The 72,089-nt window shown below is 31.4% G+C and overlaps 2 pseudogenes; one reads left to right on the forward strand and one right to left on the reverse strand.

The window, feature by feature from the left end:
* Positions 1 to 26,875: 26,875 nt before the first annotated feature.
* On the reverse strand, positions 26,876 to 27,296 carry LOC120591434 (60S ribosomal protein L31-like; annotated as a pseudogene).
* Positions 27,297 to 43,019: 15,723 nt separating this feature from the next.
* Positions 43,020 to 43,138, forward strand: LOC120592103 (uncharacterized; annotated as a pseudogene).
* The last annotated feature ends 28,951 nt before the right edge of the window (positions 43,139 to 72,089 follow it).

Below are 72,089 nucleotides of genomic sequence, written 5' to 3' on the forward strand. Positions count from 1 at the left end.
ACCATATATATCAGTGTGCCTGAGATAGATTTGATCTGTGCTTTTTATTCCTAAGTTCCATTCTTTGTTTTTCTCAGTAGTTTCCCAGTTTTTATGATAAATTACATGGTATAGTCTCTCTTCTTAATTTTACAACTAAAGGAAAGAATGCATATATAATATGCATAACTTAAAATTTAGGTTTGAGTAAGATTATAAAGCCTTTTTAGGTATTATACAAATATTTAAATATTATTTTAAGAATCTAAGTAGTGGTGTGAATTAGAGGAGGGGCATGGCCATAACGTAAAAAAATATCATAGCTAACCACGTTAAATTTGGATTAAGATATAAAATTTAAAATATATACATATTATTATAGTCTATGTGAGAAATGATTAAGCTCTGAAAAATAGTGACACAAAAAGGTGATTTTTAAATTTAGTGTGTTAAACAGTGTAGGCCATCTATTTGGATTAGAACGCCAACAGCTAGAAATATAGAGTCAAGCTATTCTTTTCTCCATCATGGAGAGAGGGTTAAAGAACTGGAAAGAGATTTAAAACATTGTTAAATGGTCATGTATAAAACAACATTTATATCTAGCAAATAGAAGCATAAACTCTATATAGTTTGTACTAACTCACAGAAATTAGTGAAGGCCACGGTTTTCTGGGGAGTAGGTTAATTTTTAGACACATTATATTCTTAGCTTATGGCGACAAAGCACAACTACTTTTAAAGTATACCAGCTCTTTTATCTGATCTTTTTGCCTATTTTAATTCAAATTGACCTCAGGCCTGAATGGAGCTACTCCCAAATCTTTAGCTGGGTAGGATTGGAGAAAGCAGAAATTGACATGGCAAGAAACCTATGGAAATAGAACTAATGGAATGTAGGCCAGCAATGGCATACAAAGCTCAAAAGAAGACAAGTTGATGTAACCGATTCTAGTTCTAGGGTCTAGATAATGGATAGATGTTAATTTCTTCAAAAAACATGGGAAGGAGAACATATAGTATTATAAGGAAAATGCTAGAAAAAATCATGAGGCCAATGATATACATTTGAGTTTGAGATAATGGCCAAATATTTTAGCAGAGTTTTTCATAATTTACTTTATAGGTAAATACACAAATGAAGAAAATAAGGCACTATATCAAGTAAAATAAATGTATTATTTTTATAGAGAAAGAAAAGAGAGCTGACATCAAGTCTTTGTGGAAAGATCTACATTTCTACGTTGTGAGGAAAGGGAAGAAGCAGTTTCAGAGACTAAGGGAACCAGTAGAAGAAAATTTGCTCTCTTCAAATAACTGGAGAAATACTTTTAAAGAAAAAGGTATTTAATTATATCAACTGGTCTTACAAGGTACAGGGGGTAAAATAAATTTCATAATTATAAGATAAAGTTTGAATAAAACCAATTTCAGTAGAATAAATACATTGATAAAAAGAAACTGAGATATAAAAGGGCATTGGGCGATAATGAAAATAGTAAGGCAGTCCACCTATGAAAGAAGTTTAATGGTGAAAGGAAGTAGAGAGTAGGATAATGACTTAAAGCAGGAGAAAGACAGACTTTGTGGAGTGACTTAGTCAGTATGGCTTAAGCTATGTTGCTCAAGTGTTAATTTAATCCAAAAACAGCAGAAGTTTAACATATATATTTGTGGTTCATGCAAAGTATGGAGAAAGTTGGGTGACTTCCCAGGGCAGCTCTCTTCCATGAAGTGACTCAGTGATGCAGACCACTTCCAATACTATCATATCATGTGACTTCCAAGATCATTGTTCGAGGCAAGGAAGCTCGTAGAGAACTTACCTTGCTCTTCTCTGCTCTAGCTTAGAAACAAGACACAACTCTTTATCACCAATTTACCAAAATTAACCACATTAATACAGCTACCTACATGCAGCTGGGAAACAGAGGAGGCAAGAAAATGGTCCTTGAGCAACAAATGGCCACATGAGTATTTGAAAGAAAAAATTCAAATGAGGGGAGAGTAACATTAGATGCAAGAAAACATACAATACAACACGAGTGCTATTTCTTTAAGAAATAAGGGAATTTTTTACACAAAAATACTTGCTCAAAGTTATGGTTTATTTAGACATCAAATTCCATTGCTCACCACAAAAATCAGCCTCTTATTTCTTCTGTATAGTAAATGCCTCTTCTACAAAATTCAGCTGCAAAATTCTATAATTCATAGACATTTACGGCATGAGATCTAGATGAAATGCTGTTGTATCTTTAATAGCCATTTAGTATTCAAATAACTGTTTACCTCCACACCTATTCAAAAACTATTTGAGCTCTCGAGGATATAGAAATTGGAGTACAAAATTAATTATGGAAAAATATATGGGTTCTTTTAGCCTCATTTCCTACTAAATGTATATGAATGCCTTATATACAATTATATTGCCACTTAGCTTATTTTGCTATATCCACAAATTCTATAGGTAGCAGTTGAGTTCTGTTTTTTTCTTTCAAAATTGCTTTAAGATTTGCTAAAGAAATCGGTAATGAAATAAGTAAAGTACGAAAGAGAATCTTGCAGTAAAGCAGACAGAGAAATGAACAGTTTAGCATTTACTTTTTATGGCCTAGTTAACCTCACTGGATTTATATAGCTGCCAGGCTTTGACCTCTTTTATTGCTGAAATTTATTCCATAAACTGCACAATTGATCACCTTTTTAAAAGAGAGATGGGAGAAAAAGTAGCAAGACTTGATCTGATCTCTGTGTGTATGATGTTTACATGAACTCTCACAAATACATAAAAAAATTCAAATAATCTCATTCTTATAGGAGTATTGGTTGGCTAAATCCAGGTTAACAAAATTATTACCTGGAAAAGAAAGATATTTCAATTAAAAAAAATGTTTAATAGTCACATGTAGAATGTGATTTGGTTCAAAAAATAAAAAACTATTTAATCAGAGGAGTAAAAAATTCATTTTAAGCAGCTCAAACTCGAGAGTTTTTTTTTTCATTTTTTTTTCTTATTAGGAAAACATAAAGGGTAGACAAAACATGAATCTATGGATAAATATTATTCATTTCACAGCTAAAAGATAAATCTAGTCAGTCACCTGTATAATATGTATATGTGTGTATTTTAAATCAGATATCAAAGAGTAAAATAAATATAAAAACATAATTAGTTTTTATAGTTGGCCTCCGGCTATTACTAACAATGTAATCAGGATTTGGTTTAAAGACAGATTCTTTATAATAATAGGTTTAAAGTAGAATATGAAAGGTTTGTACTGTAAATTCAATTCTAGATTAATGAAATATATTCGTCATTAGTATCATAATACTATCTCATACAACTAAGTATCAGAATTTGAATACCATTGTAAGGGCTATCAGATTTGATATGAGTATTTTAAAGCTTTTTTTTTTCAGTCTCATAGTGAAAGAAGAAATGAAAATAACTCATACAAAAAAATGATTATGCACATCATTAGTTATCTTTTTGTTTCATGTGTTTGATAACTTTGGAAACAATATAAAGAGAAAACATAACCTTTACTAGCTCCTATGGTTTTGTACAAACTTTTTCTTTTAAGGAAAAAATATGCGCATCTTTTAATCAGCTGATTTTTCAATAAAATGTCAATATTGAACATTAAAATATGGTCGAGTGATTCTTGATGGTGAATTGGAGATAGCACATAAAAATAAATGTGCCAGTTGGCACATTTAGATTTTTAATAAATGAAGCACTATTCTTAAAGTTTCTTTGAAAATACTATTTTCAACTCTTTTCAGCTTAATTTATTCTTTTTTGTTATTACTTGAAACATTTCTATAGAAATTCCACTTATAGATTCTTTACCAAAGATAATATGATACCAACATCTATTTCCTCATTGTATAATCCTTACTATAATAATTACAAGTTAAAAAACAGCAAACCTCTAATGAATTCCTATATGGCACTACGTGTATTCCATAATCATGTTAATATGGTTGTAATAGCTAGTAAAGACATTTGCACATTCCCTTCTGTTTTTACAAATCTTAACTCAAACAATACTCTTAGATTAAACTCTATCTCCATCACCTAATTGGTGATATAATGTAGGAATGGATTTTATGGCAGATTAGATCCTTAACTGTCTCAGGAATGAATTGTCCTGTTTGTCAGTACATAGCATTTTAGTAGCTGAATTATAAGCATATCAGGTTGATAGTTGTGTTCTTAACAGAGGACGTATTAACGCAGAGATAAGTTTCTATCTAAGTTTTGACTCCCTTTCCACCTACTTTTGAGTTTCTAAAGACTCATTTTATAACGAACAAGTTAAGGACAGTAATTGTTATTCATAGGCAAGTTGTTAATATTTAAATAATTTATTTTGGCCTAATAGTTTATTTTAGTTACTGTACCATAATGGATGAGGCAATCATTGCATTTACTCGGGATGTGTTGACGTTTTTAAATGTAATTTAAGACTTTGTTTCTAGGGTAACTTATTGCATCACATAGCAGATTCTAAGACTCACTGATACATTACAGAGAATTTTAGTAAGTTTTCTCTTTTGTACTTTTTTATGAAAAACTGTCTTATTTCACTGAGGAAAAAACATTACTTTGTCTAGAGGGTTTATTACAATAAAGTGAAATAAGCATTAGATTTAAGATGTGGCTAGGATGATCAAATGGATAGATGTTTTTCCTAGGATTGGTTAGTGGTATTTATTTAAATTTATATGTACCACATGGAAACTGAGTTTGCTCTACTCCAAAGATCTCAGATGGTGTTCCTAGATAACAAGCTAAACTTGGTATGAATTTTAAAAGTAAATTCATCTACTTTTGACGAGTTAAACTTTTGACCACATACAAAGAACTTTTTTACATTTTTTATGATTGTCTTAAATTTGAGTCAATTCCCTTGCTCCATTTATAAACTACAGATAATAAAAAAGAGGAGAGAAAAGAGAAATTGAGACTTTTCTTTCTTTATCTTATCTTTGTAATCTTTAAGTATTTAACTCAGAGAAAAAGTCATTAACTCAATTTATACAAATTGTAATGTCATCAAGGTGACAAATTTAATCATACAAATCTGATACATAAAGTCAACTTATTTTTTTTAATTTTATAGAAGTCATTTAATCTTCCTTAAAGGTCCCCAGACTACTTAGTATGAGAGAAATTTAGATATAACCCTTAATTTTATCTTGATTGTATTTGTTTAAAAAGTTTCCTTTGGTTACATTTTGGTTCAATCTAAGTCCAACTAAGTTTTCACATTTTCTCATATTTAAAGTGAAGTAGTAGAAATATGATCATATTTCTTAGCAAAAGGTAACAGTAAGTAGCCCCAGTTCTCTCTTTTTGTCTGGTCCTTATCATTGGATGTTGGCTTCATTAGTCTCTGTACTGTCATTAGCTGAGATTCACACATTCTTCCAGCTTTTGATATGACCTAGTAACCACTGCTGCTGACAATTGACTACAGGCAACCCCATATCAGGTCTCTGCCAACTGAGTACATCTTTCAACTGCTACATGTGCCCTCACCAGAGCACACAAGGATTTCTTGATTTGAATGCCAGAGACAAGTGGCAGTGTGATGTCACCGTCATCTATCTAGCAAATTCACCCTTTTGTTTGCTATTATCTAACGTCGTATTGGACATTGCTCCATACAGAACTTCAACTGAAGGCTTGGTAAAACAAGAAAAGCTTTCTTGGATTGTCTCCTGCTTATGTTTTTGCTTCTATTTCTACTCATTTCCCAATTTACCCACTCTGATTTCAAATCAGACCCCAACAGACCCATAAGTAGAAGGTTTTCTTCTTTTACCTTATGTGAATAGAACTTCCTTTTTTGATATCTTAATTATTCCTTGAATCACCAAACATCCAGACTCCACTTGATGATGAGCAAGATCTTTGATATCTTATGAAAAACGATCTGATATATGTCTAACACAGCTGTCAATACAGAAAAATCAGATCAACTTGGATCCATAGATTACCAGGAACCAAAAGAAATCTCTTTTAAATTCCCTCACATTGACCATTTCTTATAAATTTGAGGGGAATATTCTAACCCTTTCTTATTAGGAACCTGGATTTATATCTGATTAATTCAGACCACGTAAAAACTACAAGATTGAAACATAGGAAATCTTTTTTCGTATGTCCAGAGCAGTCAAATATTGTCAATGAACATCCAATTATTTTAAATCTTTCCTTACCTTATTTCTGTGAAAATTACTTTGNCACACACACACACACACACACACACACACACACACACACACACACACACACACACACACACACACACACCATCCTTTGTGTTAGTCTGGTCTTTACAAACTACACAAATTGATTTACTGCTATATATTTAAGCATGAACTTTTGATTTGATAGATAAATTATCTACTTAAATAATCACATTGTGTTGTCTCTCTACTTATAATTAAAGCAATACAAGCACATAGGTATATATACACTATACATATAAAATACATTTATACAATACCATGTAAATTTTGTTCTATATATATCCAAAGATTATATGATGATTACACCTATTTTTTGTGCTTTTTGTCTGAAGGGTTCTATTTGACATTTGCTTTGTTGTTGTTGTTGTTGTTTTTACCATCAAAGTATCCAATTTCAACTTAAATATTACAAACGTAATAACAAATCTATTTTTTTCCCCAAGAGATTCTCATTTTGATGGTCTCTATTCTTTCTAAAACCTAGACTGGTTGATTTTCAAGCCTATACACAGCTGTTCTCCTGAGACTTCTCATAATTTGCTTCCTGAATATGGTACATTATTTTCTAGACATTGTATCTTCCCATTTCATGATGCAATTTTTTATTTATATGAAGTACAACCTCAAGTAAGAAATGGTGCATACAGTTTAAATTCATAAATTATTGATTATCTAAAAAATATCCTTATTTTGCCTAAATTGTCTCAGTGCAGAATTCTAGGTAGAAAATCATTATACTCAGAATTTGAAGACATTTTCTCTTCGTATCATACCATTCAACATTATTGACTGAAAGTCCAGTTCCAATTTTATTCTCTGTCCTTTGGAGATTGCCTTGTTCCCCATCTTTTGACACTCTGGGTATTAGTTTTCTAGGGCTGTCTTACAAACTGGGTTGCTAAAAACAAGAGAAGTTTATAGTTTTGGATACCAGAAGTCTGGTATCCAAAGAAGTTCATAGTTTTGGATACCAGAAGTCTGAAATCAAGGTTTGGACAGGTCATGCTCCCTTTGCAGTTTCTAAGGAAGTTTCATTCATTGCCTCTTCCCAGCTTCTAGTATTGCCAGCAATTCTTGGTGTTCCTTGGCTTGTGCTGGGTCACTCAAAACATTGCTTTTGCTGTCACATGGCATTGTTCTTATGTGTCTGTGTGTCTCTGTGTCAAAATCCCCCTCTACTTAAAGGGAAATGAGTCATTGGATTAAGGTTGACCTTAATGCAGTATGACCTCATCTTAACTTGATTATAAATACAGAGACCCTATTTCCAAATAAGGTCACTTTCATAAGTGCTGAGAACTTGGACTTGAACATATCTATTGAGGGAATGTAATTCAACTCAGAGTACCCTGAAAGTTCTTCATTTCTTCTTTTTTCCTAAGTAAACACATTTTAAATCTGAGAAATTCTCATGATATTTCTTTGATCATTTATTTTCCTCCATTTTTTATGTTTCTTATTTCTAGAACTAATATTAATCGGATCATCAATTTATTGGTTTTATGATTTATGTCATTTATCTATTTTCCTTATATTTTATGAATTCTTTATATAGAAAAATCAGTCTTTCTAGACTTTATATTTAGACTTCGTATTGAAATTTTAAATCTATAGGTTTATCTTTTGTTTTTAAGAGATCTTTTGTTTTTCTTGTTTTTACGCTGTTCTTTTTTAATTCATGAGCAGTTTTCTCTATAATTTTTATGAAAAATACTATTTTGAACACGCTTGTCTTAATTCCTGTATGTTTTTCTAAATTATATCTCTGGGTACTTTTGTTTATCTTATACTTATTCTTTCTTATTTCGAGCTCTCCTTAAATGTATAATCAACTTGTTTTCTCATAGATATTTTAAAGGTGGCCATAGACTATTTTAAACTAGTAACTGTGTGAATGTGGAGAAGGTTCAACATCTGTTCACTTACTTTAGAGCAGAACCAAACACTTTGTGGAGACCACTCATATGTAAGAATAGAAAAGCTTTATTGTGGGGTGTCCAACTAGGTCCTCTAGTTTTCTCTTGACATTTTACTCAGTTTCTTTGAAAAGCAAAACTTCCTTTTTGCCTAGCTATATTACTTCTGCTTAGTAAAATATGATCCAGTTTGATATCCCTAGTCCTTCACTTATATCTTGCATGTTAAGCCACACCTCTTTGGGGTTCTGGTACCTTGCTGAGAGGCTTTGGATCTTATTATGAATGGTTTGCCTCATTAATTTCCTTCATACTGAAAATTTGGAAATTTCTCTTCTGAAATTTGCCATATTATTTTGCTATTGTGAGATTATATAAATTCTATTATTTTTTTTTTATTAATTTTAACTTGGTTTTAAGAGGGAACATTATAAATATCTGTGGTAAATCTGCCATATGTCTTCCGATTAGACTTTTATAATTTTGAGTTGGATGACCTCATCTCCCTGAAAAAATTGTTGTGGGGATTGTTTATTTGAGTAAAAAATTTTCAAAGAAAACAGTTACTCCAAAAAAGTAAAAGAAAAGCTCTATGCCAGCAGGGTAAACAAGATTTTCTACGAAACTAAGAAACTATGGCCATAAAACAAAGAAAGAATATCAATTTTTCAGAGATAATATTTGTAGATAACTATCCTAGTAAGCCAAAAAATATAAATATATTTTATTCTCTCTACTTTTTTCTTTACCTTTTCTATTTATTCATGTCCTTTTACTCCCCCTCCTCCTTTTTTCCCTCTATTTTTCTCAGTCACTGCCAGGACTCTACCAATCATTTTGTCTTTCATCTTAATTCTCCTTCTATAGGGCCAGAGGGCAAGCTGCTGCTTTTGATGATCTCCGGCAAACTTTTCTGAGTCTTCCATGTCACTGCTTGCATTAACTGTACTAAAAATAAAATCTGCCTAAAAATATTGTCATGACATATTTATAACACCTGGAAAGTATGCAAATCTTTAAATAAATATACAACTATTATTTGATTGATTTTATAGGTAGGTTAATTTGGATTTATAAATATTAAAGAAGAATTTACATAAAGGAAATACATATAATTGTGTTCTTTGAAATATTATTCATTTTGCTTTAGAATAACCTTGTTTTTTACATTTTTACTTTGGTGTCTTTTTTTTCTTCCTATTACACAGTTTCTAAATTTTTATCTTTATAATGTATATGTTTATTTGTAAGATACCTCAGATATTATTTGGGGATCGTATTAGTCAGAGTTCTTCAGAGAAACAGAACTAACGGGACCTATATAGGTGTACAAGAGGAAATTTATTATAGGAATCGGCTCACACTTAGGAAGCCAAAGAAGTCTCACAATCTGTCCTGTGCAAGTGGAGAGCCAAATAAGCCAATGGTGTAATTTGGTGTGAGAAGACCTGAGAACTGGGGGACCGACAGTGTAAGTCCTGATCTATATCCAAAGGCTCAAGAATCAGGAGCACCCATGTCTGAGAATAAGAGAAGATGTATTTCTCCACTCAAGCAGAGACCAAATGCACTTATTCTGCCATTTTTATTCTGTCCAGGCCCTCAATGGATTGGATGATGCCCACCCACATTGGTGAGGGTGATCTTCACTAAATTTTCTGATTCAAATGCCAATCATCCATAATTGCCCTTACAAATACACTTAAAAATAATGTTTTATAAACTCTTTGGTTATCTTTTAGCCCGGTCAAATTGATGCATAAAGTTAACCACCACAGGTGTTCAGACTTAAAAAATTAAAAAAAAAATAGATATAAATATGTCTAATTTTGAGAAATATTTATTGTATAATTACTACAGAGCTGGCCCTATTCAAGTACTGAAGTTGAAATTACTAATGAGTAATCTCTCTGCATAAAAATGTAGCTTATTTAGTAAGTGAAATGGATGAAAATAACCCAAACAGATAGTATATGTTAATGTCTACTGTAGTTGTATGTACAAATTACAGAATTAAACATGTTCTTCTGAAATAGCTCATTGATCCTAAATCCAAGACGTGCAGGAGTGGAAGTGTCACTGGGAGTGGGAGCAGAACATCTCCCACGACACTCATTCAAAGAAGAACTTAAGCATATGAGATTTAATTTCTCTGTTTGAACTTCCTCTCATTTGTCTACTCTCTCAAAGCCGAACCCTATTCGTTATTCATTGATTGGCTCAATTGCCCTCCTTCCAGGAATCTCCATCACTGTTACCATCACTGACACTATTATCCATGTCAGCACAATAATGTCTCTTAGTCCCCATCACTAATGGTACAACCTCTTCCTTTAGTTTTGAAAAACTGTGTTTTCTATTTTGTCATAAAAGTGGGTAATTTTTTTACTAGGTAATACATATCTGTTTATAGTCTAATTTCTTTATTTCTTTATACAGTGGGGACATTGTGTATTATTGTATTCCAGGCAAGACATAGCACATAGGGAGCATACAAAGTATAGCTCTCTATTGAATCATTTCCTCCTATTTACAAAAAACAAACTTTTATAGAAGAGGTAGAAAATTTGTTTAGCAATTAATATGTTGTAGGTTGGAAGAAAATAGAAATATTTTACTATCACAGTATCTGCTTTCTGTTATAATTTATACATGACCTCAGTTTTGTAATAATGTTGGATTATTAACCTACTAATCCCAGTTATTATTCTTTTGTAGTAATTCATTTTGATAAAAATGAATTCTTCTTATTAAATGATTAATGTTTAGCAAATGTTACATTAGCACTGCAGAAATGGGAAGATTGAGAGAACTTTTGATGCATACCTAAGATCTGATTTTTTTTCCTTTTAACATTGAAAAACCCGAACCAGCAGTATAAAAATAGTGCCTCTGAATAGAAGTTTTCTAGGCAATCATTTCTTATTGAAGCAGACTCTCATAAATATAATATATAGTTGTTTACTTATAGCAAAATAACTTCCAATTTTTTTATATGACTTATAATTTTCTGGATTTGAAATATAATAAGGAAATCGTGGATGACCAAATACTGTGAGACTTATTATGCCTTATATAAGTTAAATTGCACATTTGTCTCTATAAGGAACATGCATGACTAAAACATGATATAAATGTATGTAATTTAGACTAACAACATGTTGCTAGATAAATCCCACAGAGATAAAGAATTTAAGCAGACTTTAGAGAAAAACTAACAATTGGATTTTTCAAATTCTTTTGAAAACATTTGTAGAAAGAAATATTGATACTTTTAATGAAACAGTATGAGCATACATGAAAGAGTCAGCAGTCTGAGATGATGGTAGACTATTCCTCCCTCCCATCACCAAAGGAAAATGAATGAGCAGACACTTTCTGTAACCTACCCACTGAGCTGGCAGTACCCAAGACTCCCAATAACCTCTGTTTGACTTGTCACTTGCAAGACAAATTTGCTCATATATCATGACTGTCAGAATCCCTTTTCTGCAACTGTATCCATAATTAGCTATGCCTTGTTAGTGCTCAAGGCATATGTATCTGTCACATTGATAAAAAGGTCTAGTTGTTTTTTTTTTTTTAATTTCAACTAACATGTTAGCCTCTCAGCATTATAATACCAACAAAGAGCCACAATATTGATCAAACCCTCATTGATGACCTTTAAAACTCCTGCATTGTTTGAGAAAACAAGAACCAGTATGCTTTGTCACCCTAAGTAGTATTAAAATTTGAGAATAGTAAACTCTGAAGTTAATATTTAGAATCATTTGGACACATTTTCATAAGTTCTTTGGATAACTTTTTTGAATGAGTCAAGCAACGTATCTTCTGTAGAGTTTACTGAGAAATTTTAATGATAAAATATATTCATATATTGTCTATTGTAGAACATAAAGAGGTAATTACAAGAGATTCGGTTACACTGAAAATATAATGCCACTTTAGATGTCTATTTGTGTTTAGAACAAATTAAAAGGCAGACATAGAATTATATATATCAGAGATTTTCAAATTGGATCATCAACAAAATCAAATATAGTGAGTTTTTAAAAATAAAAATTCTCAGACCAAAATCTACTGACATAAAATATCCTAAGAGAAAAGGGACCATAAAAAAGTGAAAAGGCCAGAAATAATTTCTGATAACCTATCTGAAAAAAAATTATGAGGTGATATTATAATTAATGTTTCAAAAATATTTCATTAAAACATTAAAGCATAATCGAGCTGCTATAAATCGATAAGAGAATATTAAATTTAGCATGATATTTTAACAAGAAATTTAGAAAAAAATACAAATGAACAATAAATATATAAAACTATATCAAATTTCATTTATGACAGAGAAAAATCAAAATAAAATAAAATAGCAATGGTGATTCTTTTTTTGCCCATCAGATTTGTAAAAATAATAAAAAAAAAATTACCAGTAATTCTGACCATGGTAGAAATAATTTAACAATATCATCAACTATTGCTGAGATTATTCATTTTGTCAACTTTGAGGAGAACCATAAAAATATTTAACTATAATAGTCTCATCACAAAACGAACATGTCTACTATGTCCTCTATTGTGTCCTTGTACAACCTAGAATAGCGACTAAGACTAGCTAGTGCATGGGTGATTCTCAAATTTAATCAGTTCAGTTAACTATTAATATGCACATTCTGTAATACGGTTCTCTCACTTGCAAAATCAATCCTATAGAAAAAGTAATATGAATGATTGAGTGTACTAAAATGTTCATTGTAATGCTGCTTCCTGTGAAAGAAAGGTCATCTAAATAGAAATCAATTAAAAAGAGAAAGAAAGAACTAGATCTCGTAAGCTTTGGAAAGATAGCTAAGATATCAAGTTAAAAGACAAAATTATAAATTTAAATATAGTGTTGTCATGAATCCTCTAGAATTTTTAATTATTTGGGAAAAGTAACTAGAAGTTTGACAAATCTGTCAGTGTATTTTAGAATTTGAGGGGAAAAACTCTAGAATCTGATACATAGAATATTAGTCAAATGAAAATATGAATAATTAAACATAAAAAGAAACTATGAAAAGAAGAATTATAATAATAATAACAACACATTACTTGACTGCAGCTAAAAATATTCAAGTAGTCATAAAACATAAATATTTGCTAGTTATACAATAATTTTGATTTCTTTAAAATGGGTTATTCCAGGCAGGGTGTGGTAGATGTAGAAGAGGCTGAGCTCTCACACACCATTACAGGTAGTTAAAATCTCTTGCTTATGCTTATTAAATCAAGAAATTGCTACTAAATATATTATTATGAAAATTTTAAGTAAATACTAGAAAAAGCATCTGAAAAAGAGCAACGCTATATAAAGAAAGAATAGTCTGGAAAGGCTATAGGGGAAAGATATTGGACAGGGTCCCACTGAATTCAAATTTAAATCTTGAGCAAACTATTTTAAGATTCTTTTCAGTTTGAAAAATAAGTAACATTTTTGTTTCCATATTTGTTTTATTTGTTTGTTTGTTTTCTGTTTTTTGTTTCTTTGCTTTTCTGTGGAGCTAGATGCTGGATAGAAAAGATTTTTAATACTTCATGAGAAGATCCAATCAAATTAGTCACTTTTCCTGTGTTCTCAATATTTTTTTCTATAAATTTCACTTGTGAAGAGGAGTTGAAAGTTGTGTGGGATATGGAGAGGCATTTGAAGGAAAAAGATTACAGAAAAGGGAGTAAATATCATTGTGACATAGCAGGAAAAACACACAGTGAATAATTTAGCTTTTAAAGTCAGAAAAAAATCAACTTTAATGCCAAGCAGTGTTAAATACAATGTTTTATAGATATGATTTGAGAAAATTTTTTTTCCCATGTATTTTATTCTCCTATCACATAAAAATCTATGCTAGTAATAATTTAGGGACTAAGTTTGTATCCTCTTATAATTTGAAAAGGAATAAAAACTATTTTAGTTTAACAACAAAGAAGAAAGTCTTCTGTGCTAGGAAATCTTTTACTTAAGGTAAACTACACTTTCAGTCAAAATACATTTAATACTGATCAGCAACTAACTTAATTTTTGCATGTATTTTGTGAATAATTCCTTATGAGCTCTATAAAGTTAGGTAATTTTATTAATCAATTTGAGCCTTAATTAAACAGCTATAAAATGGGAATTATACAAGGAAAATTTGAATTGATCATTTGAACTTCTCATTTCATCATAAATTAGCATATGACTATATCTAAATATATTAATATAATGTCACTGATGTATTAGAAATACAAAAATAACAAAATTATTAATTAGCTTTAATAACTGGGCTATAAAATCAATTTAAAAAATTCTCTGAAGTGATCTAAAATAATTATCTTCATTTGTCTGATAATACTAGACAAAAAAATTTTCAAGTATTTAGTTTTTAGGGCATTTAGGCAATGCCAATTTTTATTGTATTTCAAATGAAAAGAAGTAGAAAGATAGTTTCATCCAAATCATAATCAATTCACACTGACAGGGTGGTATCAACATTAGCTATGCCATATGCCTGGGTATAAAAAGGACTACTTAATATGTGTACCCTGATAAGTAGATTGTTAATTTACTATAAACGTACTATGCACATTAATGGGAAATCACAGAAATCTGCAAAGATATGTATCTTTTTTTTTTTTTAATATGTATATCCATCACTCTAGTAACTTTTTTATGTCTCTTTATAATTCTCGTTCCTACAACTACCCCTGCCATTCAGGTATCTTCAGGCAACTACACTAATCCACATTTTTTCACTGTAGATTAGTTTGTGTTTTCTAGAGTTTTATGTAAATGAAATTGTTCTATGTGCACTCATTTTTGGCTTTCATTCAGCATAACTTTTTTGAGATTTGTCTATGTTATGTGTATCAACAGTTCATCTTTTTATTGTTGAATGGTATTCCATCCTACTATTTGTTTTCTGATTCACCTGATAACAGACTTTATGGCTATTTCCAGTTTGAGGATGATACTAATATAGTCCTGATGACTTTTAGGTCAATGACAGAGAGTATATACAGTGGTGGACCCATAAGTCCGTAATGGAGCTAAAAAATTGTATTAGTAACATGTTTGAGGTGTTACTTATGTAAACAGACCTACTGCACTGCCAGTCATATAACAATGTGGCATATACAATTATAGTAGTAAGTTATATCATCTAGGTTTGTATAAGTATATGCTATGAAGTTCACACAACTACGAAATTGTCTGTCGACACATTTCTCAGAACATATCCCTGTTTTTAAGTGGCATGAGACTTATGCATATTATATATATTATAAAAATAGTAAAAAAAAGGACAAATTCAATTTTTTGAGCTTATAGAAATAACATTGTTATGTAGCTGCATAATTTTTTTAATAAAGTAGTGTGGTATCAAAATAGATCAAAATAAAATCTATATTTAAAAATAAAGCAATACAATAAATTGAATAATAAAATATAAAATTTATATGCAAATGCAAAAGGCCAAGACTAGTCATAGAAATCCTGAAAAGAACAACAAAGCTGTATGTGTATACTTGAGATATTAAAATTATGATAAATCTGTAATAATTAGGAAAATGTAGTATTATAACATGAGTAGGAAAAAAGTGATTTATGACATAGACTAGAAAGACCAGACCCTACCTATTCATATATAATATTTGTAAATATCCACTTTTGGGTTTTATCTAAGGTACAATGAAATAGAGATAATATGGTTTTTCATATAAATGGCACTGAGTCAATCAGATATAATCCAATCACACTCAATAGTCATTTCCAAATGGCATAAATTTATTACTATAAAAGGTAAACCCAAAACGACAAAAATGTGAAGCATCTTCCAATCCCAAAGTTGGCAAATATTTCTTCTATTAGAAACACAAAATTACTTACCATAAAGGAAAATTTAATGTATACAGGTTGATGAGTTTGAAAATAAATGTATATCTATGAAACATCACCACCACAATATTGATGGATCTGGAGTACAGTATGCTAAGTGATATGATACAGAAAGACAAATTAAATTCTATGTGACATTACTTATATGAGGAATTTAAAATAATCAAACTCATAGAAGCAGAAAATGCACTGGCGATTGTCAAGTGTTGAGTGAGAGGGTAATAGGAAGGTTTTAGTCAAAAAGATTTTTATTAATCAAGAAAATGTAAATTATAATCACAATGCAATAATACCATTCACTACCATATGGCTTAAGAAAAGAAGGAACAATAAATAAAAACAAAAAAATATAAAATAATAATACAAAATGTTAACCAGACTGGAAAAAGTGAACTACTTTTGAACTACTTTGGAAAACTCTGGTGATGTCTGCTAATGCATATCTTATATTCCAACAATTCTAATATTAGATATAAACCATACACACACAAAAATAAATACTAGAATGTTTACGATGACAGTATTTGTGATGGCAACAAACTGACAACTATCTGAATGCCAATCATCAATGTAATAGTGTATTCATACCATGACATTCTAGAGTACAATACAAATGTATGATCTACAGCTGTCCACACCAATATGAATGAAGCATACATAAAATAACACACATTGTGTGATTTGACTTATATTTTTAAAAAAGAACAAAAATAAACAAATGAAACTATTCTCTGATAGTAAATGCCAGCAGAATGGATAGTGAGTGGAAGAGGACACTAAAAGAACATGTGAGTATTAAACATACTTTTGTTCTTGATATACTGGGTAAATTCACTTTTTGAACGTTTACAAAGGCGCACAATTATAACATGTACAGTTTTCTGTATGCAATTTAATAAAAATAAATGCAAAAATGGTACGTGCTAGAAAGAAAACAATAATCCCCCCCACTATACTTGATTGTTCAAAAGAATAGTTGATACTGCATTTCCTTAGCTCTTTTATTGGAACATTCTGAGACAGATATCATTGTGCCTCCCAGAAGAAATCCGGCTTGTGGTTCCCTGACTTACACAGTTTTGTGGTTTTAAGCAATGTTGTCAAATTGTCACTGGGTTGAGTTAGTTTCAAGGTATTCATTTTGGGTGAGAAAGAGAATTCTTATTTTAAGTAATATTAAGATTCTCAGAATTAACTGAGATTTTGGGGGGTTTTGGGTGAGGTAATATTTATGTAGGGAGTGGAATGTATTCATCACTCTTTTCTTAAATTTACACTTCTGTTCTCAATTTTTAAAAAGAAAAATTGATAAAGTAGACACAAACAAATGAAAGTAAGTAAAAGGGTAATAAAAAGAGAAATTCTACAAGTGCCACTAGAGATTGCTTATCTGATTTATATCTCAGCAAAAGCTGTTAGTGTATGCATGGCAGAAATATTGAAAATGAAGATATTGTTGATTATGATTAGCATTAAGATAGAGTCAATCAAAGACAAACAGAATTACTAATGAGAATTATCAAAGACTGTGTTCCTGATCACAGAGACTAATAAAATCATAGAGTCTCACAGTGACTAGTTACTTTCAGATAGAATCTGTATCTTGGTGATCAAATTGATGACTGGGTGGGCCGTCTGTGCAGGCCACAACTCAGAATGATGTACACACTCTCTCAAGTTTATACTTAATAATACATGTGTTGTGAGAGCTTTCTTGATAAGCCTAACTAAACTAAATTCTTTTCTTCATTTAATTTTGTAAAACAAACTTCTTAATCTAGAGGCACGCTGGCATGTGGAAGTTAACATTCGTCTATGCATTTGTAGTAAAAAGATCAGTTTATCCAAAACCCATTCTAGATGCTAGCATTTCCTCAAATTACAGTTGTTATATATGGCAAGGCATTAGGCTCATTTCCTTTTACAAAGAATTGTGAAATATTGTTTAGAAATAGATGAAAAACTTATCGACTTATGGTGTCTGATGAAATAATAAGAAAAAAGAAACCAAATAAAACTAGTATATATATAAAGACAAGAACAAATTAAAATGCTCATAATGTTATTTATCACTTTCCAAACAGGTTTCATTTTGGAAAGATAAGGAAAGTAACAGGAGCTATTTCCAGACCATATGGAACTGCATAATTTATCGAGGATGTTGCCAGATTCAAGCAAAGTGACTGCATTTCACAAGCTGGAGAGTCCTTTTCACGAGTAGGATTACAGAATGAATATGCTCATCTTTAGAGGCTTTCGAGGGTTTTCATTGGATCTATATATGATGATAAACAGTACGATGATTAAATTTTTCTTCAAAGTTTTAAATACATAATGTGGTTCTGCCTTTTTATTTCTGTTTGTAAAGCTTGTTATGCCAGACTGTGAGATATTTCTATTTGGTTGAGTTAATAAGGACATTACAATTTTTTATTTTCTCAAGATGATATTTTTCACAATTTTCCAACCTCATTTTTTAATGAGTTATTTCTTGGATGGGTTGATATTCAATCTAGCCATGAACAAAAACGTGTTTATTCTAAGATACACCAAAAGTATTTGATGGTCTCTGACATTTCTTTCACAGAAGTGAAAGAAATATATTGTCACGAACTAAATAGAAACCCCACAAACCCATATGCTAAAGTGCTAATCCGCACTGAGCAAAAATGTGACTGTATTCAGAGATAGGGTCTTTAAAAGGGTCATTAAGTTAAAATGAGTTTGTTAGTGTCCATATAAAGAGGTGACTAGGACACCTAGGGAGACACCAGGGATGTGCACACACAGAGAAGGATACAGTGAGAATGTGTCATCTGTAAGCCAAGGAGAGAGGCTTTAGAAAAACCAAACCACCTGACAGTTTCATCTTGGACTTCTGCCTCCAGAATAGTGAGAAAATTAATTTATGTTGTTTAAGCCATCCAGGGTGTGGTATATTGTTATGGCAGCTCTAAAAAACCAATACATGCACTAATTGACCTTCAAAAACTAAGTTTCCTGCATGGCTGGGTTGGGCTAGTTCCATTACCTAATTAGAAAGTTAGAAAGATATATGATTTAGCATTTTGAGAAAGCTGATAAGAATTTTGATAAGATTTTATAAATTTAAGGCTCCTAAAAAAAGTCTCGAAATAACTGCATTTTGTCTGACCTAAGACCTCTACCCACCAATTTAGATGGTATAAACAGGTGAAAAGTTAGCTTTTAAATTTGTGCAATTTTAGAATTTATTGAGGTTGAATAAAGCAGAACTACTGATGCAGGAGCATTTAAATAATTGAATGCAACATTGACTCAGCATCCAGATGAAAACTACATCCTCAAGGGCAAATTTGATAAACATTTTTGTTATTTGTCCTTGGTGCCAAATTAGTAGATAAGGTTCTATTTAGCCATTAACACTTATATGTATACAGATTTTAAGAATGTAATTATACCTCTTTTGCCTTTTGGATGCTGCATTGGAAATAATCTTTGGTCTCCCTGTACCCCTGATTAGCAGCCACCAGAATAAAATGAGAATGCTCAGAGTATACCTGGATTCTCCGCACTCTAGAAAGAATCTCACTGGAACTGACAGTTGCATGCTTTTAAGCCATAAAATTGTGGAGTGCTATCAACATTCCACTGTTTCTAACAGCTAATAAAGTTTTCAAAATCCCTCTACAGACATTAGGTTAAATACAGTGCCTTGTGAAACACTAATAGCTTGTAAGTCAGCCATCATTATGAACATTCCAGGGATATCCGTATCCTGATTGTAATTTCTGAGTAGTAATGCCTCATATGAAAATGCAGTCTTGATTACTACATCAAGAATGAACCCATACTCAAATTGGTTATTTTCCTGGAAACTGAGCAGGAGGACATCTCAGTTCACTGTGTTCTTTGCACCAAGATTTCATATGTTTCTCAGTGATGTCCTCTTTATGAATCTATCAAAGAATGATTAAGGAAGTAATAATACAAATATTTCCATTGCATTTTATATTTTACAAGATATTTTCTATTAAAATTTTGTTTTATACTCTGTGAACTCCAATAAAAAAACATGATATTCTCATAGGATCATAGACTTGGAAGAGTTCTTATTTTATCTTCAGGTTTATAATGATCATTAATGATTTTTCATACCATAATATCTGGCAACTATTAATCTTTAAATATATTTCAGGGTGAAATTTTTAAAACTTTATCATTCAAATTTTATAATATGACTTTATTAAAACTTAACCAAAATATGCTGTCCTGCAAACTATTATAGAGATTTTGAATGAATCAATAAAATGATAAATGCAAAACTAGGGTTCCGTTTCTATGCAGTCATTGTGGGCCATGCTTTCTTGTTGATTTATTGCTTTTTTTGCACTCAGGATAGAAAGTTGTCTCATTGGTGTTTACCCTGGCTGTGAACTCTAGGAAGACAAAACAGAGAAAAACCAGAGGAAGCTTCTCTCTGAGTCTTCATATGTCTTTATGCCTCTCCTGCCCCCTTCCCCCAAATCTCCTATTAGATTAATACAGTTTGGAGAATAATATATTTCTCTCTTTATGGCCAGAAATAGAAAATAGAAGATTAAATGTATTATTTGTCCAAACTTCAGCTCTCACTTTTGCAGAAAAACAACAATGACAAAACAAACATTCAAAATATTTATTCTTTGGCAATTAAACATTAGTGATTCTCTTTATTTACTCAAACATGATACATTTAATTCAAGATTTTTTCCTTAAATGGAAGAGCTAGAACATTTTTAAATTATATTATTAATGTGATGTTTACATTGTTAGCAGACTTCAACTTAGACATTATTATCTTCATGTGATAAAATGCTTAAATGTTAAAGAGCAGGTAGCTCCTCACTTTTCTTGTTGACTAATAAAGTAATCGAGATCCAGAAATAATAAAAAGGAATAATGTAATCATTTTCTTAAACATAGATCTTCAATTTTTCACTCTTAATAATTCAAATACCTCATCTTTTCTCATCTTTTCATCCGACACTAACATGATTGCTATTTGAGGGAAATTGCCGACTTAAAGTTGTAGGTGATATCCAACTTGCTCTGGCTCATATTTAGAAAAGTGTCCTCTGTTACAAACCGTGTTTGTTTGCTAATGTTTAATAGATTTTTGACATTTGCTGGACTAGAAAATTGTCTAAAAGTATTTTAGATTTAACCCTCAATATGTTTTTATGCTTTCCTTGTTTCTTATTTCAACAAATTCAATGATAAGGTTGAGTAAATTCAGAGAAAGAAAGGATGACTCCATTTGAGAATAAACAGAAACTGTTTTAAAAGTCAATACCTTCAATGTATAATCCTATTAGTCTATTACTTAAATCAGTGACTATAGCATATAATAGCTCCAAGGACACTTAGGGATTATCTAGTCCTATCTTCTCATTTTAAATATAAAAGAGTGTTATTATCTTTTGTATAGTTAAATAAAATTGTATTATGTAAGTTCAACAATTACAACATAATGAAAACTTAGAATTAATATTTATGCCTTTATGTTCTAATGGAGTCCTATAGAATTTATATTTTGTTTCAGTATTTATTAGTTATTAAAAGAACTAAAATGTGTGTTGCCTGTTTCATTATAATTATGAAACACACATAGACTACATTTTAACCAACTAAAATTTGTCTGTATTCTGAACTTATTTCCTAGGAGTCCCTGCCTACCTCCTCTCTCTGGTGGAGAGATACCTGTCTGGAGCTTGTTCATTAGCATCTAGTCATTTGATAATGCAAATTTCCTTTTTGCAAGAAGTGAAAGCAACAACAAAAAGTCCACTGCATAAAAACTGCAGTGAATTAAAATAAAGTAAATCTCTGTATTGCTTTTCAAGGCACCTGATCATGATCTCTTTCATACATTGTCAGAGAATAATGATTCTCCTTAACATGAAAATTATAGATATATTATTTTACCATATGTATATATAATATACTTTAAGTAATTACATTTTTGTAGTTTAACCCGAAGTGCTTTGAAAATCTTAATTCCCTTTCTTCCTTTCTCATATTTTTATGGATCTATAAATGCTCATGAATTTTACTTAAAAGTTTTTCTCTTGAGTACAAAATTCTAATTTTTTAAATTATATTTAAGTGCATAGAGCATCTGATATTAACAAATCTAGGTACAGACATTATTGTTCTAAGATATTAAAAATCCTGTTAAATTAATTTAAGTAAAAAACACAAAACTATACTACAAAGAGCATTTTCTGTTTGAGTTTTCAAGTAATCAAGAGCCAGTTCCTCGAAGTAGAAATTATGTTTTACATTTTCACTAAAGATATTGGTGAAAGAAGTTATTATCTTCACTACCACTTATAAAGAATACATATGTGAAATATAGACACATATACTAAACATTAAAAAATCAACTTGCCTTTGATCGTGTGGTACTTATCAATTATTTTATTAACTGTGCTATTACAAAAGATAGATTTAAGAAAAGAACTGATTTCTAGGCTTATTCTTGTAATGGATTCTGTGATAAAGAGCTTATGCAACTTACCACAAACTCATATTCATGTTTCTGTGAATATTCTTTTGTACAGCCACTTTATACATTATGTAAATTGGATCTCTTAATGGCTCATTCCTTTCTTCAGGGTACATTGTAATGGTATAAATTCCTTGAAACTATAGCCTGAGGTTCCTGTCCATGGGAATAAATTCTACCTATATAACCCCTGCGGAATGCAATGGTGCCACAATTGAGTGAGTGCATGTTGACGCAATAATCTTTTGTTTCAATATTTCAATGACTGATAAGATTAACTCATTTACTGCTGTACGGTATACATTACATTTACCTTGTATATAACATATTTATTATAATCACTTTTATTCCTTGAGCTCTTCCCTGGCATCACAAAATATGAATTATCAAACTATTTGTACCCAAAGTAAATTTTGCAACAATTTTTGAGAATACGTCAATTTGACACTGATCATGACTCTAATTCGCCACTTGCTTGTGTCCTTTAAACAATGTTCTCCAGGGAATTTAGGGAATCCTGATATATGAGCAAGGATAAGACTTGTGATCATGTTAATGTTTTCTGGGCTGCTCCAGATCTTGAATACTCAATGATTTTTACAAGACCTGATTCTAGGTTCAGTGTTAAACATGGAAGAAAGGGTTCAAATGTAAGAAATTATGTCTAGCGCTAACCTGATTCTCATTTATGTTCATTTCTGATATTTAGTGGCTACACAGTCCCAGTAAGAGAAATGCCCCTTCTCTTCTGTTTTCCTGAGAAGTAATATCTTAGAGACCGTCAACTTGACAAACACATTTTAAATTCTTGGAGTGATTTTGACACTTGCTACTGCAGCATCTATGAAAAATCAATAAATATATTTATGCAATCATAAAAACATAAATAATGAAAATAGTAAACATGTAGTTCCTGCTGTGAAAAAAGTGTCTCCCAATTTTACAGATGATTGTTATATACTTAATACAATTTCCAGCTCTAAAATCCTCCTGATGACTTTCAGAATGGAAAAAGTATTATTCTGGAATTATCCTGGAAGAGGATGACATTCATAAACATTCTCTTCTTTCCATGTGTATCTCTTTCTCTTTCTGGAATGCTCATTTTAGCGCTTTGGCCCTAAACAAACGAAAGACCTAAAAATCAATGTATTTTTTGAAGTAAAACACAACCAGGCAATAAATCAATGGGGTATACAAAGTTCTTTGCATATTTTAAGATCAAAATCAATAACGATGACATATTTGGCCTCAGTTGTTCATGTGTTATTGTTCAACTTCAACTTTTTACAACAGATAAAGTTAAAAGTTCACATAAAATCTATAATATTTACTATGGAGAAAAGAAGACAATATTTCTAGAAAAATAACAATAATATAAATGATATTGAAAGCTTTTTTACAGTATCATAGGTGAATATTTCTGATATATTCCTGCTGAGCATGTATCATATCTATATGTCCTTAGAAAAATAGTAGATAATTTTAGAAAGCTAAATCTGAAACATGGTAGGTATTCATTAAATATTTGTTGAATGAGTAAGTATAACAAAACAGCATTATTATACTAGCGGGATTTTTATATCTGAAAATGCCTTCAAAATGTTTGAAATTTTAAAAACAATTAACTTATAAACTTCAAGGCATAATAGAAAGGTACAGTTTTTAGTATTCCCCAACTAAGAAGTGAATGTGCATTCAAGAATGTTAACTGAAATTGGTAATTATATCTGAGAGGCTTGTAGCATTACTATTAACTTACTAATCCAACTTAAATATGTTTAAAATACATGAGCAATTTGTGGTTATGTTTTCTAAAGTGTTGTGTTTCCAAATACTCAATGTTTTGTGATTATCTGCAATATAATTAAAATGCAATAACTATTATGTTCATTCATAGGTGATTAGTAAATAATGAGGAACCAATTTTAAAGTCACGCTAAAAAATTCAAATCATCCGGACATTGCAAAAAAATTTTTTTCTACTTAAAAATAATCAACAACAACAAATTTTAAGTATATGTTCTTAAAAATCAAACAAGGTATTCATGTCCATCTTTAATTTGCTTTGGAAGGCAGATAGAAGTCATTTTAAATAAAACTATTTTTCAGTCTAGAGGAGGAAAATTATGGTAGGGATGATTTTTTTCACATGTCCCTTAATCTATGTTGGCTTAGCAGACATCCATGTAAAATAGATTCAGGTAGAATTGATAAAGTAATTTTACATAAGAAATTTGGTATGTAAATTCATTTTTACACTATTTTATTATTAATAATTTCTCTGCAGATGTCATAATTTAAAAGTCTTTTTGGCATTTTAGTTGTAGCTAATTTATTCATAGATTGAAAAACTACATATAGTTATGTTACTTTCTTTATTTCATACATCCTCATACCCTCATACTAATATCCATGCAAAAATAATTTATAAAAACATTTTAAAATGGAAAAAAGAAACTGAATCAGGAATGAGAAAATCTGGGTTTGATTCAGAATTCCACTCTTACTGGTTAGGAAGCCTTTGGCAAGCCAACTATATTCTTAGCCTTAGGTTCTTCAACTATGAATGGATATCTTGTAAATATATAGACACTAATCATGCTTTTGTAAGTATCTAGATACTAAAAACAACATACAATCATACATGTATGTTGTTTAACAACTTACTTATTTAATAACTTATTTAATAACTTACTCTATTTTAAGAATGTTCACATATGTATTGTCATTTGATCTCACAACTTTGTAGGCAGGGAAGAAACTTTTGCTACAAATTTACCTCCAAACAAAGCAGAGGATGATATAAATTACACACTTTAAGTAAGTCAACAGTTACAAAGATATAGCATGCATAAAATAATATTAATTTATGTATTCATGTATTACATAGAGTAGTTCAAGATCTATGAGAGAAGTTTCACAAGTACAGACTAATGTTATTGCATATTGTGAAATCATTATTGAATAGAATATAAGTGATAAGTAGAAATTTAGATATCATTTCAGAATCCTTTAAAATAAATGAACTCAGTCACAAAGAAGTTAAGCAAATTTTTTTTTTAATGTAAGGGTGAAAATCTGTGAACTAATATTTACTGTGTTCCTACTTTTTTCTAAGTACTTCATGCAGGTCAGTTGATTGTTAATCTATACAATTAACCTCAGAATATTTCTTATATCTCTTTATTTTTCAAGCAAGAAACTAGACATAAGCAAAATTGAATAATATAGCCAAGGCAATACATTCATTAATGATGGAGCTGATTTCGATTTAAGCACACGTTCGTTGGCTTAGATTTGTGTCATCTTGCATCACTGCCTGAGTTGTGTCATAATGAAATATATTTATTGGTAGAAAATCCAGAATTAGAACTTTAGTCTCCTGAATAAGTCCAGGACTTATTAGTTATAATTACTGGCTGAGTACATATTGCAATATAGAAGGCATTTGTAGGTTATGAAGGATACAAACATAATGAAACATAAACATGTATATACATATTTTAATATATATGACTGTGATGGGTGAGAAAAGAGAACTATATAGTTAGTGCTATGGAAGAGACAAGATCATTACTCAGTTATGAGTGAACAACGAAGAGTTCAAGAAAATATGTTACTTGTTGTCTGTAAAATAAATCCCAATAAACACTAGCATAGTCAAAAATAGAGGTATAAAAGTACATATGTTTAGAGACAAGCCATGGCTAATAAGTCAGTGAACAGGCTCAACATCAAGAGATGAGCTTGGAGAAATGGAAAGGCAGCAGATTGTAAAGAGCATTGAATAACGTTGAAGTGTTTAGGCTTTTTTCTTAAAGTAATGAGGAGATATCATAAGTATGAAAAGGGATGCTCAAGTAGAGAAATGGCCTTATTCAATTATTAGAAGTATTATAAATATACTCAAAATTATATAGAGATATATCAAATGTAGAAAGTCTAATATTTTTAAATGCCAAGACTCATTAACTGAGTACTTAAAGGAAATCTTTGTTGTTGACTTTCTAATTAATTTTTTTAAAGTGAGAACTCATTTATTTTGTAAGGTTTGATTTTATAACCTCATTCTTTACTCATAAATTATATCTTTAGATACAGTCTGGAGCAAATCAATATTACCTAAAGTTAGGTGCCAAGATATTTTATTGTAAGAAGAAGGTAAGTTACTTAGTAATTTATAAAACTAAAGTAAAATATGAAATAGCTTCTTAAAGTATTTTTCCATTCATGTTTACATTTATTTTTTTAGCAGTTTTATAACTTTATTCAACAATCAGCAGTTAGTTCTCATCTACATTAACTGTTTGTAGATTTTTGAAAGTGGTGAGAGGCACATAAGTAAGCAATGTAGAGAGCATGTTTGGTGAATCTTCATCCTTGTTACATCTTCTGAACAACCAGACCTAGATACTCTATGTGATATTCCTTATTTCTTTGACCCAGACAGCTTTGTTGAGTCTGGTTCAATGCGTGCACCTGGAATTCCCATCTTCTTCATGGCAAATTTACAGATCTCCTAAAGTGCCCAAGGGTCACACTTCTTGAAACCCACTCCATGTATGTGGTTATGAATGTTGATGGTGTGTTCTCTGGTCACTGTCTCTTTGACGGCAGAACGGCACTTCTCGCCACTCTTCTTTGCAGAAGCCGTTCTGACAGGCTCAAGTTGGAAACGAAACATACATTTATTTTTGATTTATGAAACTTTTCAAGAAAAAATCATTTCGTAAAAAGGCTTGATTATTTTTTTATCTGTAAGGATTTTATTTTGCATATATATGGAGTCTATCTTAATATTTTATAAGTTTTATACCTCAGTTTATTTGTTTATATAGTTTCTCCACCCAGTTTGGACTCCTGAAAGTCCAGTAAAATGAGTAGATTTTGTGAAAATCACATAAATCTAATTAATTCAAGTAATATAGTATTTATATTTTTAAATTATTGAAATAATATTGAATATTTTAAGCATTCTCTACATAAAGATATTTAGATTTTAAATCTATTTTAATACAGAGTGGACACATAGATATAATTTGCTTTCAGGTCAATGAGTGAAAATTTCAATTTAAAATATATCAAGCCATAACTGACATATCACCTCAAAATACATGACTATTACCTATCAATATACATAATACTTCATTTTTAACTATCAAAAAAGTTTATTTGAAAAGTTTATTTGAAAGTTTATTTAAATAAACTGTTCTGAAATGATTTTTTTTCTACCTTTTCACTCCACTATTTTTTGGTGACCATTCAGACACCTTTCTTCTTTTTTCAATGATGTCTTCCTTTTCTTAAAGTTAATGTCGTGAGGGAATTACATTTTATTTATAAATTCTTCTCCTCACAGATATTACTTTTCAATCTTGCTATTATTGAAGGCTTTGTTTATGACTACTCTATCTAGCTATTAACGTTTATTTTGTGAAATATGGTAGACTTAAGGAATATAAAGATTAACAAATTTGTAGTCTTGTTTGTAGAGAGAGAACCAACACATGAACAGATCGTAAAAATCTGCTTGATAAGTGCTAATAAGGAGCTGAGAACACACAAATGACATTTAGTCTGATCATTTCACCAGTGGCAAATCACTTCTCCAAATTATTTACTAGCTTCAGAGACCTCAAACAATTGCACAATAATGTTTGGCACACATCACTTTCACTCTAACATTCTGTTTATAAATTTTCTAAAGGAAAAACCAAGACACATCTTAGGAGTTTCTATACGCAAAAGCTTCTTTCTATTCTGAAGCATAATTACCCATGATATATAAAGACTTCATCATGTGAGATGAATACTTTATTTTTATATATTTTAGAAGCCATCTCATTGTGGGCTATTTTATGTCTATGTCTGGAACACCTGTATGTCATCCTAACTATAATTTTCTATCTTCCTTCTCTTCATACTGTCATTTTCCCTTTATTCCTGTCAATCACTCACCAACTCCAACCCCCTTAATATCTTCTGGTCAAATCTTAGATGACCAGTGAAGGTCACACTACTTATATATAATTTACTTACTCCTCTCTTAATTTTTCTCTCTAAGGTACAATGTAGTAATTTTTCTTCAAGCTGTTTTCTCTCACTAGTTACATCACAAGTACCTCTACTCAGAAGATATCTTTCTGATTTGACACATATGCTTTTTAATATTTTTACATTATTCTCACTCTGAAAATTCTGGCCTGTTTACTTAAAAATGTAATTTTCTATATTCATGACCTTTTTACATTTATCTGATAATATCTGTAACACATATACCATTGACCTCAGTAAAACATATAAATGAAAATAAAAATCATATTTAATCAGTCAACAAACTAATGCCAGTTGTTGCAATTTTTTAGTTAATTTAATCCTTTATTTCTTCAAATACCAATATACTTATTTAAAAAATGAAATAAATTTTTACAGATATGTAGCCTGATTTTTCTTTAAAAAAAAATGTATTGTGAACTTTTCTCAATGTCACTAAATATTCTAAAATTTTATTTAAATTGTGGCATGGTATTCTATATATGGATGTCTTTAGCCAGTGTCTTATTGTTGGTGATTATATTGCTCCCAATAGTCCACAATTAGAAAACATGTTGTGATATGGTGACAGAAAGAAATGTGAGGTGAATACACAGTGTAAATATGTATATGCCTACTGTTAAAGTGTACAGCTGAAACTTATTGGATTTCATTAAGCAATGTCACCATAATAAACAAACAAGCAAATAAATAAATAAAATTTTTAAAAATGATGCTATGATCAACATTCTTGTGTAAAATCCTTGGGCCCATCAACAAATTCTTTGTGATGTATTTCCAGAGATAAAGTTAAATTGGTTAAATAACTCAGAACGTTTAAAATTAAAAGAAGAGAGGAATACGCAAAATAAACTGTTACCACTAATAGTAGACTATTAGCAATACTAATATAGGCAATTTTGGTTGAGCACTAATAATTTGGTATATACTTCCCAAACTCAATCTTATTTGGTAAGCACTCTTTCCTCATTTTCCAAATGAGGAGGTCAAAGATTTTAGAATCTATTTTACTTTAAAAGAACCAGAAATAATAATGTAATTATGGACAAAGCACAAAATATCAAACAGTGTTAAATGAGTAAAAGTTATTTTATTTTGACAAATAAGTAATACTCATCATTTATAAATATATAAAAATTTATATGAATATTTGTAAATATTTGTAAATCATGAAGATATATTTGCTAGATAACACAAGTATAAATTACATTAAAAAATAGTAGAAATCAAAAAGTACTCAGAATTGAAATTACAAAAGGACACATTAAGAGGCAACTCCAGAAAAAAGAATCAGATAAAGATTAAGAGAAAGGACAACTTTAATTATAATCAAAGAAATGCACTCAGCATATATTATTTCTTTTGTTAGACTGTCAAAGATTAATAGTAATTACAAGAACATTTTTGTTAAAATTAGAAGACTAATTTTAATTTTTTGTCTCTCTTGTTCCAAGTTCCATCAGCTTTTAAGAAAAGACATTTTTGAAAAGAATAAAGCCAAATATCAGAGAGCCTGAAAGGGGCCCAACAGAGAACATGATATTTCAACATATTTCTCAAAGAGAAAAGCAGAGTGAATATAAAGTGAGGTACTTCAAAATATTCAGAATAGAATTTGTTAAAGTGTCTGGTTTCAAAGTCAGTAGGCTAAAAACACAGGTACCCAGGAGGGGAGTAGTTAATTAAAATCTGTCTGTGGAAACACAATACCAAGTTTTTTCTTATACTTCCATATTATTGCCTTTCTCTGATATGTATGCAGGCTAAATTCAGATAGGATCTCATTTATCCCCATGCCTAAAAGAGAAAATCTAGTGCCTTCTTCCCTAAAGGTGCGGAAAGAAATACCAGTGGAGAGTTAAGATAGTGATGGCCTTATGTGGAAGAAAATCCGACTATTCTGATATTTAAAATTCAGCCTGAAATGCAGTTCTGTGATTATTCTACCTTTATTTTGTAGCTCTACCCTATTGATGCCTTTCAGACAACTCTTTTCACAGTTTGAATTACTAATCATTAGCCAATCTTCTCAAGAAAGATGTAGTAAAGGTGTGGGAGGGAAGGAGAAGATGAGCCTAAATATACATCTACAGAAAGAAAAAAAAAAAAACACTTTTAATATAGTATTACATTTGTATTTGAAAAATGTTAATGGATAACTGAAGTTTATAGACATATGACAATAGCTGAAATTTAAAAGAAAGCATTCAAAAACAAGGAAAATCTGAGAAGGCATCGTGGACAGAAAGAACTTAAATGTAATGTGGTATCCTGGACAGGATCCTGGAAAAAGAAAAAAATTAAGTATAAAAATTAAAGAAAACTGAATCAAGTAAGTATAGACTTTACTTAATAATAATATGTCAATCTTGGTCTATTACTTATGACAAATGCACTATTATAATGGAAGATGTTAATAATAAGGAATGCTTAATGTGAAATATATGGGAACCCTTCACATTAGTTTTACAATTTTTTTTCTGTAAATCTTAAACTATCTTAAAATAAAAGAAATGTTTAAGACAATAATAATAAATATTGAGAGTTAAAAAAACAAATGGAAAATATTAAAAATGATGCGTCTGGGTAAAAGATATATAAAATTTCTTTATTATTGCAACTTTTTAAATGCTTGAGATGATTTCAAAATAGAAAGTAAAAAGTGAAAAATGAGAAGCAAATAAGTAGGAAAACTCATCTCAGAAATATTCTGAGGCTATTCAGGAAGTAGACAATCTTTTAGTAGCAACAAGAACAAAAGCTCCAACTTGTTTACCTAAAATGTCATGAAGATACAACATCTAATGGGAGGTGGAGGGGACTTGGAAAGACATGTACTAGCTATCAAAATGAAATAACCAGCAAACAAGAAAGATTTCTCAAAACTTTAATAAAAATGACTGGAAAGTTTGAAAACAAATTAGATAAACCTTCTAAAACCTAGTCAAAAATATGAAAAATGTTGTGAAAACAAGATAAAGAGAATAAATATGAGACATCAAACATCTGATGTATTTATATTAGTTCCAGGCAGTGAAACAAATAAATGAAGAAAAGAATTTACCAGAAAAGTAATAATAAAATATTTCCTGGGTCTGAAAAGAGATTTTAATCTAGAGTCTCAGATGGTTCCTATGGTGACAAATGAATCAATGAATTCATGAATAAAGAGCCACCAAAAACTATGCACATTATCATGAAAGTTAAGAACATCAGTGAGAAATAGACAATCTTAAAAGATTCTAGAATGCATAAAACTAACTACATAAAAGTGACCAGTCACAGGTCATCAAAACTAATCAATAACCAGTTCTTTTAAAAACAATACTAAACTCTTCAACAAGAGTATGGAAAGCTCATCATTATGAGGCATAATCTTTATATTCTTGCTGTGAAAAAAGAAACTCAATAACCATAAAATAACATAAAACAAATCTTAAAGTAACAAATGCAAAAACAAAAAAAAACAAAAAAACAAACCAAAAAAACAAACCTGGCGATTTCTCAAGATGGCAAAGTAACAACATTTGAGATTTCTTTTAACTTTTGTTTTGTTTGAACAGTATGTAAAGAGTCTCTCTGTTTCACCTTTCCCACTGGACTTCCTGTCTCACCTCGGCTATTTAATCGACTGAGTTATGGCTCTTATTCCAGTATAGCTAGTATAAGAACTAGAGAATATTGACCACTATTTCTTGTCTGCTGTTTGCAAATATAGATCAAGCAGGTGGAATAAAATGAGAAATGTTTACTATGCCTTTGTATTTGCATTACCATTCCCCAGCCTCATATAATCATACTGCTACAACTGTATGTATAATCAAAGATTCACACTTTTCTCCATGAAATCTGGAACAAATTTCCCTAATATTAATTCATTTGCATCTTGACTATCATGATAAAATCTTTAGCTTTGTCACTGATACCTTTCATGTACAGAGATCATTTGCAAAATTATTTCTCTTTCTGAAATATCATACTTAAATTCATAAATATTGTTTAATTATCAGAAATCATACTTTATATCAAAATAATTATGTTATTTATTTTCTGTCTCTATATGGAATGTACCAGGATTACATCTTTCATATTTTGAAGACTTACAAGAATGCTTAATTTTCAAAAAATACTTTTATTTTGGAATATAATACCTTTTATCTCTTAGCAAGATTTTGTATTTCTTTGGATTTTTCTCAGATCTACTATGTAGGCCTACTAAGTATCAAAAGCTGCCTACTTCTGTTCTATTTTAACTAGTGGCAGAATTTATATGGTATGAACTCTGCCTAGTGGACCCATCTGGTTCTTTAAAAATATGGCATGACATATTAAATTCTAGGGATAGAATCAGGTGTCATGAATTATATTTCCAGATGCTCAATGATGATTATTTATGACTTTCCGAAAATTAATCCACTGGTAAATTAACCTAAAGTTATTTCATGGCCTGAGGATTAATAATGAGTTAATTATCAACAAAATATTTAAACATATTTTTTAAATGTAAGATGTATTAAATAACTTCATGTTTATAACCATTCATCTATTCAGTAATGTATGATCATATAATAGTTTATGTGAACTTTTATTTTTGCTAATTAATTAAGAATAATAATTAAAACTTAGAAATCAGATTTCCCAATTGTTTTAGATAAGAAATAGAAACTGATATAAAATTTTTGCAAAGCAACTGGGACTTTTTCCTAATTTAATTAATGTGCCTGGATTTCATCTCTATTTTATCCAGCAGGCAAAGAGAATATAGAATTATCTTTGGTTCCACAAGAAGGACCCTTCTTTCTATTGCAAACAAATTTCAGGCACCAGTGAGTGAAAAAAAATACAAAAACAAAAAAGATTCAGAAGAAAACAAATATATTAATATTTTTTACTTGCTTTTCTGTTAAAGAAATAATAATGCAAACTGCACAAAGTCACCTCCAAATGAACACAAACATACAACCACTGCTCTGGATTGAGGACGATTTTTTTTCTCCCTCTGGGATCAGAGTATGAAAATGGTTGTAGATGTCAAGAAATAGTATAATGGAAATGAAGTGATTACTCATTTAAGCCAAATAGAAAACTGTGTCTAATTGTCTGAATGCTCCATTGACTTCAAATAGTCTGCAGTCCCAGACTCCTGATACCTTTAATGCCTTCACAAGGAGCTTAACTGGCTTTCTGCAGTAGTGAATAGCCATGGGAATTCAAACAGGGTTGCTGTTGATTCTGTGTCTCTGTGTCTTCTCAGTGCTAATTTTGTTTTTTTAAGCAACAGATATTGAAATCTCTTGGTTAATGGTTTTCTTGGTTTCTTAGAGATTGTGAGAGAAAACAAAAGCTTCGGAATAATAATATCAAAGAAAGATTACACTATGCTTTTTTGTTATTTTACATCTAAGCGAAATATGCTCGCATTATTTTTGGTCTCAATGATCTGATGGCTATTGCCAGCACTTTAGTATTTATTCAATTATTCAAAAAGATTTTCTTTTGTGCAGTCTTTTCCAACTTTATAACGGAGTTAGACTTTTTGCTACTTAATATATTTCATGAGGTATTTCGATTTCAGCATTTTTTCTTTGATGTTTAAATTGACTAAAGTGAAAAATTAGACACATCCTGTGATTAATATAGCAAAAGAAAGCAGTTTAAATAATGGAGTTTCCTAGAGAAAATTGGGTATTGTTTTGACTAACCATAGAGACATTTTTGCTCAGCAACAACCAAAAATATTCAATCAAAAATTTATAAAATCTAAATTGAAATTGTTTAAGTTGTATAAAATTTTCTTATGATATTGTGGAAATCTAGAACCAGGAAATGATAATTCCTTTACCATTAATATGATATCTTATACTTTTTATACATATATTTAGACTGTAAAACAAACTAGAATAATAAAATAATAAATCTGGGCTCAATTTTTACAATATATATAAACTCTGTTTCTTATTAAGACATCATTTATTTGGCTTCAAAAAAATTCTTTATATAAAAATTAATGAAAAGAAAAGCAAGATAGCAATGAAAAGCCTCGCTCAGACAATATCAAATTATACATGCCATGATATATGTTTGAAAGTAATTTATGAAAATTATATTTTCAGTTCTAAAAATTAATGACATCAGAGTTTGCTACTGGCTGAAATGAAGAAACCTATTAATGGTCTTTAACAATTTTTTGCAAATCAATATCAGAATCAGATGTCATTACATGGAATGATTGATTTAGTGAAACAGATATTGCCAACAATGGAGGTAAATAGAAGCTAAATATAAGAGGAACATCAAAATTTATGACTTTTGATTACAAGCCAAAAAAGTACCAATGGAATTTCATTTGTCAGAGTCTTGGGGAAAAGTAAACTGATCAGAATGAAAAGGCTCATATAGAAATAAAGTTAAATACACACACACATACCCATTTTTTGAAAAAAATAGTTTTGCTATTTCTAGTTTGCATTGAGTGGAATTAACTAACAATTGAGATTAGTTCTGAAACATTCCAAGGGAGATCAATGATATGTCTAGATTTCCATAAGAAATGTTCCCCTACTACATCCTTACCTGAATCCCTGAGCAAGTAGGTCCCTTTATCCAATAAAATAATTGCTAGTATTCCAGAGCCTCATTAGAGAGGAAATCCAGAATTAGCATTTTAACAGGAAGCTGTTTGAGAGAAATGCTATGTAGATAATATAATCTGTGTGAGAGATAAACATTTACTTCTCTACGTGGTCTTGGAGTTCTGTCTATGAGTTCATCTGTCTGTTAGGAGTTATCCACTATATTAACTTAACCCTTATAAAGTATTCTATATTTTTTATGTTTCTTTTATTATATTTTAATGTTATTACATTTTTTATTAAAGTATGCATACATACAGAAAAGCAAATGGATACGTATGCACAGTTAGATGGATTTTCATGTTATGGACAGCAAGACCAATAAGAATTTTACCAGAGTTGCCTAAAAATAATTGTCTTCTTTTTTCAAGGATATTTTTCCTGAGTCAGGGTTTTTGGTTATTTCTTTTAGTGCTATAAAAAACTCAATCCATTGTTCTCTGATTTTTGTGATTTCTATTGAGAAGTAGCCTGTCAATCTTATGCTTGCTCATTTGAAAAAATTAGGTCTTTTATTCTCATTATTTTTTATACTTTTTCTTCCATTTACATATCTTCTAGTAATTTTCATTGCTCCCTGTCTTCTGTGTCTAATCTTCTGTTAACATGTCCTAAAAGGTTCTTAATTTCAAGTGTTTTAGTTTTCAGTTTCAGAGTCTCCATATACTTTCCCTTTATACATTTTAATTAATTCCTGAAATTCTTTATATTTTTATCAACTTCGTCCATCCCCTGTATCCGTTTTTTTGAAAAAAAATTATCATAGTTATTTCAAAAACTTAGTCAGCTGACTTCAATTTCTGGCTCACCTATAGGTTTGTTTCTTTGCTTCATTTTTCATTCTCTCTCTCCCTCTTACCTTTCAGTTCTATCATTTGGTGCAACTAGCAATTTTACTGAATGCCAGATATCAATTTGGCATATAAAATTTTTGAAGCCTTCAGGTAATATAATCGTCCTCTAGGCCAGGGCTTGGCAAACTATAGCTCACGGGCCAAATCTGGCTAGTTTCCTGTTTTTATAAATAACGTATTATTGGAACATAACCACACTCATTCATCTACATATTGTCTATGACTGTATTCACAATAAATTGGCATAGCTAAGAAGCTTCAGGAAGACACTTTATGGCCCACTAAACCAAAAATATTTACTACATGGCCCTTTACAGAAAGAAAAGGCCGCTCTCAGCAGATACAGTAGTTTCAGATCATTTTAATCTAATCAGAAATTTGCTCTAACACAGCTGTGTTGTAGTCTTGGAAAGACCAACTCTATCTATGATCTCGCTCGTCCCTTAGGGTTTTAAATAAGGTCATAGTGGGTTCCCTGAGGCCCTTATTCATAAAAAAATCATATTCTTGTCTCAGAAAACTAACAAAACACTCTGCTTTTTTTTCTGTGGGCTTTCGACATAAGTATTTAGTCTCATCCTCATAGAATCCTAGTATTCAGCAAATGTACTTAGAGAAAAAATCAGCTATGTTTGTGACCCTCAGATTTCTGCAATAATATTGACCATTCTATTTTTCTCTCAGCAGTTGTCTTCTATGGGCACATAACTGAACAGTCAATCTTCTGTAATCACCCAGAATTAGAAAATTGCTCCATAGTAAATTTGATGGCCGAAGGTTAGCTCACTTCTAAAAGGTTCTTTTCTCTCAGCAGTCTTAGTTGCTCTAGATTTTGTTTCAGCAACTCTCATTGCATTCTTATAGTTTTTTTCTCTATTATTCTGCTTTTCTAATTGATGAGGAAGGAGAACTAGTCTACTACCAGCTATTCTATATCAGCCAGTGAAAAGCCTGCATTTAATTTTTATCAAATGTTGCTATATATAACAGCCATGTGAAATTGGTTTTGTATATTGCTTTCCTTCCCCCATACCCCTTTTGGACCTGGTTTTCAATTTCTAAATGTTCATCTTATTATATATGTTTTACTTTGTAAGCCACCTCACATGTTTCTTAGAAATTGAACAGCAATAAATGAATTTAATGATTAATAGGAAAGCATTAGAAATTTCTGTTCTTTCCATTTAAACGTATTTAAATGCAATATATTTAAATAGAAAGTGAAATGCTGTCCAGTAACAGTATTTATATTGGCTCTTTCACAGCCTCTTTCAAAAGAGTCTGACAAAGAAACAGAAACAAGTGATTTCTTATAAACATAGCCCATCAGGAACTTCCTTTGACCTAGAGAACAGAAATCACCTTACCATTCAGTATACCTAGTTATTGTTCAAATTCATTAATATTTCTGTATTCTGTACCATAATATAGTTGTCACTTGATTATCCTTAGTCATAAAATTTTCAATTTCAACTTATTCACAGGCAAGATATCCTTAATACTACTATTGTTTCAGTCCTGATTTTATTATGGTTGGTTTTTAGCATTAAATAAGATTAAGTATGAACATTTCCTTGTCTATCTTAAGGATTGCTTCTTGATGAATGCTCAACAAAGCCTGGACTGTTTCTTCTTATGCTTTCCTCAAAATTATCCCATGTTCTGATACCGTCCTTTCTAACTCCGTTTCGCTCATTTTTCTAATTTTTGAAGTTATTAGATATTATTTTATATAAATATTTGATTACAATAATACAGTATGAGGGGACTAAAATTTATCAAGAAACTAATATGGCTTAGTTACTGTGCTAGTTATATATACATATTATTTTCATTTGAATTCTCTATATTACTCGTATTTAATACATGAGAAAACTAAGCTGAAGAAAAGTTTAATGAATCTCTTTAGATTACTCTCCAAGTTATCATTACCAGACCTCGAAAGTTAACAATAATTATTTAATATGCATAAATACCCAATGGTCATTGCCTGAATTTTCTTATACCAGGGATTCTAATGTATTCTATATATCATAATTGATTAATAGATTCCTCAAGTTTGTTTCAGCTTTTTTTTATTGCTGCATACCAAAACTTCTAAAATTTAGTGGCTTAAAACAAAAACACTATTTTTCTTTTAAGCATCTGTGGGTTGAAAAGAATAAACACATAATTTTCTCTTCTGCATCTGTGAATTGACTTAGTCTTGCTTCTGCAGTTCTCACTTGGCGTTTCCTTCGAGGATACAGTAAATAGTGGTTGGGCTGGAGTAGAAGTATATCAGAGCCAATATTTGTAGGTTTAAGAGAGACAATATAAACATCTAATTAAAATGTTAAAATCTTCACAGACGACTTAAATAAGTCATGGTCTTTCATACTCTCTCTCTTTGTATTCATATATTTATATATTCACAGATTTATTTCAATCAAAATTAATATATTTAAAGAATATAATGAGGTCAACGTAAGGAGCAAACCCATAATTTCTTAATACTATTCTTCCACCTTATAGAGAAAGACGGCACTTTATTATTGTCCATCTTCAAGATGAACAGAACAAGGCAAATCCTCCTAAAGGGAGATTTTAGAAACTGCTAAATAAATAATTTTCAAACTAGTGATAAGAGTTTGGAAGCCCTGAGAGTAGAGAGATAATATTATGCATTTATTTTATTGTTACCTTAATATGGGATAAAGCTGTTAAAGTGTGAGATAAGACTAATTCTGGAGGTTTTTCTTTCCATTTAGTTTTTTGAAAAGTATTATATTGGATGGTAGAGAATTTTATTACAAGATACTTTGACTTTCTTCTAAACTCGGATCTATTACAAAGTAGTTCTTTGAGAACAAATTTTTAAAGAGGAGAGGAAAAAGTTAATAATATGAAACTCAACTAAAAATGTATAAAAATTACTTTTTTATTGACGGTCAATACCAAAAAATTGCAAATTGAGTTAATGTTATTTGCTTACATAAGAGAATGTTAAATAACTACCTGAAAATAGGGGAGATTATTGATTAGTGATGTTTCTCATTGGCTTAAGGTCAAGGAATGGCAGCTCACGTGCCATTTATTCACCATTCTTTGTTTATAAATTCTAAGAACTATTTGATGGATTCTGTGTTTTAAAAAGTACAAGATAGTGACTTAGAGTATATTATATGAATTAAACAGACCTGGATTGTAATACCTCATCATTAGTAGCTGAGTGAACCTGAGAAGATTACCTCTGAAACTTGGATTATTCACCCATAAAATGGGAGAAATTAAAACTGTCTCAAAGGACTGTTGATGGTGGTAAATGAGACAAAAAATGTAAAACACTTAGCACAGTAAATGACATATAGGAAGTATTCAATAAATAATACTTCTTATTGCTTGTCCACAGTGCAATTCGAAAACCTTGAAACAGCCCTCATATAGAGTGTTCTCTAAAATGATTTATAGAGAAAATATTTAAATGAAAATATGTGTTTGCTATTTTAAAAGACTAAAACACACTTAATATGACAATAATATCAATTTAAAGTAGGGAAATGTGGTCTTGTAATGGGAGATGAAGGGAAAAATTCAGAAACATTAAGGAACGTAAAATTACTAACCTAGTAGCTTGAGCTTTTATTGATTGCTTTCTATGCTAAGAACTTTCTTCCATTTTTATAATTGTGGTTCTAATATAGAATCTTGACCAAATGTAGTGCAAATATTTTTTTATTCTTAATCTCTTTGTTTTTGTTTGGATTTAGAGTAGAGCTCAATATTTAAACTGATTTATGTGTGATTTAGCAAAGAGTACACAAAATCCCCAAACAGATTAAAAACATATTGTCATCAGACTCATGTTAGAACATTCTTTTAACAAATTTTTTTTTTATAGCTGAGGCTTAATGAACTCTTCCAAGGAAGAAGTTTCTCTGCTTTAATCAGGAGAGAAAATGTTCTTCTATAAAAGTATCTTACTCCAATGACAGAAGAATAGTACTTAGAGACCAATATAGTTATAACCTAGAAAAAGAACAGTTTGGTGTACAATTCCGTTCGCATCTATCAGAATGAATGCATATTTAATAATTTTTTTAGTATTGTATAGAGAAGTAAAAATGCTAGCTAAGAGAGTGATAATGAATGAAATCTTATTATCTTTAGGTCATTGCCTTGTCAAATAATACATTCTAAGATAGATATCCTTAAATTGATATTTATTAATTAGCTAGAGTGTGCTAAGAATCAGTCCATTATACATTCTAAGTAATATTTCTTTTTCATTTTTTTAAGTATTAATTTTAACCTTATAATAAAATGTTATTTCCTGATAAAACTGTGTTGGAGTGAGCCCTGAAGGATTGTTAACCTTTAATCATAAAAATATTTTATCGTAATTCTGAAAAGCGTATTTAAAATTTTTTCCATTTTATCTATCAATAAGGAAATTGGTTAAAAGATAAAAGGGTTTTTAAAATAATGCATATTTGTAGTCTAATATAAGTGAGTTATGTCATGATGATAAAATTTACTTAACTAGCTTTATTACATTAAGATGCATGATACTCAGTTCAATCAAAATGAAAGTACAAGTTTATAGAATTTTACAAAAAAATATTGTTTTATAATAGCTTAAGATATAGAATTTTAATTTTCTTCATGTTTTCTCATTTTAAAATAAAATGCACTTTTAAATATTCTTTTTTTTTTGCACGAAGTATAAATTTGAAAACAAGGTCCTCATTTGTATATATGTATATACATATGTATGTGAATATATATGTATAAAATATTTTTTTCCTTTCACTATTTCTTTGCAAATCTACTATATTTGTTAAGTAAAGGAATGGTTTAGTTATAGTTTTTTCTGTCTTTTATCATTACATCAAAAATAGGCATTAGGAAAAATAAACTGATAAATTTAGATTTTGGTTATTGTTAAAATTTAAGATGAAAGGTGTTTTGGCAATGTATACCAAGAAATTTTCACTACCATTCAGAATATATTAAAAATAGTAAAATAAAAGTCATTTAATATTCATTCTGTAAATATAACTTCCTTTTCCAGATCATGAAGAATTTTTGCTAAAGAATTCAAGTGCCTTTAATTCTTTTTTCTTTTTAAAATATTTGGTGAGAAACATTCCTTAAATAATTTAATATACGTAATTAATACTTTCTAAATATGACTATTCAAATGTTCTGTTGTTGCCATGATATTCCTGTAAAAATATTTTCACATCATTAAATTTCCTAAATTTAATATCACAGTTGAATAGTAATGCATAATTGGGTTAATTCAAAAACTAATTCTATTTAAAAGCAACTTCTTGTAATAACAAAAGGGAGTTCTCCTTTGGAAAGTCTACTAAGATAATTAATTTTTTTTCTTCCATGTAGATTTTAGTATTGTATTTGGGCAATCTATAAATTCAATGGCTCAAACCTTTTAATATATCCTAAGCAGGCTTTTCCTTTACTGAAATTTTTGTCTATCATAAGATCCAGAAGCCTAAATTTATGTTAATTTATATTAACATATATTTGAGTTTCAAACCTTACAAATATCTGACTTCTCTTCTGTGGTAAAGCAAGAAATTTTGACTCTAAAAAGGTGACTTAAATCAGGTTCAAAACTGATTATGGCACATAAATGCCATCTCAAATTTTTATCATTAAAGGAAAACATTTAATTTTACTAGTGAAATGCAGAAGAGTGCATTATTGCAGGAAGTATGCCTTTTAATTTAAAATATTTCATTTATAGTTTTTCTAGAAAATAATGTAATTATTAAAAGATAAGTAAAAATGATCTATCTATCTTCTATTTATCTATCATCAATCTATCATCTATCTGTCTGTCCATCTACCTACCTGCCTACCTAACTATCTACCTTTTTATCTATCCATCTATTCATCCATCCATCTATCCATCTACCTGTTTATTATCTATCTGTCTACTTATAAGCTGCCTCATCTCAAATTTATTAAAACTTTATTTGGCAATTTACTCACAAAGTTGTTTTAATGTTTATGTCTAGCATTATAGTTTATAATTTACCTATTTAGTAAGGCCTTATAAACTTTTATCGCAGGCATTTCATTTGTAAATGTCATAGAGAACCAAGTTTGCTCTTGAAAATTGGAAATAAATGTGTGGAAATACAATATACAAAACTGGTGTTCTGGACAATAGGACTAGTATATGTATAATATGAAAGAGTGACTTCTTACTAGTGGATTAACAACTCTTACTAGTGTCTAAGAGACGTTGTGAGACAGTGGAAATGGACTCTGAGTTCTAATTATGATCTTAATCATATTTGTGGCTTTAATAAAGTCATATACTCTTTTTTGGATCTCAGTGTTACCACCTGATGAGCAGTGCTAATCCAGGTAGCATAGAACTATAAGAATCTGTATATTTTTGCACAAAGAAAGGGACACATAAATACAGTGTTGAATGTACATGATCATGAACACATTTACACTGTTATTTTGTTTTCATTTGTCAACTTCTTTGCTAAACTTATGAATAACTCACCTCTTGGTCTAAGGTCTGTATTTGCTAAATACAAGCCACTGACACATGGATTTTCATTTGTTGGCCAGCTTGCCCTACTGCTGACTGTCAATAATGATGTTTCCTAAGAGTTCACAATTATTGAGTTGCCTAAATGTTTGCTTCAAACATTTAGGCAACTCATGCCTTATGCCAACTAAAAGAAAGTGAAATGTTGGCAAGTGTACAAAATATCAATCAGGAAAGTGATCATTGAAAATGCTGAAAAGTGGGACTTGGTTCCATAGTATAGCAGTTAGCACATCTGCTTTACACGCAGAAGGTCCTGGGTTCACTCCCCAGTGGAGCCACAGTCCATGGTCTATGGCCATGCCACCCTGAACAAGCTTGATCCCATCTGATCTTGGAAGTTAAGCAGGGTTGGGTCTGGTTAGTACTAGAATGGCAGACCACCTAGGAAGACTAGATGCTGTAGGCATAAATAATAACAAATAATAATTTTAAAAATGCTGAAAGGTGGCAATTGAAATAAGATGTCAATGCCCCAGACGAAAAAAGACCTGACAGTCAATGCAATGTGGTTTAACATATGGTGGCACTTGGAAGTACAAATTGTCCCTCTAATAAAGAATGAAATGATGTGTAGATCTAAAAGCAGAGAATTTCAAGAGAGATAATATCACACATTAAACTCAAAATAAGTTTGGCTTAATTCTATGGCTTTCCTACAAAGTCTTGTCTTTGTGTAAATTATTTTATATTTTTAACATCTTACATAAAAAAATTTGTTTATTTAATGAATAAAAAGAAAGAATAAACAAGTATGTCACTTAGACAGAAGGCTATGTTAGAGTACCTCAAACAGTAAAATCCAGGTAATCTGATTTTAATATGGCAAGAATTGCATATGATTAATTTGCTAGGCAATTCAAATTAAAGAATAGCACTTCACAAATTATTAACTAGTCATACAGTTTACAAAACATATTGGTTAAACATAAAATGCTAGTAGTGATGTAATTCTTCAAGGCAATACATTTAAAAGAAATTTTGAGCAAGAATCTAAATGGAGACTGAGAATAAATACACTGGTAAAATAATTTAGTTCAGATTGAAAAAGAGTTGAGATGCACCCAAAAATGTGAAAAAGGAAAAAGAAATAAATTAAATTGAATAAGACTCAGAAAGGATAAAATTAATAAATTGGACTGGAGATTAAGAAAATATTTTTAGAAATTCATGGGTAAATACTTCCATAGCTTAGTAGGTATATATAAATTTTATATCAGAAGCTCATTATATATATGCTTTAGAATGATGGATACCTCATAAAATGTGTATTTAGTCCTGCTCAAATAACATCTATATTATTTTTAGAAACATACTTCAAATAATTTTATGAGTAGATTTGTTCACCAAATTGGTAATGCCTGATTTACTTTGATTTAGGGGTAGATTAAATTAAAACAGATAAGCAGGACTCCTTATAGAATATTATCTTATCCAGACTAGCTCAATATGCTGCATTATATATATTACTCAAAATTGAAGTCAGCATATTTGCAAAACTTCAAATTGAATTTTCTGATTTATATTGCTTGCTGCATTGATAGAATTTAGCTTTGGGCATTTCTCTGGTAATTTTCTTCACTGTTTGTCTTTTAATGAGTACTACAAAACAATTCACATTAATTAGAGTCATTTTTATTTATTGTACCATTTATCAACTCTACTACTTGTTTGACCCAAACTGGATTCTTGTGAAACATGATTATTATTATTACTACCAGGACTTCCACTTCCAACATAGTCTTACCGTTACATTGGTAAACACACTCCTGAAGTAAAAAACAGCATCATCATCATTGGAAACAAGCAATGAAGCATAACAAATCCCACCCTAGGGTTCTTGGAAACACTACCAACTTCCATACTCTTATTCCAGAGCCATACTATTCAAGAAAGTAGAACAGAAGAAGGAGCTGTATTAAAGAAACATATAAATATCACACATGCAAGACATGATGAACTGAAAAAAATAACTTTCAGGCCATACAAACTTTAACGTGAGACCAAGACACGATATTAGAGATGTAAACAGGTTAGGTTTAAATGTCCTCTTCTGTACATTGTTCTGTTTATGTTTATTACAACATATATTTCCATACAAAAGGAATACTATTTTGTAATACTTGGGAGAATATTAAAAAGAGTACATAGGAGAGTACAATCCCATCAATTGCTATTAGGTCATTGTTTTCCTTTGAATATTAATCTCTGGGTCTATGTGTGTGATGAATTTATTTATTTCATATGTATAATTTGTAGTTCTTCATTTCACTTTGGTATAGACACTTTTGAAGACATAACATATCACTTTAAAAAGATGGGTTTTAAAGCTTTCTAATACCCTATTGAGCTTATCATGGCTACTTTTGCATTATGACGTAGTATGGCCTAAAGTTTATCGTGACATTTTGACTAGTAATACACATCATTTGCAGAATGTACATCTATTTAATTACTAGCTTTACTAAACATTTTATTTTGCTATTATTTATATTGATGGAAATTAAGGATTTGTGTTGCATTTATTTTTTATTTTAATTGAGAAGCTAGAATTTTTATTTATTCTTTTAAAACATATGCATTAATAGTTACTTATTTGCCGTATTTGTCACAATATTTTCTTTTTATCTGTTACTTTTTTCTTTGTACTGTAGTATAAAATTTTTTTATTTTATCAACATAATAAATATTATCTTTTGTGATTCTTCTAATTTAACATTTAACATTTCTACATATTTTTTTACATTAATTTTATTATTCAAATCATCTGTTTATTTTTATTGGGGTCAATATGACCAATGAAACCAGGAAGAAACTCATCAAAGTCATAGAACAAGTGTGTTTTTCTTAGTTTAATCATTGTTATTCTAACAGCATTCTTGTTTATACATTTGGTGCCATCCTATTTATTACATAAACATGCATAAGTGATTACTCATTGTAGATTGGACATTTTGTCAATTTGAACTAACCCTATTTGTCTTGGTTGAAGATTTTCCCTTAAATCCTTCTTTGTCTGCAATTAATTTGCCACGTGTGCACATTTTTGCGTTCTTTGACCACATCATTGTCCACCTTTGTTTAAAAGTTTCACGTCAAATTTTGTTTTAGTTGTGTCTCTTCTAAGCAGAATTTATTTGGGTTTAATATCTTTAATTAATATAAGCATCAAAGGAGAGTTAAATCAGTTTACAATTGTTTTCTGAAATGTGCATTTGATTTTCTACTGTATTTGGTCATATTGGTTATTTTACATCTCTTAGATGTTTGTTTCCTTTTTATTATGATATGAGATTTTTCGGTCTACTACTGATTGTAGAAAGAGAGATGCCGGTGAGGTCAGATCAACATTACTGTGGCTGTCTCAAAGAGCAACAAAGGAGAGCAGCTGGTATTATTTATTTATTTTCTTTGTTTTGCCTTTTTTTGTATTGTAAAATAGCAGATATTATAGTTTTCATTTTGAGGACAGACAGTAGGAATGTGTTTTCTGCCTCGTTTTTTTTTTTTTTTTTTTTTGTATTTCAGACGATATGTGTTTTTATTTATTTATTTATTTTACGCTTAGGTTCACAGTCAATATCATCTGCCTTGTATCTTGACAGTGGAACTGCTGTATTTCTAACAACTAAAAATGAAGTGGGATTCTAATCTTGTTTCTCAATGGTCGCATTACATTTGTAGGTGAAAATGCCTCCTTTATTCTGTAAAAAGCATTATTATAGATTCTGGGTGATGTAGTAATGTGAGCCTTCATCACTCTGTTTTTCTATAGCCCTTTAGGATATACAGCAGTTATTTCAATCCTTTTTCCCTATCTTCATAATACTAAACCTTACATGTAGTCCCTAACTTCTAGGAGATACACTTGGTATTAACATCATAGAAATAACTCGAAATAATCAAATTAATCCCCAAGTTTCTCAAATTTCCGTTATGAACACTTCAGAATTATCTTGTCCTTCTTAGTAAACATCTCTGCCCTGTCCTAGACATTTCTATTTCATTCTGGACCACAGAGTCTTTGGCCTTCCCAGGGACCTTACACCCCAATCACACTCTGCCTCTCTGATATTTCCAAAGTCTTCTGCTTTGTTCACTCCATTTTATTAGCTTTTATATTTTAATAAGTTTTCTCATTTATAAAACAAAAAAATTAAAAATAAAACAAACCTTAACTTCACAACACCCCCTCCAACTTTCGCCTTAAATTATTCTTCGCTTTCACGTCCAAACTTCTTGTTTACACTAAATGAGTTGCTTATCTTGACAACCTTACTCACTCACTCCTCAGTCTTGGTGGGTACCTGCCATTTGGTTTTTCAGCACCCCTTCTTTGGCTTGGATAGTACTTTCTCCCCATTTCAGTGAAATTACTTTTTCTTAGCCTAATGCTAGAGGTTCTGGAGAGAATGAGATACATGGTATCCTAACCATGTCATTTGTCTGTTACCTCATATAAGGCAATGTAACAAATGACTCTCAAACTCAGAAGTTTTGTTCACTGTGACCACAGTTTGGTTGAATGTTACTGTTTTAGGATGAGCTGCAAACGAGAAGATCTGCTTCAGGCTGCACGTCTGCTGGGCTTGGCTCCTGCTGCACGTGGGCTCAGGTTTGTGTTACATATGTTCATACTGTGGCTCAGGATGAAGGGTCAACTCCTCAGAAGAAAGTCCTCCAGTCATGATGGTTTATGTGTGAGAGAGCAAGCTTGACAGAGCCAGCATATTTTAAGGTTCTGCTAGTTCCGAGACCACCGAGATCCATTTACCAAGGATAGACATATGGCTGATACCAAAGTCAAGGGAAAATACCACAGCTGACCACCACTGTCGCACAGTTCAGACCATTCCAGGGACATAGGGAGAGGTGTTGGATCTTTTGGACCAATAACACAATCTAACCTCTCAATTCTTACTGGGCAGAGTTTACAGTTTAGGAGCAGAACCTGAAACAAGCTGTAGGGGTGCGGCATAATATGCATTCAGATCAAAGTTGGATGACAATTCTAGCTTGTAAATTTTTAAACAAATTTTAGCTTAGTGAAAGATTTAATCTCTTGCTGGTAATCTGAAAATTTTTGGTCACCTCCTCTGGCTACTATTTCTCCTAAACTTAGAGAAATCACATTAGAAAGAATAACACTTATGCATACACAAAAGTCAGAGATTAAATGCAGAAAGTGTGTGACATCCAAGACCCCAATTCCAGTTATTCCTGAGGTCCATGCATACTTGCACCTTAACGTTAGTAAAGTAATGCAGAGTACGCAGATGCTTCACATCTAACCGTGAAATGCTCACACTTAAACTCACGTCATCCTTCAAAATACCTTCACTTCCTATCATCCCTCCTTCATGTAAGAAACTTCTACTTCTGTCATTCACAAACTTGGGTGTGTTTTAGACTCTTTCTTTGGCCCTCATTACACAATCTAATTGCTCACCAAATCTTGCAAATTTTACCTCTTGAATATTACCTTTCCAACTATTCCCTTTTCTCCCATTGCCATTTTTCTATTTCAGGTTATTTTCATTTTTGCATATTGATTGCCACTGCAATATCTCCATAGTTTTCCTATTATCAGTTTGATAACTTCCAAACTGTATTCCATATTGCTCTGAGAATTCTGTTTCTGTCATACTAACAATATCCTGCACTGATGAAACATTTTCAATGCTGCCTTTTGCTCTTAGGATCAAGTCTAAGCTCCTCATGACACTTAGTGAATCCACTGTGATCTGATTCTTATTCTTCTCACTCTTCCCTCATCATGCTTTACTAGCACTCTATTCTTAAGGTATAATGAATATGTAACAAGTGTCTTATATGTGTTGTCAGTGCTGAGCTGATCGAGAAGGGAAGGTTTTGGTGCTGAGACGCCCAGTTGGAAGAATGCACAAGGGGTTGACATGAGAATGAAACAGCAGGCACCAACTTTATTGTGGGAAATGTGCTTCTATTGCAGGAGTGCAGTTCTATTGTGGGGAACACACTTCTGCTTCTGCTCTCCTTCTGCTCCTTAGGGGACCACATGGGCTCCACATATATCAGAGCACAAGAGTGGCATTCATCCACACATGCGTGATACAATAAGCTAAATTATGTTTACATATGTAAGGCACAGGCGCCCTACTACACTAATATAACATTCTAAATCTGGAGTCCTATTCCTAGCCGCGAGCCTGGATCACAGCCAGACCTGGGACCAGCCAGGCCTGGGACCCACATGTGTAAATGCCCTATCTTGTCTCAACTCCTTCCATGAGCATGTACCTCTCATTGCAAATCATCCACTCACTTTTTCTTCCACTCACAGCTTTGCCTTATAGAGCATTATATAGGATTCAGGCTTGTGCCGAATGATTCCTGGGAGGAATTCAGGAAGCTATGAATGGTTCCAAATTGGATAGTTTCTATATGCAGAAGGAATTTAGAAACTATGTATCTTAAACATTTTATCTAGGAAGAAGAAGAATTAAAGTGGGCTGGGTTTGTCATTGGTAAAAAGCAACGATAGTCCATGTGAGACAAAAGCTAGGTTTGTTCAATCATAGTTTGGGTTGTGGAACACTTTGTCATTGTCTTGTTCCAAACAGGCTTGCAGTATACCTTATTTGAATGTTATTTGTATTCAGTCAAGAATACTTTATTTTGGCTGCATGCAGTGCTGTTTTTAATTTTCTCAGAAGTGATTATGCATCTCCTCCACAGTAATACCTGCTTGGCCATGAGTCTTCCCTTGATCAATGGACTATGAGTAAAAGTGATATATATGAGTTGTGAGGAAAAACTCTATGACCACCATGTTTTCTACGCCATTTCTTTTTTCTCTCTGTTGAGGAGACCCATGATTTTTCAGAAAGAGGCTGCTCTCCTTAACTGGGTCTTGGCATAAAGATAAAACAGAGGAGAATCACGGCTTACATTGAAGGACATATAATGCAGCTGCACAACCAACCTTGGCTCAAGTGAGCTCTGAGATATGAGTTGTTTGGTTCTGTGGTATTACTAAATCCAAGCTATATGTCATATAAAGTCATTAAAATAAGTTATTGTCTACTAATAAGCATTATATGAAAATTGCCTAATTTATATTTTCTGTTTTCTTCAAAATAATTGCATGCTATCATATTGATTACAGATTCATCTCTCATGCACAGAGTCTGTAAATAATATATAAAACTAAATTTCCAGCATTTTAGTTTACAATAGATAAATATCACACTAGATTATTCTGTCAACAATGTGTATCATTTATAGAGAAATATCACTGCCAAGAAGCATCCAAGTCCTTATGATCTGTGCTTACTATTTTTATAGGCAAATCTACAAAGGAAGAAAAATTCTGATGGAAAAAATGCTCAGAAAACATGGAATCATTACACAATCATTTAGGTCAATCAAATGTTTATTTGCATTAGACTAAGAGGCAATAATCTTTAATATTGAATGACTTCAGCAGGAATGGAACACTCAAAGTTGATTGTTTTTCTCTTCCATAGACAACTCATGGCTGGATATTGACCTTAACATTTGCACTAATACAGGATATTACGATGTGACATAAATTGTCATCTATTTATTCACACCTTTATATACAAGTATGAACATCTGGAGACTCGAATCATGACTTTTCATTCAGCACTCTGATGACAAAATATATATTTTCATACTATTGGAAACGTATTTTCCTAATTCCTTCTTATATGAATTGCTAGTTTTTTTTTTTTTTTTTAATAGTGGCATTAAACTCTCATACAATGATTGCATATTTGTCACCATCTCATTTCTTTGTACATTCATAAAGCACCTCCCATGAGACAACTGAACATGGATTCTTTGTGAAATGAAGCTTTTCAATCAGGCAGTTAAAAAAATTATTACCACCCCAGCAGATGGAACATCAGTAATTTAGTACTAATCAGCTCAACTGGTGTTACAGAATTTCTGCCTTTAATGTTCTGTGCCTTCACTGTGTATGATTTACATCTAAACTGAGAAGAGCTTCAAAAGCTGGCAGCCATCAATAGCTGGTTGATGTTATCTCCCTGTCATTAGTGCTTCCATTGTCAGCGGTCTTTGGCTCAGGTGACTAAGTATTGTTATAGAAAAGAGTACACCTATAAAAGAATTTTTCCTTAAATAAGCCAGATTAAGACTTAGTAGAAAAATGGTGCACTGTGTGTCTCAGACCACCAAGTGACCACACCATTATTCTGTCAGCCATCAAGGACAAATGAAACAGATAAAGATAGAACACCTACACATAGAGTCACTGTCATCCAGGAAGAAGGTACCAGAAACTCAAAGACTGGGTCAGCCAGGAATTAAGTAGCTGTCGATTTAGGCATACATACATGTCTAAAGTTTTAATATGGTAAAGGTTTGTTTAGTATGGTAAAGGTTTTGTTCCACACATTTTTGAAAAATTACCAATTGAAATCATTCAAAAATAATATAACTTACACTGGGTGCTAGCTTTGGGAAAAATAGCTATTTTATTCTTTTTTTTGAACTTCATTTCAAGATGTTGTATTCCCCAATGTGATTACATTGAGCAGATGTTCAATAGTTTATCCACTTTCTTTTAAATGCCTGAATTGAAACATTTTATCCACACTAAACTTCTTTAATTTCCTTTCAACTCCTAAAGTGGAATTTGCATTAAGTAGAATCCCAAAGGAATTTAGATCCTGTGATCTAAGGACATGCTGTTTTTGTTTAATTTAGCCACAGTTTTGAAAGGCATGGGAGAAGCATCCAGGATGTTGATTCATAAATGTTAAGTAGCATAGTGCTTTATTATTTTTTTTTTCAGTTGTACTTCAGTAAGCCCTCTCTAAAGGGAAATGGAGTTAAATTACTTCTCAACAAATACCAGCAATAGCTATAACTTGGTAATCTGATATCAATCTGATAGAGACAAGCTGGCTCCTTCATTTGATGATGGATGGAAAAAAAAAATAACTTTAGAGCTAAAGCCATTGTAAAATGTGGCAATTATCTCAAGATATGAGTGAAGATAAACACTGTCCACTCCAACTATGTTCACAAAATTATTTTTTTGTGCTACTATGCAGCACTGTTGATAACTAAACCTACACTCCCATCAAGAATCAAGATTCAGCTGCTTTTTTAAAAAAATTGTATATATACATAATTTGATACAAAAATGCAAGCCTAACAATTTCTAAGAAACAACTGCTGGAAAACTGGCTTTTATAGGAATAAGTATATTTGCTTTGTACCGATGGGATAAGGGTTGGGAGGAAGGAATCCATGGAATCTATTAAACTTGTTTTTACTTTTTACGATGATCATGCTGAAATGATCTGTTCAAATTTCACTGTGGTTATAGGTCACTGTTGTGTGAAAGTGCTGTTCATATGTACATGGAGGTCAGAAAAGCTGAACTCATTTTAGAAGGTTGTTAGACTCTCTACAACCAAATATAACTGAATACTACATAATAAGTATGTTTTAATTTAATATAGAAAATCTCAAACATATATAAAATTAGAGTACTTAATGAGTCCACATGTATTCATGAGTCCCTGCATCAAAATTTTAAACTCTTATCCAACATCATTTTACCTATATCTTGCTATCTTGGAATTCATATCAATTTAAAACAAATCCAAATATAATTTCATTCTGTTTATAATCATTTCAGTAACTATCTCCAAGAAGTAAAGTTTGTAATAACAACAACAAAATATATTATTCATTTTCTTTGTAAAAATCTCTTAAAATCATCAAATATCTAATCAGTATTTAAATTTCCCCACTTGCTCCATAAATGATTTTGTTCTGCAGTCCATTTGTTTGAATCAAGATTCAAAAAGGCCATCTATTGTAATTGGTTGATATGCTCCAAGTTTTTTAAAATATATTGGTGCCTTCTTGCTCTCATGTTTTGTAAATGACACCGAGAAATTTGTCCCATAAAATTCCCCACGGTCTAAATGTCTTTTTAATTTTATTTTTAAATTTTCTTTATTTATACTGAGAATAGCTTGAATGGGAGACATTATTGTCATATTCAAAGTTTATAATAAATTTACCAATCAAATGCCCCTTATTTTTCATATAGAACAAAATGTATCAATAAATGGCAAGAAGCTGTTATTCTAATGCTTGAATAAATGTTTTGCCCCAACTCTAACACTTGCTTTATTATGCATTTTTATCAGTTAACTTTATAATAGTTGACATATTCAGTTATTTTAAATAAAGCTAAAAACACTAAAAAAAAAATAAATTCTATGAATGATTAACATTAAATTACTACTTCAGTTGACTTTTTTTTAATTGAGGTATAACTGACATATAACATTATATAGTTTCGGGTGTGCGACATAATAATTTAATATTTATATACTTATAATTGTAAAATGATCACCACAATAAGTTAATATCAATTTTTCTGATTTTATTTTTTGTGTCATAGTTTGTGTTCTCTATCTTTTGTTTTTCTGTAAATTAGTAGATATCTGGTCAGAGTAAGGCTTGATTTTTTTTTTTTTACAAGATTATTTCATCAGTGATTGTTTATATCAGAAGATAGATATCTTATTGATGACCATATGACTAATTTTTTTTTGTATTTCTATCCCCTTGATTTAGCTAACACTGCCAAACCTCCAAAAAATTGTTTTACAGTCTTTGAAGTCTCACAACAGAAATGTCAGTTATTAAAACAATTAGTTATTTAATTCAAAAACATTTGAGGGTATATCATGTAGTAAGTAAGCACTATCCTCTTAAAAAGGTACAGGATTAGGATAAAAGATAGTCTCTGCCCTAAAGGATCACATTTCAGTGATATGAAGATACATGCAAGCAAAAACTCTATCATTGCATAGTTTCTTGAGAGGTCTGAGTCTAGCAAGATGAGGCCATTTGGTCTAGGGAGGAATTGGGAGCAGAGATCTAGTCTGCGGAAAAAAAGTCTTCCTGGAAATGAAGAAACAATAAAACAAGACATGTTTGGCATGACTGAATAATGGAGTTTATATAACATCTACTCAGCTAGAAATTGATGTAAGAGTCTATAGAGAACACAGTAGTTTGTTAAATAGGAAAAAGATATAATCACATGTATGTTTTAGAAAGAAAACTAGCATGGACATGTAGGAATGATTAAATTGAGAGAAATTTGGCTAAACCGAAAGGAGATAAATTAGTTAAGAAACTCTTCAATATAACCACTGATTAGATAAGGCTAGAAGTATAGAATCCAGTAGAAGGAAACTGGGAAATCTGAATTCAAGTACAAGTTACTATAAGGTCTCAGACTCTGCTCTATACAGCTTAATCTTAGACAAACTACCTTACCTCTCAGCATCTGAATCTTCTTATCTATAAACTGGGTAAATTGTATTACTCAAGAGAGATTTGGTTTCCCGTGACAACAAACTCATTGCAAACTTGCATAAAGAAAAAGGAATTCATTGTGCTGTGTGAAATAATATTCAAGGGAATATCTGAAGTGACTCGATCCAGGGAGTCAGTGTGTAATCAGAAACTGGCATTTCTCCATCTCAGCTCTATCCGCACCTATATGAGCACCATCCCTGAAGAAGTGACATTTTTGCAGCAAGTTCCTGGAGTGCATCATCATCCTGAAGTCTAATAGAAAAGGAAGAGATGTTGTTCCTTAAGAGTGTATATAACAGTTGTAGATCTGTATTCCTTTGGCCTAAATGGAATTAGTTGCACAACTCTGAACTAACCCCTTGGATGGAAGCTTGAGACTTACTAATTTACTTATTCCATGACCACCTTCAAAAATGAGATTGAGTGACTCCTAAATGCAAGGACAAAGAGCCAGGAGGTGGCTCCTCTTAATAAAAAATAAATAAATTAATTAAAAAAATAAAAAACAAAATTGAGTATTGTCATAAGAGAAACAAGGAACAAATACTGAGCAATAAAGTGAAACAAATGTCTACTACCAGATAATGAAAGTAAAAGAAAAAAATTGCCTATTGAGAGGTAGCACCTTCTTACTATTCTGTCATGTACTCTTAGACCACTGTTTTTGCTCTGGCGATTGCTAGGGCAACTTGGATACATAGTCAGTCTGACAAGTCCTTACCCCGGATGTTCTATGTATCCTTTATTTTTTGCCTCAGAGATTGTGGCAGACACAGATACATGTTGTTTACAATCTTCTCAGGAAAGAATCACTGTCTAGATATAAGGAGGGTGATTAGCTGAGAGACGCTGACTATAAGTTCTTTCGGAATCTACTTTAGCTTTTCAGTCAAAGTCACGTTATACTCTACGTGGTTATTTAGAATTACTCCAACTCTAAGTATATGAGAGAGAATATAGATGTTTGCATACATTCATGCATTTCATCTACCTACATATGTACAATGGATAAATGGAAATTAAAGTACTTTTCATATGTTGTCAGAATTACTGAAGCAATGAAACCTCAGGCCAGGTTAGGAAGAAAAGTAAAGGAGAGTCACTTTATTAGAGTAAATTCAAAATCTGTAAGACCACATATAATAATGTCATCTACAAAATATAACTTATATATTGGCAGAAATTCAAGTAGAGTATATGAGATAGTTAAATAAAGATAAGAAAGACTTGGGACTTAGAAGTTAGTGGCAAATATATTTTAAGAATGAAATTATAAAGTAAAATGAATTTCAAAACAGAGGTTCTGCAGTTAATGATAAATTTAAATTTCTGCATTGAAAAATTTTGGAAACAACTCTGTTATTAACCTTTCTTGAAATATAAATAATATAGGACGATGAGCATATTTAACTCAAAGAGACAATGATGAAAGCTGTATTCTGAGGAGGAATTCAAGTATTGATTAAGTCAACGAGAAGGAAATTCTCTGGTGAAATTAAGAAATAGAACAAAAAATACAGTAAAAATATTTGGTAAGAATATTAGCTGTAATGTTTGTGTTAAAGTTAAATAATTAAATAATGGAAAACAACAAAAGAAAAAGAAAGAAATGTTTTAGATTTTACTCAAGACGTCATGGATAGAAAAGCATGGCTCGAACTTTCTGGCCCGGAGATTCCAGATGGGGTTATGATGCCAGGTTGCTTCCAGACCAGGACTGAAAGTATTGAGGTCACTGGACACCCACGTCTTCCCACATGTTTGTCAGCCCCGAGGCTAGATTTTGCTATCCATTTATGTGTTATTATTCAATCAGCAAACCACATTTGAGTACTTCCCCTTTGTCAAGTGCCATCTAGTTGAGGATATAGCATGACTTCACTCCTACTTTGAGGATTTTACAGCCTCTTGCAGGAGATAAACAAGTAAACAAGCTAGAGATTACAGAAATGAGAGATGCTAGAATTGCCAAAGTGAATCATGCTATGGGAACACAGAGGATTGCCTACAAACCCAATCATGTGCAATTAACAAAGACTTTGTTTGGAACTAATGTCTGTTTTGAAAGGTAAGCAGGAGCCAGCAAGGTCAATGAGCAAAATCTCTGTGGTGGAGAAAGCATTTATGTATATATTTTTAATTTTACACATTGGGAGACACCTGTACAATGCTTCAGAGATGAATGTGGCATATTAGGGGATTTTAAGTAGTCAATATAGCCAGAGTCCTTATGAAAATGAGGAAATAAAGGCAAAACTTGTGACACAGTAGAAAAACAAAGCAACTCATTGAGGGCTTTGCTTACCAGGAGAAGGAATTTTAACTTTGTTCTTTAGAAAAGATCTTTTAAGCAAGGAAGGGACATAAGAACATTTGATTTTATAAAGAGTACTCTGGACATTTTTCACAATGTACTCTGTACAGGTATGTTAGGTACAGTTGAATATCATTTGTCTTAATCCAGATTGCCTTCTCTGATAGAGACACGAAGATGGAAAAAAGTAGATTGGAGAGATATTGTCAGGTTTCTAGCACATTTGGAAAGCATTGTCAGTATGCCATTGTATTTGCTATATTTATGAAAATAAGAAGAAACGAATATAAGCAGTATGTAACCTCAAAATATTTGTTTTAGAAATATTGATAATGCAAGGGCATTTTTTTAAAAAAGAATTGACCATGGAAAGATAAAACAGAGACTCATAGAAACACAATTATCTAGCAATGTAGAAATTTACTGCACCATTTTGTCTTGAATTTTTTCATGATTTGAGAAATCCAATACAGAACCAAATATAAATTTCTCAAATATCAATTTATTATTGTTTTATTTACTAATAAAACTTTAACAAATTAGAATAAAATTGTTAGTTTCATTAATATGTGTATATTAATATGCTTATATCTCTGCATATATACTATTTACATAATACACACATATATTATATAGATGTATAAAAATAGATATGTCAAGTTTAAAAATTTGTTACTGGTAGGCTTTAAGCTTATTATTATGCTATATAGAACATAGATATCAATCCTACACTGGTGCTGTTAAAAATTAGGATGCAAATAGCATTTTCCATGTATCCTTTCCCCAAAACACTTTTATTAGCCTTAAAGTTTAAAAAAGCTATTTGATTAGTACTTTTTCAGCACTGTCTAAACATTAAGACAATCTAAGCTGATATAAAATAACTATAATATAGTAGCATATTTGAGGGCTTAATTTGTGCCAAGCACATGGTTAACCAAAGTACATTTAATCTCTCATTTAGCCCTTACAACATACCCATTGCATGGTACTCATAATCACGACATTTAACAGATTTTTATTTATTAATTTATTTAGTTAGTTAAAGTATGTTTATTAACCAATAACTGTGTCATTGAACAAAATATATAAACATCTCTTCTCTATTGGAGCATATATTCTAGCAGGGAGAGATAAACAATAAACAATACAATTATTAATAATGACAAGGTCTAGCTTTGACCAAGAGGGTGACTAAAATTTAGACAAACTGAGGTTTAGATTAACTGACTTTTACAAAGTTAAGTGCAGGGATGCAGACCCAGGGTATCTAACTGTAGATCTTGTACAATACTGCTTCAAATTTTCTATTTTCAAATCTCCTATTTGCTATAGACTAATATCAGTTACCTGGTAACTTCTCTTTGCTGGTATTACTGCCAGGAAAAGGCCATTATGATGTACAACTTTCCATTTATTTTGAGAAATGCTGGAAAGTTTTAACCCCAGGAGGTCTTTCAATGAATCCTCAGAGTCATCCGCTGCCACCAGTGTAAGCTTTCAAATCAAACTTTAACACTCAAAGGAGTTTGAAGTGAGGGTTTAGCCAGGAGCTAAGTTGCTTTTAGAATTTTACTTCTTAACATCTTACTTACTCTTCCAACTTCCAGGAAATGCTCTTCTTTTTCATAGCACTCTCAAATTTAAAATGCGCATAGGTTAGTCTTGGAATTGTTTATGTCTGTATTCCTAATGCAGATTTGTATCATTGACTAACATTGTAAATTCCTGCAGCACAAGAGCTGTTTGTATCTAAACCATGTTTTATTTCTCATAACTCAGTGTGAAATGTAAAGTTGGTTAATAAATGGTATTGATAATAACAGTTATTTGAATTTCTTAAAGATTAAAATCATTCTTATAATTACCGAATGGTAAACAGTGGTTAGGGAGGGGATGGGAAGAAGAGAGAAAAGTTTTATTCCTATGAATGAATGCTATACAATAATAAACTAAAAACAGTTCTTTGTAACAATTATTCAAGTAAAAATCACTTGACTCTTTTCTTCTCAGTTTTCTGAATTGAGACTCAAAGCTAAGCCAAATATTAGTGAGTGTGATCATGAATACCAATCATGTAAACTGTTTGTTTTTTATAACTTCTGTAACCATGTTTTAAGACAAGTTGTTTTGTGTTTTGTTTTGTTTTATTTTGTTTTGTTTTGCTTTTATTGTTATAAAGTAAAGGGGGGAAAATTCCTAAGGGAGAAATCTTATTTTATCATCTGCTTCATAATGAAGGTTTTACTTTAAAAATGTTAGTAATTATTTGGTTTGGCCAGAAGTCATATTTCTTAAAATCATTTTCTATTATCTTAAAAGTTCTAGGACAGGTTCTATTAAAAAATGTCTACAATAGCATTTCACACTGTAAATGTGGACCTACTGAGAATAATCAGTTACAGACATCTAAAAATCTTTGTTTCTTATATCCAGATATATTCTGCATCACACTGTTGTTTCATATAAAGCGTTTCAGGGGATTCATAAAACTATGTTTAATTGCAGAAAATTAGGCTGAAATTTTGAGGTTTAATCAAGTTTCTAACCGCTCTTTTTTCAGAGCTGAAAGTGACAAAATGAAAGGAAAAAAGAAAGGAAGCAAAGTATCAAGAGAGGGAGGGAGAGAGGGAAGAGGAAATAAGGGAAGGAGAGGCATTATCCTGGGATGCTAATATGTAACTCCAGAAGTTATAAAAAAAAATAATAAGTAAATGGAAATAAACAAATATAGAGTATATCTAATGAATTCCCAACTTGTGAAAGCAATGGTTTAAAGATGTAAGTCACAGAGATGAAGATAGATTTGGATTGGATGGTTTAACAAACAGAAACTGAATGTTATAGTGATGCATTTAGGGAACAGTTGTCTCACTCAAAAAGAAATCTTATACAAAAGACTTTAAAAGATTCTGCAGAAAATCTGTGCAGCAGGATTTTTTTTGTCTAATGACCAAAAAATGAGAAAAGGTGGAGGTGTGGCAGGAGAAGGTCATCTCTGAGAAAATGGTGACATCCAAAATAATAAAAAATAAAATAATTAAATTAAATTAATAAATAAAATTAATAAATTAAAAAAAATAAAAACTTTGAACTATACTTCAAGTAACAAGAAAAATAATAAATTTACCATATATTTTCTCAATATGTTTAAAGAGAACATTGTCTATATAAGAATGGGGATCAGGATCAGGAAGAATAGAATCTAGTCACCTGGTCAATGAGTTACATGGAGATGTAATAATGTAAATTAATTACATGCTGAATAATGAAATAAACACTCTATTTATTGATCGGAAAAAATGCTACCAGTACTGTGTAAGGTTCAGATATTCTAATATAATTCTGGAGCACAGATATTGTGCTTAACATGTGGGAACTGCAGCTCATAAATGTGATTATGATATAAAATATATAACGTGCCAAAATCAAGATACAAATCTAGTTCTTCATGAGTGCAAATTCCATGTTCTTTCTATTATAATAGATTCTGTTGTGTACTGAAGGACATTTAGGTATGTGAGAAAACATTATCAAATAATTGAAAGATAAGATAAATACTATAATATAACCGATGAGAATTAAAAATTCAAGAATCTATGGTGGGAAGAAGCTTGAATGCTAAATTATCAATTTCCTCTTTGAACTTTAGTTTCTACCTGAAGGTTTTGGTGTCATGTGGACAAAGTTCAAGATTGATACATTTTGATAAAATTAGCTAGAGCCATGATATTAATATAAACAATACCTTAAGTTAAACTTAAAAAGAGTCTGGAGGTTTTGGCTAGAAATAAATAATAAAAATTTATTCAAAGGTCTTAGAATTTGCAAACTGAAAACACAGCTAAGCAAAAACCCAAAAGTGTTCCAAAGAAGAAGAAAAGTTAGGAGTTCTTATAGAAAAAGTAGATTATTGCAAATAATCAGTTCTGAATTCTTAGCTTTAGAATTGGTCCAGGATGGTTATCAGTCAGTCAGATGTCAGGTGGTCTAAATGATGGATTCTAGGTAGCCTGGAGGATGGGTGCCAGGAGGTCTAGACACATCTGGTGGCCTAGAGGATGGATGTCAGGTGGTCTGGATAAGTGAATCCTTCAAAGTGGTAATAGGAGGTTTATTTGGAGATCTGATATATATATAGGCATTGATGTAGCATTGGAAAGTTCAAAAGTTTGTTACCAGGCTAGTTAAAATAAGAATACAATTGTTTCCTCATGCCTCAACCAACTTAATTTTCGTAATATAGTAGCTTGTCTACAGTGACTTCATTTTATTTCTTTACTGCATTCCTCACAAGGACACCCAATATCAACATCCTATATTGCTTAATACATTTTACATGGACAAATCACTTTTCCAAAATAATTCATACCAGCATTATTCTACACAAATATGTCTCAGATATGCCCCGATGGTCATGAAGTCTAAGTCAGTGTGCATAGATCTGTCACCTATGATCATGATTTTATTTAATTAGTCTTCGCCCTTCTCATTAATTTTAACGTTATTTATTAATTTTCTTCTTAGAAGGCATTATGCTAATAGTGATAACAAGTATGTCAAATCTTTCCCAGTATAGTAAAAAAGAAATTTAAAGCATATGCTTTAAGAAATTTTAAATAATTCCTTGAAGATTATAGATAATGTATGCAAGATGGCATGTTTGAGTTGAATCACATATACCAAAGTTAATGGAAATGACACTGATTATACTGAGATTGGAACTAGCTGCATTTGCATTTTACCCCTCAGCTCTATTACCCTTTATCACCACTTTGAACCTCTTAAGGTTCTTTATTAATTGCTTTAAAACTTTATATGTCAATAATAATTCCTGCAAAATCATTTAAGGTTTTTAAAGATATTTTACTTAATTTTATTTTTTATAAGAACCCACTCCATTGTCCTATTTTTACTTTAAATTGGCAAACATTAAGAATTTCCCACTTGGGAAGAAATACAAACAAACCCCTAAATAATATAAAATTTCTGTAAAACCACTTGATTACTTTTTATTACTGGTTTATTGCCAAATATCATTAACACTTTCTAACTTACAAAAGAACAGATAGGACAGTATGGGGATTTATTTTACCTCCAAAAAACATGTCATTGCATTGAAATAATTTGTCAACTTTATGAAAAATAATCTAGGACCTAGAATTTAGGCAAATTACTTATCCTAAGCCATCAATAATTATAATTCATTTTTAGCTGCATGAGAGTGTTATATATATTTAATAAAATAATAATTTAAAGAAACTTAACACTTAGAAATCTTCAGCAGTCTAATTTTGTAACTATTATTTTTATTCCAAATACTCTCTCTCAATTATCCCCTTGAGACTATCATTGCTTTTAGTAGACTTTGAAAAACTGACTTTATTAAAATTGAGTACTTAAATGACAATTTCCTAATTCAAAGTTTAAAAATTTTTACCCACAGTGTTAAAAATAAGCCTGTGTTGAGATTTAATCTACAGTTTGTGATTCTAATTTCTTTAAAACAAGCTTAACCTTTTCAGATATAATGTTATATCATATCTCACCGTGAATTGTTGTCATCTGAACTTCCTACAACTTGTGCTCAGTTTGGGGAGAACAACATTCCTGCCAGTAAAGGTGAGTCAAGGAAAACTGAGAAAGTAATTAAGGAATGTCAAGGGTAAGTATATCTGACATTAAAATATCCCGACTCTCCTGCTGTGAAAGCGACTGTTGTGGAATCTGGTAAGCAGCCTCATTAATGAGGGTAATTATCTCCTCTTGCTTCTTAACTATTGTTAATTTTTGAAAGTTCCTTAGCAAGAGCTTGCCAGAAGTTGTAATGATACTGCCAACAAGGTCATTAAGCAGACATTGAACATTCTGAGGTGAAGTACACATGCAGAATATTCTTTAAAAATTTTCTGTTTATTTATTTGAGATTTTAAACATTCCTGAAGGTAACATAGTATCTTTTATTTTTATGTCTCACCTAGATAATATCTTGAAAGATTTAAAATGACGGCACTGCTTGAAAAGTGATCTAAAATAAAATAAAGGAAAATATTTTGGGATTTTTTCCATCTTTTCAGTTGTTAGTGCTCATGAATTCGAAAGATTTGGAGAACAGAATTTAATAGCTCTCATGACTTTCTGTGATATTGTGATTTATAATAAGAAATATATGTATTTAGTCTTTCTCCTGCTTCTGGCATGAGACTCCTAAAAGCCTTGGAATTCCTTAAGTGATGGGAGGAGCCAACCATGTCATTAGAGGGTTGGAGCTTTCAATTCCACCCCCTGAGAGGGTCTAGAAGTTGAATCAATCACCAATGGCCAGTGAGTTAATCAATCATGCCTATGTTATCAAGTTCCAAAGAATCCAAAACGATGAGATTCAGAGGTCTTCTGTGTTAGCATACATGTGGAAGTACAGGAAGATTGGTGTGCTTGGAGAGGGCATGGAAGCTGTGCACTCTTTCCCAGATTCATTGCCCTATGCATCTCTTCCATCTGGTTGTTCCTGAGTTTCATCTTTTTGTAATAAAACAGTGCTCTAGTATAAGTAAAATGTTTCCCTGAGTTCTGTGAGCTGCTCTAGCAAATTAACCCAACCCAAGTAGGTGGTGATGGGAAAGCCTCGCAGGATGTGTATAGACTTATAGCTAGTCGATAACAACCTGGGCTTGGGACTGATGTCTGAAGCTGGAGGTAGGAAGGAGCCGTCTTGAAGGTCTGAGCCTAAGGAATCTGATGTTATCTCTGAGTAGATAGTGTCAGAATTGAGGTAAAAATTTTGGGACACCTTTCTCGTGTCTGAGAATTACTTGGATATGTGGGGAAGCCCCGCCTACATGTTAGAAATTGGTGGTCTGGAACACAATATACTTTTCAATACATCAACTTAGGTCACTCTATCTCTACCCTGAGGTTTTATATTTGTCTTTTATAAAGGAGATTTCAACTAAGTGAATCGTTGCTGTAAATTCTAAGGAACCTCTAAGTTTATGTTAGATCATTAATTTTTAGAAACATACTGGTTATTGTCACATTGTTATAGCATCTCTTCTGTGTTTATCCACATGTGTGTGTATTTTAGTTTCCATTTATGGGAATAATCACCCCATCTCTTTTGCTATATCTCTGACTTAGTCCCACATGCTTTAATCTGTGGTTATTATGTAAATAAGATATTACCTTAAGTATTCAAATTAAAGAGTAACATATGGACAGCCAGGTGTCTCTTTTTATAAAAGAGCTTGAAGATTTAGAAAAAAATATTTTACAGAGCCAATCCCCTCATACTGTATACTTCATCTTTTATAATATGGAAATTAATAGAGTGTTACTTGCTAAATTTCCATTTGAAGATGTGTAAAGCCGACATTTTCCCTTTCTGGTCCTAAAAATAATCCAAAAGCAGCAAAGAAAACTAAAACCAAAAGGAAGCACTTCAGTTTTTTCAGAAAACTGGGAGAAAATGAGAGCTTCCATATAACAATTGGTGGGGAGACATTTCAGGATGTGTGAAGAGTTCAGAGAATCATAAGGACGTATCCATGAGAGAGGCCCCAGAGAGTAGTGATCAAAAGGACCCGGTCAAAGGTTCTCAAAGGTTAGGTGCAAATGTTAGGTGCAAAATCTTATATATAGGGAAAGAACTGGATAGACTAGTAGGAGAGGGCTGTTGAAATCTTGTTTGGTCAGAAAGTGACTGCAGAATCAATGAGGAATTACATGGAAAAGCCATTTTTGTAGTATACAGACTACCTCTGTGGAAAAAAAAGAAAAACGGTCTTCGCATTTAAAATGACAACATAAATAATAAAATAACACAAAAAATTATATGGATTTTATTCTTTTTTTGGTTAGGAAGAAACAAACAAAAACTAATTTACTCATAAAATTTTAAATTGTTAAGAAAAATTCCAGGTAATCAGAAACACTTCCTGCCTCTCCACCTCCCTCCCCCACACACAAAAAAACAAAAACATGAAAACATAAAAAACACCAGAGGCCTGTGTGTGTGTATACACACACACACACACACACACACACACACACACACACACATATGTATATATATAATTTATTTATATATATAATAAATATTCATATATACGTATATATGTGTGTATACATGTATTGTGTGTGCATATGTGTGAGTGTGTATGTGTGTGTGTGTGCATAAAATCCCGATCCTGGAAAGCTTCCTTGTGTAAAGCTGAGAAAAGAAAAGAATGACAAAACAATCTGTTAATTTGAACTCACGTGTCTTTTGATTCCAAATAGAATAGAGTAGCTGATAGCAGATTGAAACTTCTGCCTATATGTGATCTTCCAAGAGAGTCAATAGAGAAAGAAAACTGCGCAATCTTAGTGAAAGATTCCAATAAAAAGAACCAAAATTTCTTTTCCAGAGTTGAGGCAGGGAAAGAACCAGATGAGTCTGGAATAAATTATTGTGCCACAAAGCAAGACATTGTTCATAGAATGATAATGACAGGTCAAATGGACAGATAATCTAGCTTGAAGGAGAATTTGACCATCAAAATTAATTATTCTAATATAACCTATTACATAAAATATAAAATCTGAGTCATTGAGATATAAATAAATAAATAAATAAATAAATAAATAAATAAATAAAATAACCAAAAGTTTCATGAGACAGGATCCTTACATAATTTTAAAGAACTTCCCCCCCAAATTCTTATTAATTATAAACAAGAAAATTATAATTTTGCAGCAAAGAAGCCTGACAAATACTTTATCAAGTAATCAAAGTGAACATTATCAGTAATGGACAATTTAAAATCCTGTCTTCGCAATAGGATACAATCAGAAAAACACAACATTACTTCTGGACAGAGATGCTTAACTTGAATCTAAACATGAGGCAACATCAAACAAAACCAAATCCAAACTGAGAGACATTCTATAAAATAACTGGTCTTTTAAAAATGTCAAGGTCATGAATAATAAATAAGAAACCTAAGACTTTTCCAAAGTGAGAGATAATAGAACAAGATGAAAATCAAATACAGTAATTTTTAACTGAACTCTTTTGTCATATAGATATTATTGGAACATTTGGTGAAATATGAATGAGGTCTAAGGATTAGATAGTAGTAATTTATCAACGTTAATTCGTTGGTTTTATGAATAGCACTGTGGTCATTAAAGACTTTTTATTTGTAGAAATTAATATTTAATTATTTTGTGGTGATGGGGAATCAGGAAGACAACTTAATCTCAAATGATTCAGAAAAAATAAAAGGTCTCCATCTTATGCTTGTGAATTTTTTGTACATTTGTGATTGTTTCAAAATAAAACAATTTTAAATAAAATAAGCCATGTAAAATAAGCATAATCTTAATAATTTAGATATTAGCCCATTTTTTCTTGCTTTGGTCTTTTAAAATTTGTTAAAAAAATATTTACTTTGAATAAACTTTTTTATAAAAAGTTAATCTGTGTGAAAAAACATTCATATATAGAAAAATAGATTATACATTTCAAATCAATCAAGACAATTTTAATCATTGCAATAATAGAATGCTTGAAATTTGAGCTAACAGAATGAAAATTTCAAAAATACCTTTAACTAACTGATTCCTACAGAACTTCAAAACAAATAATACTATCTAAATTTTTTTAAAAAAAGGAAAATAGGGGGCTTTGTTTTCTTTTTGCTTAGCTGTTACATATTTGACCAAAAGGAAAGTAAAATCCACTCCAAAGAAATGTAGTTTATATTGTCTTCTGGAAATCAGAGTCTCATGTATTTGCTGTTTCAATATGCACAACATGATAGCATGACGTGGGATCAGTTTTTAGAGAGTAATTTGTGCCATACGTGTATTCAATTATAGAAATAACTGTGATGTGAAATAACGATTTATATAAGAGACCTTAGAAATGTGACACGAATGTTTTGTTTTGTTAAAAATGAATATATGCATTAGTTCTCTTTTTATGTTTATATCTGAACAACTGACGAATGTGTTAGTAAGCATGCTTTGTTTTTTAGGTTTCTAAATTTGAAATGAGTATGCTGAAACACAGTGGGGCTTTGAAAGAATATTGGGATTTCATGGGATCATTCCAACTCTGTTGGCTGTCCTGCTGGTAGGAAGACTACCCAGCACCTACAGACCTCTTAACTTAGAGAAATTTGCAAAATATTTTCTCTTTTCTGAAGTTTTGTCATCTCTAAAATGAGGCTAGTTATAGTAGCTGCTTTGTAGACTTTTGTTCAGGAGCAGAAATTTAAATAATTCAGTGATTCTCAGATATTATTTTACTGTTCCCAAACCTCAGTACAGAGAATTTCAATTTTAAGTATTTTCAAAATTTTAGTAGTAATATTGATAGTTAAGTATTCATTTAATGTTTACTATACCATGACCCAGTGACATATGAAGTTTTCTTTTAAAAAAGATATATTTTAAATAAAACAGTAACTTAATAGTTGTCATTTTGTAATTGCTTCTTTACTCCCTTCTTATGATAGTGTTTAGACTTCTGTTTGTCTACACAGAGTACACAGCCTAATGGAGCACTATGAAATAGTTAAAGATTTCCAGCAATTTAATGGCAGCTACAGCAAAAGATGGGTCATGGTTTTGTTTTTCTAGGACACCATGAAATGATGAATTTATATGTAATAAGTATATTATACACATAAATATCTTTCATTGGTTTGCTAGCTATAAAATACTGATGAAATAATAAAGTAGGGAAGAAGACTTTTTCTGAGGTTTTCTTTTTTTTTCCTTGGGGGAAATCTCCCTTTGTTAATATGCTTCATTCAGCTAAACTCGTATCAAATCTTTTATTTCTTGTTTGATTTTTGCTTTAGTTTTTGTTTAGCTTCTCTTTTGCTATATCATATAATGTAACTCTCGAAGGTGTTTTGATGCACAGCTCACATATAAACTATGACAAATAATATTACATCTGTGACTATGCTATATAAATGAATTTTGAAGTGAAATTAAGATGGACAGGAAAAGCCACTTTATATTATAGCAAGTAGCTTGGCAAAAAAAAAAAAAAAAAATAATAATAATAATAATACTCTGGCTCTACAGAGATAATTACAACTTTTTCCTATCCCTTCTGAGCATTCAAGGAGAATCAGTGAAACAAACATTTGGCTTCTCAGTGCTCATGAGTGCAGCAAGATGGAAATTCTGATGAGAACCGCACATACTATAACAAAAAGATAGTCGCATGCACCACATTTTTTGGAAACAAAGCAACTATTTTATATTTAATCTCAATAGAGCCGGAGATAACTAATGCTTATTCACTTGGATCTCAGAGTTTTTATCGTGTTTTTTTTTTACCATTATTCTCTGGGCACTGAATTCACCTGGACTCCTGAGAAGACTTATTCAACAGAGAATCAGTCCTTTGGGGGGAAAAAGTGCTTCCTTGATAGCCCTTGGGACACTTTTCTATCTCACACTTCACTTCTAGTCTCAGGATGAAATCTGCATGACCTTGAATCACTTATATGGGGTTAAGTTCCAAAATCAGCATGGGAAGTGAAAATGTACATCATCAAGATAATACAACCAATGAAGTGAGGTGATCCCTCTGTGAGAGGCAGGCTGCTTGAGAGAATAATAAATCAAATATTTCCTCTCACTATTTCATGCTTCTCTGCAGGACTTACATATCTGCTGTTTATATGAAACTTGATAATTTAAAAGTACTACCACATAGATCTTCTTATTTAATTTGTATATGACCTACAAGTGATATTAGCCTTATACTAAAAATTTAAAAAAATACTCAGACTAACTTGCCTAAAGTATCTTTTTCAGGATTCATTTCATACTAGCTAAATTTTGGTTTTAACTTTTTTTCACTTACACATAGTAGTGTTTTTTTTCTTTTTTTCCCTGCTAGACACATCCACGAGAACACACACACACACACACACACACACGCACACACACACTGATTTGGGCAGTAAAACATCATGTTCATAATTGTTTCCTTTGTGTCTAATATCCTTCAGATCTTTGTTCTTACCTATTCTGGAAAGTTGATCAGTTTATTCCTCAATGTCACCCCATCTCCATTAGATAGACAGCAGATATTTCAGGATTATAAATCACTGTGCCCTGCTTTTGTGGCTATAAAATTGAAAAAGTTACATAGGTTACCCATTCATTCTCAGCTTGTTTGCAGCATTCGTTTAAATGTCTATGGTCCAGAATCGATGATGTGAGAATAAACAGCACTTTTAATGTCTTTTGTTGCTATCATTTTATCACTTCAGACTTAAAATATAACATCATTTTTTCTTATTTTTTTCTCTTTAATAAAATCTTGACAGCTCAAGCAATGTGTTATATAACCTTAGAAATGGATTAAAAAATACCTGTTGCCATTCAGTCTCTCCTAATCTTCATCAACATGTAAAATTGTCACTAATACTTCTTACATTTTTTATTCTTTCTCATTTTTACATTGAAAGATCTTGAGAATTTTTCAAATGTTCTCTTCTATTTTAAATATTCTGATGAGTTACAATGGCATTTTCCAAAATAATTTATTAACATTGATAAATAGATTTTTGATCACAAATGGGGTATTTGATCACCTAAACACTTAGAATGGGAAATTGTTGTTATTGCAAATATTTCAAATATACATCAGGTAAGGTAAAGTTACCTTAACTGTAAATAACCCACACATTAGTAACCTTTCTCAGAGGAAAACTGGAGATGCCATGTGCTTAAATTTTGGTTGGATGAGAAAGATAATGTAGAGAAGAACATTGATTAAAGAGTTTGCACATTTCATAAAATCTGACTTTAATCAAATTACAAATGATGGATTAAAAACTATATTTGTATTTGTTGGAAGTACATGTGTTTATGTAATATGTTTTGTTATTTTCTTATTACATTAATTGTAACACAAGAACATGAACAACACTTGAGATTGATTATCAAGGTAACAATTAGCATTCTTTGTGATTTTAAAGTATATTTATACAATTGATATCACAAAGATTATAAGTCTTTCCTCACAAATGTAAAGAATATGTATGTACTTTTGATAACAAAAAGGGAATTTCTAGAGTTTTCTCTATGCTAAAATCATTTGAATTTTCAAAAGCAAAATGTCAATTTTTCCAACTGTTTTTTATTCCAATTGCTGTTTTTTAATTTATTTTTGATTTTAGGAAATAACAAATAATTATTTGTGTGCCAGTTGTGGGAAATTATTAGTTGGATTTAATTAATTTTTGCTTAGCTTAGTCATAGGTGACAAAATCTAGAGGATTTAAACTAATTTTAATTTTAAAGTCTTTATTTCTCTATAATTTCTTGACATGACTAAAGGGGAAATTTGTTGAAGATATATAGAATCTCCACTACAGCTATTTATTGCCTCTAAGATTTTTAAATATGGGGTATGTACATGCCTGAGCCACGTGAATTTATATTCATGACAAGGAGCAAGAAGGCAAGGGACACATTTTATAAAACAAATCTATATATTTTATGGCTATATAATTCAACACACTTATACTTTTAGCATGAATCTTTAGTGTGAAACCCACAGAAGAATTTCCCATGAACCTAAAGAAACTTAAGCTTCAGAGATCCTGCTCACTGTCATGGATCTTTCTAAGGCCCTGGATGACCAATGAGTTCACATGGTCATTTTGAAGAGGAAATTTTCCACATGTTTGCCACATAGGGCAAAAGGACGGGTGATCTCGAGATCAGCTGAAGACTCACCCTCCTCTTTGCTTGTTCTGTCTAGATAACAGATGTATTGCCTTTGCTTGTTAATAATAGATGTATTGCTTTTGCTTGTTAAGCCCTATAAAAGTAAGGTTACCCCTGAGCTCAGGGCCCAGATCTTTAGAGCACTAGCTCTTCTGGGACTGCCAGCATAATAAATCTGAGTTCTCCAAGTCTCTGAGTGGTGCTTGGTTTCTCACCAGTCTTGTTTCTGCAACTTTTCTGGAGACCTCAGTGAGATTCCAACCATGCTGGCCCTTTGAGCCACTAGAACAGTGGCTCAGCCAGGCTGGGGATGAAGGGCTCTGAGATGAATGAGGAGGTGTGCCACCTGATGGTATTCCAGGTTCTCTTTTGGAATGGCACCCCGACTCCCACGATGGCCAAGGCCCCAACTGGACTCATAGGAGGGACGGACCTACTCACCAGGAATGGTCAGAAGATAAAGTAAGGCCCCAGGGCTCAGGCCCCTAGTCAGGTCCCATCTCAGTCAGGTATGAATTTGTGGCTCCACGGCCCCCTAAAGGCTGTGGAGTCCAATCGGGCTCATCTGCGGCTCCGTAGTGTAACAATTATTGAAAAAGGACCGCATTCCAACAGTGGCCCATCAGGAGGCAGATGAAGCCTTTGCTAGGAACTCCCAGGGCCATGCCCCTGGAATGGAGGTAGTATTTTTAGCTGATCCTGATTGGAATTATAATATCCAAGAAGGAATGGTTAGATGCACCAAATTTCTAGAGGCCCTCATGGGGAAAAAAAAAAAAAAAGGAATACAAAAGCCATGAACTATGAGAAGCTTAGAATCATTACTCAAGAAGAAGATGAGAACCTGGACAGCTTTTTAGCCAGCTGGAAGAATCCTTTAGGAGGTATATTAATGTAGACCCCACTTCCCCTGCGAGGTTAGCTTTGTTAGGCCAGCATTTTATTAGCCAGTCAGCCCCTGATATCAGACACAAGCTTCAAAAGCTGCAAACGGGGCCACAGAGTAACCAAAATCAATTACTAGATATGACCTTCATGGTCTATAATACTCGAGATCTTGAAGAGGGATAAAGAACAGAATAAAAAAAACCCGACAAGCCAGGGTTATGGCTGTTACAACTGGCCAGATCCTTGGTACCTGACAAGCATCCTTTAAGAGACTGGGAAATAAGGAGGCATTGAGTTCTTGCTTTAAATGAAAGAAAGTAGGACATTGGGCAAAGGACTGTACCTAAAAGCCCCCGAGGCCCTGCTGCTCATGCAAAGAAACTGGTACTAATCCCTGGCATTGGAGAGTTGACTGTCCACACTCCCAGAGAGGAGGGCAGCTAGCCCACACCCTACTAGCCCAGGACCGGGAACTCTGTGACTAAAGAGGCCCGGGGCCATCCCCACCACCCCTGTGTGGGAATGTGGTCATCACTACCAAAGAACTCCAGGTAACTCTGGACATAATGGGTAAGCAAATTCAGTTTCTTTAGGTACAGGGGCAACTTATTCCGTTCTCTCTGCATTTGCAGGAAAACCCTCCTCACAAACTATGATTATTATAGGAATAGAAGGAGAAGGCAAGGTCAACCATTTTACTCCACCACTGACTTGCCAATTTGAAGATCAGATCTCTCAGCATGATTTTTTAATAGTTCCAATCTGCCCAGCTCCCTTGTTAGGATGGGATATTTTAACTAAATTAGGAGCAATATTATAACTCGGGTGTAACTCCCCCAGACTTTTAATGAGTCAAAAATCAGCTAATATACCAGAAAACATTGACCAACAAGTTAATCCAGTGGCTTGGTATAATGGCAAGCCTGGGCAAGCCAGGACTGCTGCACCAGTAAAAGTTCAGGTTCTATGCTCCTTCACCAAGACCTAGACCTATTAGCTGGCCAATGATAGGAGCGCCTTCCCA

The sequence above is a fragment of the Pteropus medius genome, unplaced genomic scaffold (assembly GCF_902729225.1).
Source record: "Pteropus medius unplaced genomic scaffold, Ma_sr-lr_union100, whole genome shotgun sequence".
In the NCBI taxonomy this organism is placed as follows: Eukaryota; Metazoa; Chordata; class Mammalia; order Chiroptera; family Pteropodidae; genus Pteropus; species Pteropus medius.